The sequence below is a fragment of the Pocillopora verrucosa genome, chromosome 13, assembly GCF_036669915.1.
Source record: "Pocillopora verrucosa isolate sample1 chromosome 13, ASM3666991v2, whole genome shotgun sequence".
NCBI classification, from domain to species: Eukaryota; Metazoa; Cnidaria; class Anthozoa; order Scleractinia; family Pocilloporidae; genus Pocillopora; species Pocillopora verrucosa.
In genome coordinates this window covers 9580874-9652556 of record NC_089324.1, presented here as the reverse complement: position 1 = coordinate 9652556, position 71683 = coordinate 9580874, and the positions used below count along the sequence as shown (strand labels likewise).

General features: G+C 42.4%; 4 protein-coding genes and 1 pseudogene across 4 annotated transcripts; 3 read left to right on the top strand and 2 right to left on the bottom strand.

Annotated features, from left to right (window-relative positions):
• Window positions 1–7237: 7237 nt before the first annotated feature.
• LOC136277589 (uncharacterized) lies at window positions 7238–8408 on the top strand. The gene is made up of 2 exons (XM_066159963.1): window positions 7238–7491; window positions 7988–8408. The coding sequence occupies exons 1-2, from the start codon at window positions 7238–7240 to the stop codon at window positions 8406–8408; spliced, it is 675 nt and encodes a 224-aa protein (XP_066016060.1).
• Window positions 8409–26450: 18042 nt separating this feature from the next.
• Window positions 26451–27114, bottom strand: LOC136277588 (uncharacterized). The gene is made up of 2 exons (XM_066159962.1): window positions 26824–27114; window positions 26451–26750 (listed from the first exon to the last, which is right to left on the bottom strand). Exons 1-2 carry the CDS (start codon window positions 27112–27114, stop codon window positions 26451–26453), a joined length of 591 nt encoding a protein of 196 aa, XP_066016059.1.
• A 551-nt stretch (window positions 27115–27665) lies between these two features.
• On the bottom strand, window positions 27666–47218 carry LOC136277586 (uncharacterized). The gene is made up of 4 exons (XM_066159961.1): window positions 46673–47218; window positions 46307–46556; window positions 45352–46058; window positions 27666–27929 (listed from the first exon to the last, which is right to left on the bottom strand). The coding sequence occupies exons 1-4, from the start codon at window positions 47216–47218 to the stop codon at window positions 27666–27668; spliced, it is 1767 nt and encodes a 588-aa protein (XP_066016058.1).
• Window positions 47219–53636: 6418 nt separating this feature from the next.
• Window positions 53637–55019, top strand: LOC131784198 (uncharacterized protein F54H12.2-like). The gene has a single exon (XM_059100998.2). It carries the CDS (start codon window positions 53637–53639, stop codon window positions 55017–55019), a length of 1383 nt encoding a protein of 460 aa, XP_058956981.2.
• A 14-nt stretch (window positions 55020–55033) lies between these two features.
• Window positions 55034–56211, top strand: LOC131784199 (uncharacterized; annotated as a pseudogene).
• Window positions 56212–71683: the final 15472 nt, after the last annotated feature.

The following is a 71683-nucleotide window of genomic DNA, read 5'->3' as shown; positions in this document are numbered from 1 at the left end:
AACTTTACGAAAATGAAGACCACCTGATGTTCCCGCCTAACATGAGTGGGCTGTCAGGTACCAGGTTTTTGTCTCAAACACCTAAGGACCGGAGATTTTAAGCAAAGCGCATGAGACCCCTTTGGCTGACAACCTCTGCGTCAAAAAAAACCTACCGGAAGATCTTAAACAATTATTACTGGCCTAAACTAGGATAAGATGTACCGGAATTCTGCAAGTCGTGTCACCCCTGCCAGGTGGTTGGGAAACCGAGCCAGACCATTCCAAAAGCGTCGTTACAGCCACTACCAGCCGCTCAAGAGCCATTCAGCAGAATCGTTGATGATTGTGTAGTGCCACTAGCCAAGACGCGGTCTGGAAACCAGTATTTGTTGACCATCATGTGTGTGTCCGCCAGATTTCCTGAAGCCGTGCCCTTGAGAATATTATCAAAGCAAAGACTATAGAAAGAGCTTTATCCAAGTTCTTTACACTGATAGGTCTTCCAGGTTCTATCCAAGATTCCAATTTATGTCTGACATATTTTAACAAGTCATGCATGAGCTTGGAATCACGGTTCATGCATTGTTCCTAGTGTCTGGAAACACTCATAATTCTAGATTTTTTGGTCCTTACGTTATTAAGAAGATGTTAGATGACCTTAAATATATCATAGGCATTCCAGATGAGCGTAAGCAGTCACAGTTATAGCATGTAAACATGCTAAAGCCTTATTTGGGTGGAAGTAGTAATTTAGTTAAACAGGTTGCAGGTTTTAATGGAGTTGTTTCTGAGCCCAAAGAACTGGGTCCAGTTGTATCAAGGGTGAACGGATAAATTGGCCGACGGATAAATTGCTCTCCAGTGGATAACTTTGACGAAATCTACTCTGCAATTCACTGGATACTGATTTATCCAGCGGATAGCGTTATCCGGCATTCGAACAGCCAGGGCCTAATTGGTAAACTTAGGAGTAGTCATCCTCGTCCCACTGAGGCAGGACCTGAAGAAGCTACTGCAAGAGTATGAAAACCTGTTCCCTGACGTACCTTCCAGGACAGGTGAGATTTCTCATGATTTGGATGTCCGTGATGCTCCTCCGGTAAAACAACATCCATACAGGGTAAATACAAGTAAGCAACAACATCTCACAATTGAAATAAAATATTTGTCAGAGAACGACCTTGTTGGACCAAGCTGCAGTAGTTGGAGTTTTCCATGTCTACTTGTTCCCAAGCCAGACAGAAGTTATCGTGTGTGCACAGATTACAGAAAAGTGAACTACGTGACTACGACAGACACCTCTCCTAACACAAGAATGGACAACAAAGTTAAAAAAGCCAGGTGTGCAACGAGATTCCACCCTCCTGCTGGTGTGCTAGTCAGGCTTGACGTGTGAAGAGCCACCACAAGTACGGCAACCAAGCTCCGATGACAGAATGGGCGGATGAGGACAGCTCCCATCAGCTGTGAAGGCAAAAGAGAGCGACACCCTGTGTCTCCCAGAAATATTTTATGAGCCAAAGGCTAGGAGATGGACACTCTTATGTAAAAGGCTACAGCTGTCTCAGTCAGCTCACCCAATGTAAAGTTTTTTCCCTGGCCAAAAGAGAGGAGTCAGCCTGCGCATCCTAACCCCCACTCTAAACCTAGTAAGCGCAGGCGGGAAGAAAACTCCTACAGCCATGGAGAAAGAGCAAAAACAAAACAAGTATTAGACGTGCTTGGTCGCAACTCTGGACACTCATGTAGGCTGCTCAGGGTATTCGTCGCTTTCCTGTTGAGAAGAGGACAACAGGATTCGGCAGGACCCTGAGGGACCAAGCAGCCCTACTTAGAGATAGCACTGCTTGCTGCACTCGGAGGCAGCCTAGAAAGGGTGGCTCAAGCCCAATTCCTCTTAAACTCTACCTGGCTGGCTAGCTGTGGCCAACAGATATCCCACGCAAGCATTTAGAAACAGGAAAAGAAGCGAAGATCATAGAAAAGAAGTTTTAACTTACTCGGGAACTAGCCCGACTAGACATCGACATCGCTCCTCTTAGTGAGGTGCACTTTCCAGAGCAAGGATCAGTTATGGAGCACGGAGCACAGATTGTCAAGTACACACTGTAAAACACTCGAACTGCCCTATGTACTTCTTCCGCACCCTCCAGAAATATCAGTTCACCACCATCATCAGTGTGTACGCTGTCACACTTATGGCAGATCCCACTATCGAAGAGGCCATCTACAGCAAGTTAAAGGTCCCTCCTCTGGGAAGCGGACAGAAGGGACAACCTCATCATTATGGGCAACTTGAACGCCAAGAGGAGGTTGATGCCTCTAGAGTTGGAACAGTCGAATTTGTCACATTTCTTAATTTAGAGGGAGACAATAATTGCATCTCTGATGTCCTGTGGTACCACTTCACTCTTTCAGCAGGAAGTGAACAACTTAACTGAGTCATTCAGCTAGAGTGTAAGTCCCAGAGGAGGTGTACAAAGCTGGTGGAGTAAGTATCACCGAACGACTTACTACGCTGTTCACTTCCTGCTGGGAGAGTGGAGAGGTATCACAGGACCTCAGAGATGCAGTAATTGTCTCCCTCTACACGAAAAAAGGAGAAAAAAAAATGCACAACTAGCTTAATCAATTGATCTGCCCAAACTGCAAAAGCAAGCTTAAGTTGTTTCAACTAATCTAGGGAAGAGAATTGAACTGCCCGAATTGCCTTACTTATCTATATTGGTTAAAGAAGAAACTGGCATAAATGGTTCAACTGGTAAAAAAATAGTCAAGATAGCGAAAACAATTGAGGTCCACAAATTGCACAATCTATCTTAATTTGTTGAAATAGTTCAAATGGTCAAGTTAGACTAAATGGTTCAACTGCACAAAATGCACAAGTAGCTTACTTCGTTTAACTATGCAGAATAAAGCTGAATTCGTTTCAGTCGTTGCGATTGTCAAACTGACGCGCAGGTAGTGGTCAAACTAGCGAACACAGTCAAACTGCAGAACTTGCGTTCTATCTTAATTAGTTTGAAATCATCCGAATGATCAAACTAGCTTAACGGTTCACATGTGCAAACTGCACAATCTAGCCTAAATGGTTCAGCTGGTGAAATAGTCAAGCTAGCAGAATCAGTTACATTGCAAAAATTGGCCAATCTATCTTTAATTTGTTGGAATAGTTCTTAGGTCAAAATACCTTAACTGGATAAAATGCACAAGTAGCTTAGTAGGTTCATCTTCAGAAACTGCACAGTGTAGCTTAAATGGCCCAACTGGTTTATTACTCAACCTAGCGAACAAAATGAAACTGCACACACTGCACTATTTATCTTAATTAGTTAAAGTAACCCAAACCAGTTGAAAGCTTTCAAACCTCGGGAGGACCTCACAAACGGCATTAACATGGTGCAGTTCACTATCCCACATATCACACCGCAAAAAATTGAGGAGGTGCTGAAACACATACCATCCCACAAGGCTACCGGATCTGATGGAATTAGCGCAAGGATACCGAAAATAGCTGCCCCTCCAATCTCCTTGCCACATAGTTGGCTGATAAATCACTGCATTGATACTGGTTCTTTCCCTTCAGTGTAGAAAACCGCCAGAGTTACACCCATTTACAAGGGGAAAGGAAGCAAAGATGACAAGAACAATTATCGCCCAATCTCAGTGCTCCCTATACTCTCGAAAATATTTGAAAAAGCATATCTACCAAGCCCTGTGTAGCTATACGAGAAATAACAAATTGCTATACGAGAAAAAGCAAAAACGCTGGTTTTTGCGATATAAAGCTCAAAGAAGCTCAATTTCGTTGCCAACTAACCAAAAGATATTTTCGGTGCTATAAAACTCAAAGCAGCGTGTTTTCCAACGAAACATTAAATGGCTGCTTTTTCTGACATAAAGCTGGAAGCTTCCAATTTAGCTGCAACTAAACCAAAACATGTTTCCGGTAAGATAAAGCGTCAAAAGTGTAGTTTACCTACAAAACCGGGAAAATGGTTGCTCTCAGAAAGATAATGCTGAAAACAGGGTAACTTAACTAAAACAGGCCAAAACGTTGTTCTGAGTGCCCTCAAGTAAAAATCAGCGTCACTCGCAAAAAACTGGAAAAGACATCCATTTACCAGTGCAATAACGCTGGAAAAAGCCCAATTTGACGGTAACCAAAGCAAGAACATGTTTTTGGTGTAATAAAGCTGAAAAACAGCGTATTCTAGCAATTAAAAAGGGAAAACGCTATTGAGGCTCTTCTCACAAAGATGATGCTGAGAACAACGTAACCTAGCCAAAAACTAGCAAAACCGTTGTCACTTAGCCAATCACAAGAAAAAACGTGGTTTTGAGTAAAATCAAGAGAACAACAGGGTGACTCGCTGCAAACTGGAAGAAAAATTTTTTCCGTGCAATAACCATGGAAACAACACAACTTTACGGCAAACAGACCGTTGTGTGAGTGCAACGTGTTTTAGCAAAAAAAAAAGCAAAAACGCTGCTTTTTGCGATATAAAGCTCAAAGAACCCAATTTTGGTGCCAACTAACCAAAACATATTTTCGGTATTATGAAGCTTGAGGCAGCGTGTTTTCTGGCGAAAAACTAAATCGCTGCTTTTTCTGACATAAAGTTCGAAACTTCCAATTTCGTTGCCAACAAACCAAAACATGTTTTCCGTATGATAAAGGGTCAAAAGCGAAGTTTAACTCGGAAAAAAAGGAAAAGCCTGCTCTCAGAAACATAATGCTGAAAACAGCTTACCATAGCAAAAAACAAACAAAAACGTTGTTTTGAGTAAAATCAAGTAAAATCAAAGTTACTCGCTGCAAACTGGCAGAAAACCCTTTTCCGGTGCAATAACACTGGAAACAGCCCAATTTTACCGCAAACAAAGCAAAACGTGTTTCTCCTGCAATAAAGCTACACGCAGCGTATTTTAAACACAGAAAGGGAAAAACGCCTTTTTTTTTTGTGACATAGGGCTCGAAGCAACTTAATTTAGTTGCCAACAAACCAAAACATTCTTTCGGTAATATAGAGCGTCAAAAGTGTAGTTTGGTAACGAACAAAGAGGAAAACGTTCTGCTCAAAAAGATGATGCTGATTACAGCAGAACCTAGCCAAAAACAAGCAAAAACGTTGTTTTAAGTAAAATCAAGTAAAAATCAGCGTGACTCGCTGCAGCCTTGCAAAACATCTTTTCCCGTTGCAATAACGCTGGAAACAGGGCAATTTTACAGAAAACAAGCGAACACATGTTTATGGTGCAATGAAGCTGAGAGCAGCATATTTTAGCATTTAAAAAAGGGAAAACAATACTTTGCCGTAAGATAAAGCTTAAAGCAGTTTAATTTAGTTGCCAACAGACCAAAACATGTCTTTGCTGCAATAAACCGTGAAAAACCGTAGTCTAGTTACAAAAGAGTACAAAGCATTGTTCGCAGAAAGATAATGCTGAGGACAGTGGTAACTTAGCCGAAAACAAACGAAAACGTTGGTTTAGTAAAATCAACTTCTACTTAGGGTGACTAGCTGCAAAGAGGCAGAAACGTTTCTTCGATGCAGTTACGCTGGAAACATGTTCTTGCTGCTATACAGCTGAAAGCAGCGTATTTTAGAAACCAAAAGGCGAAAACGCTTTTATGTGAGCTTTAACTCACAATCGCCCGGTTTAATTGCAAACAAGGGGACTTCTAAGATAAGTATGGTTCGTTCCCTACAAGTGCCAGAGGCAGGACAGACTCTTGTTCGGGTGGCCAACTTCTCCGACAAAGCTCTCACCTTACGATCACCTCTCCCTGTTGCTGAATACCATACCGTCAGCGGTGTAAGTGGCAGTGCTACTCCTACAGAAATTGGCGTTAGTCCAGCAGCACCTAACCATCCATACTGCTCAGTTATAGAGAGAAATATTGAGGATGATAAGCAGGAAAGTACAGAAAGAGAGAATAGAAGGGCAAAAGTTATCCTGCCAAGTTCAGATGGGCCTTCAGATGAGCAGAAAGGGCAATGTTCCCTACTGATAGACCAATATGAGGGCATATTTGCAATTAACGATTCTGATTTAGGATGATTAGATCTTGTGGAACACGACATTGATACTGGTGAGCATGCTCCCATTAAGCAGCTTCCTCGTCGCATACTACCGCACCAGGGGGAGATCATAGATCAACACCTGGACGAGCTGCTAGCGAATGGTAGAGTTGAAGAGTCGCAGAGCCCCTGGAGCAGTGCGGTTGTTTTGGTAAGGAGACATGATGGAAGTTACCGTATGTGCATTGATTACCGCAAGCTGAATTTGTGTACATAAAAAGATGCAATACCGCTAGCGAGGACCAATGATGTCTTGGAAGCGCTGGGTAGTGGCCCATGGTTCTCCTGTCTGTATTTGGCGTCTGGGTATCGGCAGATGCAAGTAAAAGAAGAGGAAAGACCCAAAACAGCATTCTCGACCCATCGTAGACAATTCCAATGGAGGATTATGCCTTTTGGACTCACGAATGGGCCAGCTAGATTTACCAGATTGATGAATCTAGCACTCAGTGAACCGACTTCGACACACTGTCTTGCGTATTTGGATGATATTATTATCTGGGCCCCTTCCCTCGAGGAACATCTGCATCGCCTACGGTTATTATTTGACAGGATACGAACTGCTGCTCTTAAGCTGAAGCCAACTTAGTGTCGGTTTCTAAAGAGAGAAGTTTCGTTCGCAGGGCATGTTGTCTCTTCAGATGGCATCAAAACTGACCCTGGCAAGGTCCAGACTGTCAGAACTTGGCCAACCCCAGTAGACATCAAAGAGCTCCAAAGCTTCATTGGTCTTGCCATTACTATAGGCGGTTTATTTCTGGATTCTCGATCGTCGCAGAACCACTCTACGAATTGTCGAAGAAGGGTGTTTCTTTCCAGCGGCAGATGGAACAAGAAAGTGCCCTCAATGAACTGAAACATCGCTTGACCATTGCACCCGTCTTGGCATATCCCGATTTTAGTTAGTCCTGTTGATGCAGGATTATTCGTAGTTAACACAGATGCCAGCCAACCCTTGGGCATTGGCGCCGTTTTATCTCGATTGCAACGCAATGACACTGAGCGTGTGATAGCTTACGGGAGTCGTTCTTTGAATGAGCAGGAAAAGAACTATTGCGGGACTCGATAAGAGATGCTAGCTCTGGTAAACAATGTGGACCATTTTCACTATTACTTGGTGGGACAAAAAATTGCGCCTGAGGACTGATAATCACTCATTAGTCTGGCTAATGTCTTTTAAAGAGCCTCAAGGGCAAGTGGCCCGTTGGCTAGGACGCTTACAGTATGATTCTGAGATACGACGTCACCCGGGGAGGTTACACAACAATGCAGACGCCTTGTCTAGAAGGCCCAGACGACCACATGGGAATTGTCCATCGTGTACTCCAACAGGATTATCCCAAGTTACGGTTGTTGCTAGAGACCTTCCGATCGGTGAAACCCCACGTGAAGTGAGAAATTGTTGGTACTCACTTTGTACTTGGTACGTACTTTGTCGTTTGTTGAAAGAGTGGAGGAAACCAGCTGTTGAGGAACTTCACGTCGATGCGCTGTGCTGCTCGTGCTGTCTGGGCCCAGTTTGAACTGTTGTTGCTACAACAGCGGGTTCTCTATGTAAAGTCAGCTGCCCACACTACTCAAGCTAAACTGAGGATGATTGTACCAAAACAGTTAGTGGAGCAGGCCCTTGTCGAAGTTCATGATGGCGTTGCTGGCGCCTACCTTGGAGGAATGGAGAGCCTAATGAAGATGAAAGCTAGATTCCGGAGGCCTGGCACGACCAAAGAGGTGCATTGTTACTACGATCTATGTCTGACATGTGCCAAGTGTAAGCCAAGGGCGAAACCCAGAGCACCACTTTGGTCATTTACCTCTGGCAACCCCATGCAACGCATCCATATTGACATTGTTGCTCCCTTGCCACGGTCTCGGAGAGGAAACCGCTACATTTTAACAGTTTAGTGCTGTCTTACCAACAGGGCTGAGGTGTTTGCAATGTCCAACCAGCGTGCCACAACCTCTGCAAAGGTGATTGTAAGGAACTGGATCTGCAGATCTGGTGTGTGCCTGACAGCATTCATAGCTATCAAGGCCGTAATTTCGAGTCAAGAACATTCTCGGAAATGTGCCAAATCTGCACAAACCTTAAGGAGCATGTTGAAAGCTAGAGTTGAAGATAATCCAGCTACACGGGATGAGCACCTCGATTTTTGCCTGATGGCCTATCGCAGTAGTGTTCATTCCTCCACGGGGCACAACCCGTCCGAGCTCATGTTCGGTAGAGAGATGAGGATACCTTTGGATGTAATGGTTGGCGGTGCCGAAGACAATGAGTGTTCCTACACTGATTTCGTTGCTGTAGAACAAGTTGCACAAGTTGCAGAATACTTAACTGCTTGAGGTAGCTCAAATGGTCAAACTAGCTACACGTTTTCAACTGCACCATGAAGCTGAATTGGTTCCAATAGTTCAAATTGTCTAACTGGCTTAATCTATTCGACTGGCCAAAAGCATCAAGCCAGCGAAGACCGCTAATCTGACAGCAAACAATGCCAAATCTTTCTCGATTCTTTGAAGGAGTTCAACTTGTCAAATTTGCTCAAGTGGTCTAACTGCATAGGATGCACAAAGCTTTATAGGTTCAATCTAGAAATCTCCACAATGTAGCTAAATTTGTCGAAGTGGTTGAAATGGTCCAAGTAGTTGAAATTGTTCCACTGGTTTGATGGTCAAACTAGTGAAAAAAGTTGCAGAATCTATCGTAATTCGTTGAAGTCGTTCAAATTGTGAAAGTAACTCATATTTCTTGAAACTGCAGAGAAACTGTACAATCTAGCTGAATTGTTTCAAGTAGTTATAATTGTCAAAGTAGCCTCATCGATTCAACTGATTGGAAGGTCAAACCAGCAAAGACAGTCAAACTGCACAAATTGCTTATTCTATATGAATTGGTTGAAGAAGTTCAAATGGTCAAACTGACCAATGCGGGCTAATCACACATAATCATTGAAAAGTCAAACTAGTGTGGACAATCATACTCCAAAAATAGCCCAATCTATCTTAATTGGTTCACGTGCTTGAAATGGTCAAACTAGTTTAACTTCCTCAACTGCATGAACCGCAAGATTTAACTGAATTTTTTCATGACAAATCAGCTTAATTGCTTCGACTAGTGAAATAGTCAAAGTAGCGGAAACGGTTAAACTGCACAAATTGCAGTCTCTATCTCGACTAGCTGAAGTCGGTGAAATGATCGAACTAGCTTAAATGCTTCAACTGCACAATATGCACACTTAGCTAAACAGTTTGAACTGCAGATACGGCACAATCTATCATACATGGATGGAATGGTTAAATAGTCCAACTAGGGAGGACTGGAAAAAAAAACAGCAACTAGTTAGAACTGTAAAAGCTAGAAATGCAAGGAAGGCTGAAGAGAGAAGAAAAGGAAAGACAAGAAAGGATGGAAGAAAAGGACAGACAAGAAAGGGTGGTAGAGAAGGACAGACAAGAAGGGATGGAAGAAAAGGACAGACAGGAAAGGTGAAATTTGATATCACCGAGTATCTTGAGTTGGTATTTCCATTTCAGGAAGCAGACGCTGATAAGTGTTTCTTGCGCTTTGAGAAAGTAACTGGCAATTCTTAAGTGGCCCACGGATTCCTGGGTAATTCAATTACAGAGTGTACTAGTCGATAAAGCAAGAAAAATTTAAGGACGGTTAGGTGTACAGCAAACTGCAAATTATGACACTGCTAAGGATATTATTTTAAGGGGTTCTGAAATAGTTGCCGAGGTTCAGAGACCGTGAGAAAGTCAATAGTCAGACTTATGTAGAATTTGCTAGAAGTAAGGAACAGTTATTTGATCGTTGGTGCCATTCGCAGAGGGTAGATGAGAGTCACGATAGGTTAATGACAGCTAGTTTTAATAGAGGAGTCTAAGAGGTGCATTCACAGTGATGTCCGAACGTTGGTCGATGAGCAAAAAGCACAAGCCTTAGAGAAAGGTGCACGACTAGCAGATGAGCTTTGGTTGAGGCACAAAGTGAATTTCATGGAAAAACCCCATCAGCTTCACACTTCACCCGCTAGAGTTCTGCCTCCTTCGGTACAACGATGGTTTGCAAAACCAGAGAAGTCGGCAGGACATCCAAAGCAGAATCCTGCTAACAATTATGGGAATCATTTCAGCTCCTCATGGTCAAGACACAACAAGTTTGATCGAGGTAAGCCCATCAAGCCGATTTCTAGCTGCCCGGAAAAGTGGAGAGTGGCGCCTAAGCTTGATGGTTTTTCTCGCTAAGACATTCACTTTAACTGCTGTTGGTGAAGATACACCGCCCTCCCCAAGTTCTAAGAGAGAAGACTGGAGCAAGTGCTGTGAGTGAAGTCAGTGGCCCCTGCAAATCTGTCATGGATCTTTTTCAGTCCTTCATCCACCATGGTTCGATGTCATTGTCAACTGATACGTCCAACTCCATACCAATCAAGATCTTGACAGGCACCGGAGCTTCACAGTCTCTATTGCTGAGTGACACTTTGGTGTTTTCTGAGAAGTCGTCCACTTGTGCGAGTGTTCTAATAAGAGGAATCAGTTCCAAGTACACCCCGGTGCCACCGTATACACAGTATACACCAGTAGTCGTCAATGCTATTGTCACCGACAAGCGTGGTTAAGAAAAGTCTCCAGAGCCAGTAGAGAGGAGAATTCTCCGTCTGTACCCATAATGTGTTGTGACGCGAGCCATAAGTAAGAAGTTAGAAACCAGAGACAAAAGAGGTAACATTAGCTGACACCACCATCAGCCAGGTCCTTACGGGTGAGCAACCGAATCCCTCTTTCTCTCAGCCACTATAAGTACTTTCTGAGAAAAGTTCAATGGAACAGGTCAAAAAGATGTCAACTTCTCAACTCATTGCAGAACAACACGAAGACCCGGAAGTCTCACCTATATTTTCAAGAAGTGTTAGTGAAAGCGAAGTATCTCAGAACCCCACCTGTTACTTTACGAAGAATAGAGTGCTTATGAAAGCGTGTAGACCACACCATGTTCCCACAAAACAGGAGTGGGCTGTCCAGTACCAGATGATTGTCCCAAAGACCTACAGACCGGACGTTTTAAGCACAGCGGATGAGGCCCCCTTGCCTGGCCACCTGGGTGTCAACAAAACCTGCCAGAGGTTCTTAGACCATTTGTACTGGCTCAGTCTAACAAAAGTTGTGGCGCAATACTGCAAGTCGTTTCACACTTGTTAGATGGCTTTGAAACCGAGTCAGATCGTTCCAAAAGTACCGTTACAGCCACTACCAGCCCTTCAAGAGCCATCCAGCAGAAGAATCATTGTTGATTGTTGAGAGCCACTACCTAAGAAGAGGTCTGGACACCAGTATTTGATGACCATCATGTGTGCATCCAGTAGATTTCCTGAAGCCGTGCCCTTGAGAAATATCAGTGCAAAGGTCATAGTCAGAGCCTTAACCAAGCTCTTTACACCGGTAGGTCTCCCAAGTTCTATCCAGTCTGACCAAGGTTCCAATGTTGTGTGGCATATTTCAACACGTCGTGCACGAGCTTGGAGTCACACAGTATATGTCAACCGCATGTCACCCTCAAAGTCAAAGAGCTCTCGAAAGATGGCACCAAACACTGAAGAACATGATGAGGATCTACTGTTTCGAAACAGAAGAGGATGGGGACGAGGGTAACCATCTACGACTGTCTGCTGCAGCTGAGTCAGTACAGGAGTCTCTAGGATTCAGTCCATTCGAGCTTGTATTTGAGCACACTGTGAGAGGACCTCTTAAACTGCTTAAAGAGAAGTTATTATCTAGCAGCACTGAGTCTACGAATCTCTTGCAGTATGATTCAGATTTTTGCAGTAAGCGTTTTAGAGCTTGTGAGTTAACTAAAGCTAATCTTAGTCCTTTCGAGATGCATTTGAAAGAGAATTATGGTTAAATAGTCAAACTTGGGAAGACATTTGAGCGTTCAGAATGCTGCTGTCGCCTCTTAACAGACAAGCAACCAATATCCTGAGCTACCTACATGAAGAGTTTTAGCTGCGACTCGGTACCTTGTCTTTTTGCTCTTTCACCATTGCTGTTAGACAGTTGAATTGGTTTAACTGGATATAATGGTTAAACTTACTAAAACTCTACCTGGAAACAAATGCACAAAGTAGGTAGAATGGTCAAATAAGTGTATTTCATGCTCATTAACCGTTTCAGCTAATTTGACTATTTTAACGACATTATACCGATTCAGCTGCCATGTGCATTTCGTCCAGATAAACCGTTTATGCTAGCGTGAGACATTTTGAGGGGTCCAATCGATTAAGCTAGTGTGTGCATTTCGTCAAGTTGTACCGTTTCAGCTAACTTTCAGGAGTTTAGATACATTGCGCAATTTTGCAGGTAAAGAGTCCTCACTAGTTTGACTACTTAATCGAATGAATCATATAGGCCAGATTGTGCACATTTTGCTATTCAGGTAGATTGTGTAGTCTATGCAGTTGAACTGTCCGCGATGCGTTGACTATTTAACCAGTTGAGCCAATTAAGTTAGTTTGACTATTTAAAGTACTTGAGTCAATTCAGCTAGATTGTGCGGGTTGTACAATTCAATAATTGAAGCCAGTTAGACCACGGGAGATAGATTGTGCCTGTTTTCCGATTGACTGTCTTTCCTAGTTTGACTTTTTAACCATTCGATCCATCAAAGCTAGATCGTGCAGTTTATGCAATTCACCATATTAAACCTCTTGCGCATATTGTCCAGTTGGCTAGAGCATATAAACTACTTTGTCCAGTGGAGAAAGATTGTGCAATATTTGCACTTTAACTGTCTTCACTGGTTTTGAATATTTGGCCAGTAGAACCAAGTAAGTTAGTTTCAATATTTTCTCTTCTTGAACCCATTTAGCTAAATTATGCAGGTTGTGCAGTGGAATAAATGGAGCTAGTTTGACCATTAGAACTACCTCGTCCAACTAGGATAGACTCTTCTCTTTTTTTCGCTCAAATGTCTTCCCAAGTTTGACTATTTAACCAGTTGATCCATTAAATCTAGATTGTACAGTCTGTGCAATTCAACCTATTAAGCAGTTGTGGATATTGTCCAGTTGAACCATTTAAGCTAGTCTGACCAATTAAAATACGTCAACCAATTAAGATGGAATAATGATTGTGGATGTATGAAATCATATATGGGCACCGCGGTGAAGAGACGAATATACTGTATTTCTTGACCAATAAGCCGAGACCCCAAACGCTAGAGCCCTTTTAACAGACTTGTGTTGTCCAAAAGAACAAGCAAAACCATCAGCTATAAGGCGAGAGTAAAATTCTTGATTGTAACAGGCCATTTGAGTAAACGAACTTCACGGAAAACATTAGCAAATGGCTGATATGATAGAACAACAGAAATACACATGGAAATTTTTACAGTAACTTTATAACCATCCTTTCGTCTTTAAAAAGCTAGAGGCTCAGTAGGTTCTGTTGTGTCGGTCATTGTTAAAACTGTCTCTGTTTTGATGCTACTTTTCGACATAGAAAAAGTATGTCGGATAAAATTATTCACCAGAGAAGAAATGATTCTTTGCTAGCTTCAATAATGACCGGGGATTAATTTCAAATGATACAACGAAGGATTATGCCGACAGAAATACCGGAGGTCCAGCAAACTCGTTACATGAGGTCACACAACTCGGGTAATATTCAGGGTAAAAATTTGCATATTGTCTCCCGTCATTCTGCCGACTTCTCTGGTTTTGCAAACCATCGTGGTACCGAAGGAGGCAGAACTCTAGCGGGTGAAGTGTGAAGCTGATGGGGTTTTTCCATGAAATTCACTTTGTGCCTCAACCAAAGTTCATCTGCTAGTCGTGCACCTTTCTCTAAGGTTTGTGCTTTTTGCTCATCGACCAACGTTCGGACATCACTGTGAATGCACCTCTTAGACTCCTCTATTAAAACTAGCTGTCATTAACCTATCGTGACTCTCATCTACCCTCTGCGAATGGCATCAACGATCAAATAACTGTTCCTTACTTCTAGCAAATTCTACATAAGTCTGACCATTGACTTTCTCACGGTATCTGAACCTCGGCAACTATTTCAGAACCCCTTAAAATAATATCCGTAGCAGTGTCATAATTTGCAGCTTGCTCTACACCTAACCGTCCTTAAATTTTTCTTGCTTTACCGATTAGTACACTCTCTAATTGAATTACCCAGGAATCCGTGGGCCACTTAAGATTGCCAGCTACTTTCTCAAAGTGCAAGAAACATTTATCAGCGTGTGCTTCCTGAAATGGAAATACCAACTCAAGATACTCGGTGATATCAAATTTCACCTTTCCTGTCTGTCCTTTTCTTCCATCCTTTCTTGTCTGTCCTTCTCTTCCACCCTTTCTTGTCTCTCCTTTTCTTCCATCCTTTCTTGTCTTTCCTTTTCTTCTCTCTTCAGCCTTCCTTGCATTTCTAGCTTTTACAGTTCTAACTACTTGCTGTTTTTTTTCCAGTCTTCCCTAGTTGGACTATTTAACCATTCCATCCATGTATGATAGATTGTGCCGTATCTGCAGTTCAAACTGTTTAGCTAAGTGTGCATATTGTGCAGTTGAAGCATTAAGCTAGTTCGAGCATTTCACCGACTTCAGCTAGTCGAGATAGAGACTGCAATTTGTGCAGTTTAACCGTTTCCGCTACTTTGACTATTTCACTAGTCGAAGCAATTAAGCTGATTTGTCATGAAAAAATTCAGCTAAATCTTGCGGCTCATGCAGTTGAGCAAGTTAAACTAGTTTGACCATTTCAAGCACGTGAACCAATTAAGATAGATTGGGCTCTTTTTGGAGCATGATTGTCCACACTAGTTTGACTTTTCAATGATTATGTGTGATTAGCCCGCATTGGTCAGTTTGACCATTTGAACTTCTTCAACCAATTCATATAGAATAAGCAATTTGTGCACTTTGAATGTCTTTTCTGATTTGACCTTTCAATCAGTTGAATCGATGAGGCTACTTTGACAATAATAACTACTTGAAACAATTCAGCTAGATTGTACAGTTTCTCTGCAGTTTCAAGAATTATGAGTTACTTTCATAATTTGAACGACTTCAACGAATTACGATAGATTCTGCAACTTTTTTCACTAGTTTGACCACCAAACCAGTGGAACAATTTCAACTACTTGGACCATTTCAACCACTTCGACAAATTTAGCTACATTGTGGAGATTTCTAGATTGAACCTATAAAACTTTGTGCATCCTATGCAGTTAGACCACTTGAGCAAATTTGACAAGTGGAACTCCTTCAAAGAATCGAGAAAGATTTGGCATTGTTTGCTGTCAGATTAGCGGTCTTCGCTGGCTTGATGCTTTTGGCCAGTCGAATAGATTAAGCCAATTAGACAATTTGAACTATTGGAACCAATTCAGCTTCATGGTGCAGTTGAAAACGTGTAGCTAGTTTGACCATTTGAGCTACCTCAAGCAGTTAAGTATTCTGCAACTTGTGCAACTTGTTCTACAGCAACGAAATCAGTGTAGGAACACTCATTGTCTTCGGCACCGCCAACCATTACATCCAAAGGTATCCTCATCTGTCTACCGAACATGAGCTCGGACGGGTTGTGCCCCGTGGAGGAATGAACACTACTGCGATAGGCCGTCAGGGAAAAATCGAGGTGCTCATCCCGTGTAGCTGGATTATCTTCAACTCTAGCTTTCAACATGCTCCTTAAGGTTTTGTGCAGATTTGGCACATTTCCGAGAATGTTCTTGACTCGAAATTACGGCCTTGATAGCTATGAATGTTGTCAGGCACACACCAGATCTGCAGATCCAGTTCCTTACAAGCACCTTTGCAGAGGTTGTGGCACGCTGGTTGGACATTGCAAACACCTCAGCCCTGTTGGTAAGACTGCACTGAACTGTTAAAATGTAGCGGTTTCCTCTCCGAGACCGTGGCAAGGGAGCAACAATGTCAATATGGATGCGTTGCATGGGGTTGCCAGAGGTAAATGACCAAAGTGGTGCTCTGGGTTTCGCCCTTGGCTTACACTTGGCACATGTCAGACATAGATCGTAGTAACAATGCACCTCTTTGGTCATGCCAGGCCTCCGGAATCTAGCTTTCATCTTCATTAGGCTCTCCATTCCTCCAAGGTAGGCGCCATTAACGCCATCATGAACTTCGACAAGGGCCTGCTCCACTAACTGTTTCGGTACAATCATCCTCAGTTTAGCTTGAGTAGTGTGGGCAGCTGACTTTACATAGAGAACCCGCTGTCGTAGCAACAACAGTTCAAACTGGGCCCAGACAGCATGAGCAGCACAGCGCATCGACGTGAAGTTCCTCAACAGCCGGTTTCCTCCACTCTTTCAACAAACGACAAAGTACGTACCAAGTACAAAGTGGGTACCAACAATTTCTCACTTCACGTGGGGTTTCACCGATCGGAAGGTCTCTAGCAACAACCGTAACTTGGGATAATCCTGTTGGAGTACACGATGGACTATTCCCATGTTGTCGTCTGGGCCTTCTAGAGAAGGCGTCTGCATTGTTGTGTAACCTCCCCGGGTGACGTCGTATCTCAGAATCATACTGTAAGCGCCCTAGCCAACGGGCCACTTGCCCTTGAGGCTCTTTAAAAGACATTAGCCAGACTAATGAGTGATTATCAGTCCTCAGGCGCAATTTTTTGTCCCACCAAGTAATAGCGAAAATGGTCCACATATCGAGTCCCGCAATAGTTCTTTTCCTGCTCATTCAAAGAACGACTCCCGTAAGCTATCACACGCTCAGTGTCATTGCGTTGCAATCGAGATAAAACGGCGCCAATGCCCAAGGGTTGACTGGCATCTGTGTCAACTACGAATAATCCTGCATCAGCACTAAAATCGGGATATGCCAAGACGGGTGCAATGGTCAAGCGATGTTTCAGTTCATTGAAGGCACTTTCTTGTTCCATCTGCCGCTGGAAAGAAACATCCTTCCTCGACAATTCGTAGAGTGGTTCTGCGACGATCGAGAATCCAGAAATAAACCGCCTATAGTAATGGCATGACCAATGAAGCTTTGGAGCTCTTTGATGTCTACTGGGGTTGGCCAAGTTCTGACAGTCTGGACCTTGTCAGGGTCAGTTTTGATGCCATCTGAAGAGACAACATGCCCTGCGAACGAAACTTCTCTCTTTAGAAACCGACACTAAGTTGGCTTCAGCTTAAGAGGAGCAGTTCGTATCCTGTCAAATAATAACCGTAGGCGATGCAGATGTACCTCGAGGGAAGGGGCCCAGATAATAATATCATCCAAATACGCAAGACAGTGTGTCGAAGTCGGTTCACTGAGTGCTAAATTCGTCAATCTGGTAAATCTAGCTGGCCCATTCGTGAGTCCAAAAGGCATAACCCTCCATTGGAATTGTCCACAATGGGTCGAGAATGCTGTTTTGGGTCTTTCCTCTTCTTTTACTTGCATCTGCCGATACCCAGACGCCAAATACAGACAGGAGAACCATGGGCCACCACCCAGCGCTTCCAAGACATCATCGATCCTCGCTACCGGTATTGCATCTATCTATGTACACAAATTCAGTTTGCGGTAATCAATGCACATACGGTAACTTCCATCATGTCTCCTTACCAAAACAACCGGACTGCTCCAGGGGCTCTGCGAGTCTTCAACTCTACCATTCGCTAGCAGCTCGTCCAGCTGTTGATCTATGATCTCCCCCTGGTGCGGTAGTATGCAACGAGGAAGCTGCTTAATGGGAGCATGCTCACCACCAGTATTAATGTCGTGTTCCATAAGATCTAATCATCCTAAATCAGAATCGTTACTTGCAAATATGTCCTCATATTGGTCTATCAGTAGGGAACATTGACTTTTCTGCTCATCTGAAAGCCCATCTGAACTTGGCTGGATAACTTTTGCCCTTCTATTCTCTCTTTCTGTACTTTCCTGCTTAACCAGAACATTGGGTTTCCTTGAGCTATACATCACCAAAAAAAAGCGTTTTTGCTTTTTTGTTGCTAAAACACGCTGGAATCAGCTATATAGCATAAAAAGCGTATTTTGGTTTGTTAGCCGAAAAATTGTGTTGTTGCCAGCGTTATTACACCTGAAATAGTTTTTCTTCCAGTTTGCAGCGAGTCACCCTGGTTTTTACTTCATTTTACTCAAAACAACGTTTTTACTTGTGTCTGGCTAAGTGACGGCGTTTTAGAATCCTCTTTCTTGGAACAACCTTTACCTCTGTTTTCGTAACCAAACTACACTTTTGATGCTCCATATTACTGGAAAAATGTTTTGGTTTGTTGGCAACTAAATTAGATTATCTTTGAGCCGTATATCACAAAAACCAGCGTTTTTGCCTTTCTGTGTTTAAAATACGCTGCGTTTAGTTTTATTAGAGGAAAAACATGTTTGGGTTTGTTTGCCGTAAAATGGGGCTGTTTCCAGCGTTATTGCACCGGGAAAAGGTTTTCTGCCAGTTCTCAGCGAGTCATGCTGATTTTTATCTCATTTTGCTCGAAAGAATCTTTTCGTTTGTTTTGGGCTAAGTTACGTTGTTTTCAGCATTATGTTTCTGAGAAGAGACTTTTCCTTGGCTTCCTACGTAAACTGTGCTTTTGACCCTTTATCTTATCGAAAACATGTTTTGGCGTGTTGGCAATGAAATCGGATGTTTCGAGCATTTTGTTACAAACAAACAGCGATCTCGTTTTTCGTTTCTGAATGCCCTTTTTTGACTCTCATAGTAGCGGAAATACGTTTTTGTATGTTGGCAACAAAATCGCGCTGCTTTGAGTTTTATATCACAAAAGAAAGCGTTTTTGCTTTTTCGTTGCTAAAACACGTTGGACTCAACTTTATAGCACAAAAAACATTTTGGTTTGTTTGCTGTAATATTGGGTTGTTTTCACTCTTATTGCACCAAAAAAAGGTCTTCTTGCAGTATGCAGCGAGTCACCCTGATTTTCACTTGATTTTACTCAAAACAACGTTTTTGCTTGTGTTTGGCTAAGTTACAACGGTTTTGCTAGCTTTTGGCTAGGCTGCGCTGTTTTCAACATCATCTTTCTGAGAACAACGTTTTCTTCTTTATTTTTGTTACCAAACTGCCCTTGTAAATTACGATGCTTCCAGTTTGATCGCACCAAAAACATGTTTTTGTTTGTTAGCAACTAAATTGGGCTGCTTCGAGCTTTATGTTGCTGGCTCCTTGCTAAAATACGGTGTTCTCAGCTTTGTAGAACCAAAAACATGTTTTGCTTAGTTTGCCGTCAAATTGGGCATTTTCCAGCATTATTGCAGCGGTTAATGGAATTCTTTTCCAATTTTAACGAGTGACGCTGAGTTTTACTTGATGGCGCTCAAAAGAACGTTTTAGCCTGTTTTTGGCTAAGTTACGCTGTTTTAAGCATTATCTTTCTAAGAACAACCTTTACCACTTTTTCCTACATGAAATACGTTTTTGACGCCCTCACTTACCAAAACATCTTCTGGTTGGTTTGCAGCGAATTTGAGCTGGTTTGAGCTTTGTGTCACAAAAGAGAGCGTTTTTCCTTTTCTGTGTTTAAAATAAGCTGCTTTAAGCTTTATTGCAGCAAAAACATGTTTTGGTTCCTGTGCCGTAGAATTGCGCTGTTTCTAGCGATATTGCATGGGGAAATGGTTTCCTGCTAGTTTGTAGTGAGTCACGTAGATTTTTAGTTGATTTTATTGATTTTACTAAAAGTAACGTTTCTGCTTGTCTTCTCCTAAGTTACGCTGTTTTCTCGGTTTTGTAACTAAACTACACTTTTGACGCTCTATCTTACCGAAAACATGTTTTGGTTTGTTCGAAACGAAATTGGGCTGCTTTGAAATTTAGATCACAAAAAACAACCTCTTTCCTTTTCCTTTGGCTGCTAAAATACGTTGCACTCAGCTTTATAGCACAAAATACATGTTTTTATTTGTTTGCCGTAAAATTTAAATTCAGCCTTATTGAACAGAAAAAGGTTTTCATCCAGTTTGCAGCGAGTCACTTTTAGTTTCACTTGGTTTTAAGCGAAACAACGTTTTCGTTGGCTTTCGTACCTTAAACGCCCAGTTTAGGTACGAAAAAAAAGGAAGAGGCTGTTCTGGCAAACATAATACTGAAAACAGCGTAACTTACCCGAAAATAAACGGAAACGTTGTTTTGAGTAAAATCAAGTAAAAATCGAACTGACTCGCTGCAAACTGGCAGAAAACAGCCCAATTTTACGGCAAACAAACCATAACATGTTTTTCCTGCAATAAAGCCAAACGCAGCGTACTTAAAACGCAGAAAGGTAGAAATGCTCTTTTTTGTGACGTAAGGCTCAAGGTAACCTAATTAAGTTGCCAACAAGCCAAAACATTTTTCCGGTAATATAGAGCGTCCAAAGTGTAGTTTGGTTACGGAAACAGAGAACAAGGTTGTCCTCAGAAAGACGATTCTGAGACAGCGTAACTCAGCCAAAAGAAAGCAAAACCGTTGTTTTGAGTAAAATCAAGTGAAAATCAGGATGACTCGCTGCATACTGCAAGAAGACCTTTTTTTGGTGCAATAAGACTGAAAACAACCCAATATTACAGCAAACAAGCCAAACATGTTTTTTGTGCTATAAAGCTGAGTCCAACGTGTTTTAGCAAGGAAAAAGCAAAAACGCTTTTTTTTGTGATATAAACTCAAAGCAGCGTGATTTTGTTGCCAATATACAAAAACGTATTTTCGCTACTATGAGAGTCGAAAAAGGGCATTCAGAAACGAAAAACGAGATCGCTGTTTGTTTGTAACAAAATGCTCGAAACATCCGATTTCATTGCCAACACGCCAAAACATGTTTTCGATAAGATAAAGGGTCAAAAGCACAGTTTACGTAGGAAGCCAAGGAAAAGCCTCTTCTCAGAAACATAATGCTGAAAACAACGTAACTTAGCCCAAAACAAACGAAAAGGTTCTTTCGAGCAAAATGAGATAAAAATCAGCATGACTCGCTGAGAACTGGCAGAAAACCTTTTCCCGGTGCAATAACGCTGGAAACAGCCCCATTTTACGGCAAACAAACCCAAACATGTTTTTCCTCTAATAAAACTAAACGCAGAGTATTTTAAACACAGAAAGGCAAAAACGCTGGTTTTTGTGATATACGGCTCAAAGATAATCTAATTTAGTTGCCAACAAACCAAAACATTTTTCCAGTAATATGGAGCATCAAAAGTGTAGTTTGGTTACGAAAACAGAGGTAAAGGTTGTTCCAAGAAAGAGGATTCTAAAACGCCGTCACTTAGCCAGACACAAGTAAAAACGTTGTTTTGAGTAAAATGAAGTAAAAACCAGGGTGACTCGCTGCAAACTGGAAGAAAAACTATTTCAGGTGTAATAACGCTGGCAACAACACAATTTTTCGGCTAACAAACCAAAATACGCTTTTTATGCTATATAGCTGATTCCAGCGTGTTTTAGCAACAAAAAAGCAAAAACGCTTTTTTTGGTGATGTATAGCTCAAGGAAACCCAATGTTCTGGTTAACAAAGCAAAACATGTTTTCGGTGCTATGAAGGTCGAAGCAGGGCATTTTGCAACCATAAAATCAAATTGATCTCTTTTTGTGATATAAGAAGCTTCTAATTTAGTTGCAAAAAAAAAACAAAACATGTCTTCTCTAAGAGAGAGCGTCAAAAGTGCAGTTTAGTTACAAAACAGAGAAAATGGTTGCTCTCAAAAAGATAATGCTGAAAACAGCGCAACTTAGCAGAAGACGAGCAGAAACGTTGCTTTTATTAAAATCAAGTAAAAATCTACGTGACTCACCGCAAACTAGCAGGAAACCTTTTTCCCGTGCAATATCGTTGGAAACAGTGCAATTCTACGGCACACAAACCAAAACATGTTTTTCCTGCAATATAGCTGGAAGAAGCTTATGTAAACACACACGCAAAAAAACGCTCTTTTGATGTGACACAAAGTTCAAACCATCCCCAACTCGCTCCAAACGCACCAAAGCATATTTTTGATAAGTTAGAGCGTCAAAAACGTATTTCATGTAGGGAAATGTGGCAAAGGTTGCTCTAAGAAAGATAGTACTGAAGACAGTGTAACTGAGCCAAAGACAGGCTAAAACGTTCTTTTGAAGGCAATCACATAAAAATCAAGGTCACTCGCTGGCTGGAAAGAGTCCAGTTTGACGCCAAACAAACCAAAACATATTTTTCGTGCTATAAAGTTGAGTGGAACGTCTTTTAGCAACGAAAATGCAAAGACGCTTTTTTTTGTGATGTAAAGCTCAAGAAGAAGCCCAATTTCGTTGTCAACATATAACATAACCAAAGTGCTATAAAGTTGAGTGGAACGTCTTTTAGGAGCGAAAATGCAAAGACGCTGTTTCTTGTGATGTAAAGCTCAAAGAAGCCCAATTTCGTTGTCAACTAACCAAAACATATTTTTTCCGTCTGAATGAAACTTAAAAAAGCGTGCTTTCTCGCAAAAAACTAAATCGCTGCTTTTTGTGACTTTAGTTGCAACCAAACCAAAAGATGGTTTTGGCAAGATAAAAGGTCCAAAGCGCAGTTTTGGTAGGAAAGAAAGAAAAGCCTGTTCTCAGAAACATATTGTTGAAAACAGCGTAACCTAGCCGGAAAGAAACGAAAACGTTTCGTTGAGTAAAATCAAGTAAAAATCAGCGTGACTCGCTGCAAACTGGGAGAAAACCTTTTTCCGTTGCAATAACGCTGGGAACAGCCCACTGTTACGGCAAAACAAACCTTCATTAAGTCACGCACTTATTAGGTAATACTACTAAAATATGTTTTTTGTAAGCTTCTCAAAGGTTCCAGAACACTTTGCCAACATGTATAAAGACTCACTTCTGTAGTATTAGTAGTTGTCGATGTCGGAGCGACGACAGTTTTGAAAGCTTTACCGAGAGGGATTACTTTGGAAGATTGCCGATTTCAAGGAACTTTGGAGACAGCAGTAAGATTGCGTCAGTGGTGCGCTAGGACACAGAGTGTGGTGAGCTTAATTAAGTTTATTAACGATAAGTATTGTACTTCTTTCAGGAGTCACTCCTTGTTACTTGCTTTGTAATAAAGTAGTCGAGTTTGTGGCATCGTGGTGTTTTTCTGTTGGATAGATTATACCCTAGCAATCCTAATTGCTCGAAGTAGTTTAAATGGTAATTGAAACCTGCACAATCCGGCTAAATTGGCTCAGATCGTTTAAATAGTCAAACTAACTTGATTAGTTTAAGTGGTTAAATAGTAAAACCAGCAAAGACAGTGAAACTGCACAGATTCCGCAATTTATCTTAACTGCTTGAGGTAGTTTAAATGGTCAAACCAGCCTCAACTGTTAAACAAGTGCACAATTTAGCTGAACTGGGTTAAGTGGTAAAAATTGTCAAACTGGCTTGAACTAATGACTAATAATTATCAGAAGTATGTTTATGGCAGATTAAATCTGTCTCTTGGTAGTGCACATTCGTAAAACACATTTTGATATACCGTGAATAAAAGTTGGCAGCTCAATGATGGAAGATGACATTATAGGAGTTAAATTCATTGATCAAGACTTTCATCAGTTCAATAGAAAAAATCTATGAATTGAAACTCCATTTGGATAGCGCAAGAAATGTATGAACTTGGAACTGGTGAATATACGGTGGTATTTGAATTATACTTCCCCTCTGCATCTATTGACCATCCTCAGTTGACATATCAGCCACAAGTTGTATTAAGACACTTTGCTGGGTATCAAATTAATAAATCTGCTGATCATACCAGATCGTTGGTTCATATGCACAGGTACGATAATGTAACACCTAATTACCTGATGATGGATTTAGTACTGAAGAATAAGTCAGGCGTGGGTCATGCACTAGATTAAGTCATTCGTATCATAGTCTATGGCACCTTGGAATATCAGAACGATGTTCCACTTAGGGTGAGGGATAAAAAGTCTGAAATAACTAATGGTACTCTCAATTACCTCACAGTAGGTAAGTAAAAATGACCAAAGAGTATAAATAGAAGATGCAGTTAATGATGATAATCCTACTACAAACAAAGTGTTTGATGATAAAACTAAGAGCATTTATTTTTATTGTAATAATCTTTCACATAATAATAGTAACATAGTAAGATTTCTAATGACTGGAGCTAGTGATTTAATATCAAATAGCGCCCATTTCTCTTTCATAACATCAACTGGTCATATGATTCTTAATATATCTGGTATTTTTAAATCCATTTTAAAAGACCAATACAAATGCCCAGCCTGTGATAAAAAAATAAATCCTCGGAGTGTTAAAAAATCCAATCCTATAGATAAATCATTGAACAAAAACGCAATAAATGAAATAACATTATTATACAAATACTGTCATAAGAAGCCTCGGTTCTTTAAAAAAGCCTATAAGAGGTTCAAGACACTAGATCTGTCATGCAATTTGTCATCATCTTGTTTAATAGTAGGTGGTACTAGGGCTGGAGGGGTAACTACGAATCTATATACCTAGTAGTGCTTTGGTATTAAAACGCACCGTGAAATGAAAGATTTTAAAAAGAAGATCGAATTATGTGGATTTGCTTTTATTACCTATGTAAAGACACTCAAATTAAGATTCTTTTTAGGAGGAGTGTCATTTGATAAGGAGAAATGTTTAGACAAATTGAAAACTGCAGATCATATTATCATAGGCGTGTTCATTGGTTGATGTTTTTGAGCAAAAGTACGAGAAGTAGTTTACTTGTGGTTCATTATTTATTAAGTATTTTGTTGTGGTCACTACTAATCAGTTTCAGTATTGTTTCAGCAGCTGTGATGATTGTAGGGTTTTCTTTGATCAGATTATTTTTATGTAATCTACGTTGATTTGCACATTTAACATCGTAATGAAATCGATATCAATCATCCGTTTTCTATTACCATTGATCTCTGGTAATACATTGTTTATCTTTTCAAAGACTGGTATTATCTCATTTTTGTTCTTTGTGGTTATTATTATGTCATAACATTTGGTTAGATTAAATGTTACCTTATTAAGATAGTATTTCATGAAATATATTGACTGAAGTATTATTTTACTCTTGTTATCATGGAAGATATCATGAAAAACTCTTTCATTGGTTCATAGCTATTTCCTTGCCCACAATTGGTGCACACAATCACATGGTCTTTATTTTCCAAGCACTGTTTCTCATGACATTTTTCTATTATGACTGATCGTTCCCTTATTTGTTTCCAACAGAAGTGAGATATTACTTTATATTCATTTTCATTCGAATCATTTTACTGCAATACATTATATTATAATATTACATAGATATTATGTGTTAAAATATTACCAGGGGTTATCGTTGGTTTCCTTGAGTTATATTTGATATGATGTAATTCCTTTTCTGCTTCTAAAATATTGCCATCGTCAAAGTATCTTGCATATTTTGAATAAATATTATCTATAAATATTTTGTACAAATATTCTCTAGTCATCAAAGGAATATGCATCATCATCCAGTTCACTATATCACTATCACTAAAGCTATTATCATAACTGTCATTGCTATCTGAATAATAGTTTGGATTATCATATGCATAATCACCATCTTTACTACTATGATAGCTACTATCATCTGGATATACTTGCCGATAATCCATGTATACCAATACATTAGATAAAAATCAAAGATTTTCCAAGAACTGTCATGGCACATGGATTCCAGGAAATGATATATATTATATCAAAAAGCCAGCGCCAAATTACCGCGCAAAAATAACATGAGAAAATCATTGATATCTACTGAATATACCGTATACTACTATCTTAGCTAGTTTAACCACTTGGACTAGATTGTGCAGTTTGCGCAATGGAACCATTTAAGCTAGTTATGCATGGTGTACAATTGAACCATTTCAACTACCTCAACTAATTAAGAAAAATGATGCAATCTGTCCAGTTGTTTAACTGTCTTCCATGGTTTGACTCTTTAACAAGTCGAATCAATCAAAAAAGTTGACAATTCCAATTTCTTCAAGAAACGTAGCTAGCTTAAATGCTTCAACTGCTTAAAACACAAATAAACTGGATTAATTGCAAAAGTTATTTTAATTGGTGGAAGTGACTCACGTGATCAAAGAGGCCTAAGTTAGTTCAATTGGACAAAAATGCATAATAAGCTTAATTGGCTTAACTGCACAATCTGAACAATCTAGCTGAAATGGTTTCAACTGCTTAACAGTAAAAGGTCAAGTCAAAAATTGAACAATCTATTTGAACCGGTTGGAGTACTTTTAATGGTCAAATTAACTTCAATGAATGAGTGGCACAAGCTGCACAATCTAGCTGAGTTTCTTGAAGTATTAAAAACAGTCAGACTATTTTAATTGAATGGACTTGTAAAGTGGTAGAACCAGTCAGTCATGCCCATTATGCCCTGTGGCACGTAGGGCGGCTACCAAGGATCGCCACATCTGACAGTTCTGGGCCATCTTCTGGATAGAGTCCCTCGTGTGTTGCATGGTCTTGAGCCCTGCCTCCACAGATCGGCGCCAGGTGTTTCTTGGTCTTCCCCTCTTCTGCTTTCCTTCAGGTGTCCAATGAAGGGCTGTGCGAGTGATATTGTCCTGCTCTCTCCTCCTGACGTACCCAATCCATCTCCATCGCCTTCGCATGATGATGGTCTCCACGCTTCCTTGATTGCAGCGGGCGAGAAGCTGTTGGTGGGAGAGAGTGTCAGGCCAAAACATTTGCAGGATTCCCCCGAGGTTCTTTGTGTGGAAGACTGACATCTTGGTGTTCACTCTTTGTCATCCTCAAGTATTCAGTGCCGTATAGTAGGGTGGACATCACACAGCTTTTGTAGACCTTCAGCTTGATCTTGGTGCTGTACTGAAAGGACTTCCACACGTTGTTGAGCATTCTGAGTGCGTTTCTGGCATTGTTGAGACGGTTCTTGATGTCACTCCATGCTCCTCCATCATGGCTTCCTGTGCTGCCCAGGTAAGTGAACTCTTCAGTTGTTGGCAAATCTTCTCCGTTCACTTGACCTGGTTTAGGGTTGGACACGTTCAGCAGCATCACTTCTATCTTCTTTTGGCTAATCTTCAGGCCAACCTACTGTGCGTAAGTGTTGAGTCGGGTCGTCTTCTTCTGCACGTGTTGGTGAGCATGGGAGACCAAAGCTAGATCAACTGCAAAATCTAGGTCCTCCAGCGTAGAGAAGACAGTCCATCTGATGCCCCGTGACTGATCTTCTGTTGTGCACCTCATTACCCAGTCAATGGTCATGGTTGAAGAGCATTGCCGACACCGTACAGGCTTGTCTAACGCCAGCCTTCTGTTGTTGTACAGGCTTGTCTAACGCCAGGATCCGTCTTTCTTTTAAAAATTACATGTGTTTATAAAATGACTGACTTTTGAAAAGAGCGATTTCTCTGGCAAAATGCCATAACACATGAATAGCGTACATATTGTTTATAGTCTTGTAAATAATAAAGTTCGTCGTCATCAACCGATGATTCACCGTCTGAATCGAGGCCTTGAAATATAAGTTCTAGAGACTCATCACCATCGTCATATTGATAATCAATCAACAGCAGTAAAAGACTGAATCCAAATTGGGAATGTCATTAAAAATCTCTTGCATTAGCATCATCATCACAATGAGCAAGTTGCTGTCCATGATATACGGTAACAACATGTGACTGCTTCCCATCTCTTCCAGCACGTCCTGTCTGTTGATGTTGATCAAGTAAGGTTCTTGCTTGTCCCCAGTTAACAACATATCCAATATCAGGGAAGTCAACACCCATATTGAGAGCAGTACTTGTAATTATAATTCTTTTCTGGTCATCCTCTCTGAGAGATTGAAATATTTTGTCTTTGTTTTGCTTCTAAGACAGGGAATGAAAAACTTCAATCAGTAGGTCTTTTTTATCTGTAGAAGTTCTTGGAAATAGGCACTTTTTCCAACTTTATGCAAAAGTTCACTGAATAAATAGCTATGGCTCCTACCTAAAGTGTTACAAAATATTATCGTCTTTGGCATGTCAGAACCATGTTCTTCCAATAAATTAGCTAGCAAGTTTAGATGACCACTCATTTCCTCTTTCTGTGTTTCAACAATGGAAAACCGAAGGTTCTTCTTGTTTGAGCAGATGAAAACCTTTGTTGGTGAATCCAGCAAGAGTACTTGATATATAATTTGTCGAGTCACCAAATCAGCTGTTTCTGTTAGGGCTAGTACTAGGACATCTGAGGAGGAAAAATCAGAACTAAGGCTCCCTAGTGCACATGTTCTTAAAGCTGTTGCACGCACTAGGTGGAGTTTACGACTCCCACAAAAACTTTCAAATTGATAAATACTTGAATTTATATCTTTTGAAAACGACAATATTCTACATTGTCCTACTATACTCTAGCAATTTTTGTACTTTCAAGAGAGCAGAATTCTCGCACGTTTTTTTGAAAACAGTCTCAATAAACCATGAATCCTAGTTACGATCCTTGATTAAACTGTCTGCTTATACGCGTGATTAGGCTTTCTACTGGGAAGACAACTGAACGTTCTGAAACGACTGTACAGCCTACGATTGAAAATATCATATTAGCTTACTTTCCTCTCAAAGAGATCGAAGCTGGGACAATTTCCCGTTGCACTTCGGAATGCTTCTGTTGTTCTTCGTTTGCCCTTTTTCTTTTTTCGTGATCTGCCATGATAAAACACGGAGAGCTTTGATCGAAATTAGAAAACAAGATAAATTTTACCTTAAACCCAAAAAATCATACGGAATTGATATTTGACGGTCTTTACCTTCCGCCAGTCCACGTCTACGTCTACCGTATTTGTTGCCACGAAGTGCTGTGGGTAGTGTCACTATTTCATCCATTTAATTCAATTCAGCAAATTCGTCCTGTACTCTCAGAACAAAGAAAAATAGCCGCAAAGTAGTTAAAAACATGTTGTTTGTAAGGAGGTAAAGTTGAAAAAATGTTTTTCAACTGGAAACAAGCAAAAACTGACTCCGGTGCTGTAAGACTGCAGAAAGCGTTGCTCAAATTCAAAAAAGCGAAAAACAGCCCAGTTGTCGTTGCAAAGGTAAAAAAACATGTTTCTGGTGCAAAATGCTTCAAACAGCAAAATTGAGTGCAGAGCAAACCAAACATGCTTCCGGTGCATTAAAGTAAAAAAGAGCTTAATTTGGACTTAACATCGTTTCGAGTGAAGTAAAGCTAAAATGAGCGTGACCTTCTGCAAACGGGCAAAACACCTTTTTCTGCTGCAGAAACGCTTAAAACAGTGTAATTAAGGAACAAAAAAGGAGAAAACCTTTTTTTTTTTTCTATCCAATAACGGTGAATGAGCGCAATTTTCCCGCAAAGAAACGAGAATGGGTTTTCGACGCAATAAACCTGATAAAAAGGTATAGTTCAGTTAGAAAAAAAGCAAAAACGCTCTCAAAAAGACAAAGCCTAGGACAGCGTACTTTAGAAAAAAAAAAAGGTAAAAACATCGTTTTGAGTGACACCAAGTCAAAGTCCGGCAGACTTGCTGCAATCTGGCAGAAATCATTTTTTTTCAGTGCAATAACGCTGAGAGCAGCGCAATTCTTCGGCAAACAAGGCAAAATAACACTAATAACAACCCCATTTTGTTAGAAAAAAAACAAAGCAAAACATGTATTCGGTGCGATAACACTGAAAAAAGCGCAGTTTAGTTACAAAAAGGCGAAAACGTTTTTCTTAAAAATCTGACCTTGAAAAGAGCGTTATTTACCTGAAAAAAGAAAAAACGTTTAAGGATATCAGAGAAATATTAAGGTGTTTCGCTGCAAAGTAGCAGAAAACCTTTTTTCGGTGAAATGACGCTGGAAAGAGCGCTATTTGGCGGCAAACAAAGTAAAATTTGCTTAAGGCTCGATAAAGGTAAAACGAGCGTATTTTAGGAGAGGAAAAAATTGGTGATTTTCTTTTTAGATAAAGCTTAAAGCAGCCCACTTTAGTAACAAACAAACAAAAATTTTTCTTCCTCCGAGTTTTCATGCAGATTCAGTGGCTGTGGAAATAGAAAGACATCCTTGTTAACTTCCTCGTTTTTTCAGCTCTTCATAAGTAACTGACGTGGTCACAGTTGATGGCACTGTGGATTACATCCAAAATTACCAGATCGAGTTCAGTAGAGGAACATTCCGCACACTTGTTTCGGCAATCGACGATGTCTTAAATTTTAGTGGCAGAGCTTCTTGGATCTCCGTTATTTCGATGAGCAAATCCAGATGTTTTTGCCGGAAATGCCTGCACTTTTTATCGCTCACATAAATCACACTCCAAAAAGTCAAAGTCAACATCAGAGTCAATTTCCTGATCAGTTTCACCGCTACTGTCTTAACTGTAGTCGTACAGTTGATCATCTTCCTCCTCTGCTGCTCTGGCGCTAAAATAGTCTTCTAGAGATACTTTTTCGCAGTTCAGGAAGTATGAGAATTCACGTCTTTGAAATTGCATTTTGAAACTTGATAATGAAGTATTACGAAGCGTTTGTTTGTTCCTTTGTGGGTGCAAATGTTTTCTGGTGTAAATGACGTAACTAGGGAAACCAAAGCAGATGGCTAGACGCACAAGGTCCAGAGGAGTTTGAAACTTTAAAGTTTTCTCAGTTTGCGAACTAAGAGACTCGTTAATACTTTTGACAATTTTAAGTTTAAGTATGTTTGCGTTGAACTTGCGCTTGGCAAGGTTTAGTGCTAAAGACTAAGAGCTCCTAAAATGCCAAGATCTGCATACAGTAAATAATATGCGGCTTCGCTGAGAAACCCTCGTTTTGCGCCGGCTAACTAGGGTGGGAACATTGAGCCGGATATCTGTTGCCAAAGGATTCACAAAGATTCGGCTCGTTAACTTCGTAAAGCGATAAGGATTTCTATTTTGCAAGATAAAGATTGTTTAATAGAAGTAATGCACGTGCTCAAACTGAGCTCCTCTGGAACTTATGAAACACGTCGTGCTCACTGAATTCCTTGTAAAAATAGAATAAAATAAAAAATCCTGAGGGAAAGAGCTGTGATTTTCCGTGAATGTTTCCTTTTTTTAAAACAACTACCAGATTTCGCTTATATTCCGTAAGAAGTATACTATACAAACACCATTCTCACAATAATTTATTAAGAAGCTGACAAACGCAAATAACAGGGTAAGCTGGATTGTACAAAATAAGCTAGCACCTTAACAAACAAATCTAGCGTGTTCTAGAAGCAAGCCTCTACCGTGTCAGCCAGAAACAACCTATGGCTACAACACGCTATCTAAAATCAATTGTTTTCAAGCGCATATCTGCACCGTAGGTGCGTCATGCAATTAGCGTGTGAGCGTGTTATAGCGTGCAATGTGTGCGCGTTTACCTAGTTTTCTGAAGCCCCGTAGAGGGTCACATTTTAACCAGTTGAACTTAATTAGCTAGTTTGTGCAGTTTTATGTAGGTTAATTCCCTTTGCTAGTTTAAGCATTTTAATAAATAAAACTAATTCCCCTAGTTTGGTGCATATTGTCCAGTTCAGGCATTTCAGCGATTATTTTAGCCAGTCGAATTATTCAAGTTAGTTTGACCATTTTAACGAGTTCAATTGTTTAAGTTGGTTTTTGTTTATTTCAACGGTTCTGTTCATTTGAAACATTTTCAGCGATTCTGGCCATATAACGAGTTCAAGCGTTTCGGCCAATTCGTGTATTTTGTCCACTTCGACTGTGACAGCTAGGTTGATCTTCCTAACCACTTGAACCGACTCATTTAGTAAGTGCCCCTCGTCCAAATGTATCCTGTGAGCTTATTTGAGCAATTCAAATAGTTTAAACAACTCAGCTGCTTTGTGCATTTTGGCCAGATGTTTTTGCTTTTTTTGACCAATCTAACGAGTTGAACTAATTAAGCTACTTTTACATTTATTTCCACGAACAGTTTTAGCTAGTTTAACCGTCTTATCCAGTAAAACCAAGTTGAAAAATTTTTGCTCTTCTATAAATGCAGATAAACAGTTTGGTACTCTGTAAATTAGCCGCAAAATACCTAAAACATATTTAGCACTAGGAGATAAAGCTAAAAAAAAATTCATCTGACTGCAAACAATCGAAAACTGTTCTCCGTGCCTTAAAGCTTAAATCAGTGAAAATTAGTCACAAGCGAATTGGCATGTTTTCAATACAATCAAGGTTGAAACAGCGTAATTTAGTAGGAAAGGCGATAAAATCCTGTTTATAGTGAGATTAGGTCAAATCACGTGATTAGCTGCAAACAAGGGGAAAATCTTTACCGGTGCGATAAAGGAAGAGACAAGATAATTCAGTGGAAAACAAGCACAAGAGACCAAATTTAAATGCATGGAAGCTTAAAACTTAAATCTCAGTGAGACAAAGCTAAAACTGGTATCATTTAGCCGCAAATAAGTGAAAACAAGTTTTTTTGTACGATCAAGCTTAAAACGGTGTGATCTAGTGGCAAACAAGAAGCGTTTTCATCTAGATAAAGCTAAAACTGACGTCAGTTAGAAGGATTTTAACCAGTTAAGGCAAATTACCTTGTGCATTTTGTTCACAAGAATCTGGCGAGCTAACTTGACTCTTATAACCAGTTGATCCAATGAAGCTACTCTGTGCACTACGTCTAGAAAAGCGATAGCTAATTTGGTCATTTCTGGTAATAATTTGACCATTTCGACACATCGCTACTTTGTGCAAATGAACGGTACGAGCTAACCTGACTATTATAACCAATTGATCCGAATCAGCTACTCTTTGCAAATCCTCCACATGCGCCGTCTGTTTATTCAACGAAGGAAGATATAACGATGCCACAATAGCCTCTACGGGCTTACACAGTACAATAACAGCTGATATCCCGGATGCATGCACAGGTGTTATGTTAGGTTTTTTTTTTTAAAAAAGGTCAACTTTCGGTTAAATCAAAATCGTTGTGTTGTCTGACTACGTTACAATACCCTCGTCTCAAGGTTTCTCTGTTTCAAAAGAGTAGATAGTCATCATGTTCTTTAGTGATGACCTATACAGTGCGTTCTACTGTGTGATTCCAAGCTTGCGCACGACTTGTTGAAGTACGCCAGACCTAAAAATTGGAACTTTGGTCAGACTGGATAGAACTTGGAAGACTTATCAGTGTAAAAAACTAGGATTTAGCTCTGCCTATAACCTTTGCTTTCATCCTCCTCCAGCGCTCTAGGAGACATTTTATGGTCTCTTGCCTGCGATAACGGCTGTCATTTCAACAAGTCCATCACTCCACCAGTGGACTCTTGTTCGAAATGTGAAGAGTGCCTTCAAATACACAACAGCCCTACGAAAGCAATTGTTCGTGGTTGAGTGCAGGAATGTAAAACTACATATGACATTGGGTACTTCACTGACGAAAGTGGAACACATATTTATCCAAAAACTATTCAGTCGCCTTTCACTGAGAAAGCAACGTGTCCTATATGGATCTTGATTTCTACAGGTGGATACCAAGCCCTGGGTAAGTGTTGTTCCATTGAAGATACACGTTCCCCTAAACTTGAGTAACCAGTTTCATGTACTTGATTGAAATGATTATTTGAGGCAAAAACTAAGATCCTTTGATCTCATCTTTTTTCATAGAAACCACTGTTGGGTCTCATTCAATGGGTTCTTGGAGGCGTATAATGAGGTTTTTTCACGAAAGGTACCAAGTTTACTGATTGCCTATCAGGTGGGAAATGGAGTTTACTTTTTGTACAGGATATTGCATGCGGCAGCATAGGGTTCGGGCTGAGTGTGTGTGTGTGTGGGTGAGGGTGGCAAAAGACGGGGGGGTTTTCAATAACATATTATGCTGAATTTTTCTATTAAATCATGCATGATTATTTTTTATCCAATCCAAGCTAATACTACAACCCATCGGATGCTTTATTCGTAATTATATTACATCCAAAGTTTTTTTATTCCGGAATGAATAGCGTTCTACTTCTCATATCGCTCTTTGTTACACAAACTGAGACGACCTACTTGTTGAATTAGACGCTTCAAGAGCGTTTACCCGGACTTCATATCGCAATATCAGTTCGTACTCTACAAGTATCGAACACACTCACCCCGGCATGTTTATTTGTTTAGTGTATTAGTACCGTAGTACTCGGTACAGACGCTAACAACGGCATGTTTATTCTCCTAGTACGTTAGTACCGCAGTACTCGGGACGGACAACTTATCACGGCTTGTTCTTCATCTGTTTAGTGGGCTAGTACGTTGATGCTGTATTACTTGGCATAGACTCAACTCATCGCGGCTTTTTCTTCATTTTTTTAGGGCGCTAGTACGTTAGTACTGAAGTACTTGGTACAGAAAACTCATCACGGCTCATCTAATGCCTTAGTACGTTACCACCGTAGTACTCGGCACAGACACTCACCACGGCATGTTTATTTAATTAGTACGCTAGTACCGTAGTACTCGGCCCGGACAACACATCACGGCTTGTTCTTCTTACGTTTAGTGTCTTAGTCCGTAAGTGACGTAGCACTCGGTACAGACACTTTCGCTGGCATGTTCATTTGCTTAGTACGTTAGCACCGTAGTACTCAATACGGACAACTCATCACGGCTTGTTCTTCATTTGTTTAGTGCGCTAATTCTTTAGTACTGTAGTACTTGGTACAGACAACTCATCACAGTTTGTTCTTCATTTATTTAGTGCGCTAGTACGTTAGTATTGTAGTACTTGGTACGGACAACTCATCAGGGTTTGTTCCTCATTTGTCTAGTGCCCTAGTACGTCAGTACCGTAGTACTCGATACAGACACTCACCACGGCGTTTATTTGCTTAGTGCGTTAGTACCGTAGCACTCGATACGGACAACTCTTCACGGCTTGTTCTTCATTTGTTTAGTGTGCCAGTACACTACTACTGCCGTACTTGGTACAGACAACTCATCACGGCTCGGTTTTTAATTGGTTTAGTGGGTAAGTACGTTAGTACTGTAGTACTTGGTATAGACAACTCCTCGCGGTCTTTTCTTTATTTGTTTAGTGCGCTACTACGCTTGTACTGATGTACATGGTACGGACAACTCATCACGGCTGGTTCTTCATTTTTTTAGTGCCTTAGCACGTTAGTACCGTAGTACTCGGTACAAACACTAACCACGGCATGTTTATTTGCTTAGTAGGTTAGTACTGTAGTACTCGATACGGACAAATCATCACGGCTTGTTCTTCATTTCTTTAGTGCGATAGCACATTCCTACTGTAGTACTGGGTACAGACAACTAATCAGGGCTTGTTCTTCATTTGTTTAGTAGGCTAGTACGTTAGTAATGTAGTACGTGGTATAGACAACTCATCGCGGTTTTTTCTTCATTTGTTTAGCGTGCTACTACGTTAGTACTGAAGTACTTGGTCCGGAAAACTCATCACGGCTTGTTAGTTCCTTAGTACGTTAGTCCCGTAGTACTCGGCACGGAAAACTCATCGCGGCTTGTTCTTCGTTCGTTTAGCGCGTTAGTACGTTAGTAACGTAGTACTCGATACAGACACTCACCATGACATGTTTATTTGCTTAGTATGTTAGCGCCGTAGTACTCGACACGGAGAACTCCTCACGGCTTGTTGTTCATTTGTTTAGTGCGCTAGGACGTTAGTACTGTAGTACTTGGTACAGACAACTCATCACAGGTTGTTCTACCTTTGTTTATTGGGCTGGTACGTTAGTACTGTTGTACTTAGTGCGAACAACTTATCACGGCCTGTTCTACATTTGTTTAGTGCCCTTGTACGCTAGCATCGTAGTACCCGGTAAAGACGCTAACAACGGCATCTTTATTTGCTTAGTACGTTAGTACCGTAGTTCTCGGGACGGACAGCTCATCACTGCTTGTTCTTAATTTGTCTAGTGTGCTAGTAAACTAATAGTGTAGTACTTGGTACAGAAAACTCATCACAGCTTGTTCTTCATTTGTTTAGTGCCTTAGTACGTTAGTACCGTAGTACGCGGTAGAGACACTCACCGTGGCATGTTTATTTGCTTAGTACGTTAGCACCGTGGTACTTGATACGGACAACTCAACACAGCTTGTTCTTCATTTGTTTAGTATGCTAGTAAACTAATACTGCAGTACTTGGTACAGAAAACTCATCACAGCTTGTTCTTCATTTGTTTAGTGCCTTAGTACGTTAGTACCGTAGTACGCGGTAGAGACACTCACCAAGGGATGTTTATTTGCTTAGTACGTGAGTACCGTAGTATTCGGCACGGACCACTCATCACGGCTTGTTCTTTATTCGTTAAGTGCGTTAGTACGTTAGTAACGTAGTGCTTGGTACAGACACTCGCCATGGCATGTTTATTTGCTTAGTACGTTAGTACCGTAGAGACAACTCATCACGGCTTGTTCCTCATTTGTTTAGTGCGCTAGTAGGTTAGTACTGTAGTAAATGGTACAGACAACTTATCACGGCTTGTTCCTCATCTCTTTAGTGCACTTGTACGTTAGTACTGTAGTACTTAGTGCAGACAACTCATCACGGCTTATTCTTCATTTTTTTTTTTTTTAGTGTCTTAGTACGTAAGTACTGTAGTACTTGATACGGACAACTCATGACGGCTTATTATTCATTTGTTTAGTGCCTTAATACGTTAGTGCTGTAGTACTTGGTACGGACAGCTCATCACAGCTTGTTCTTCATTTGTTTAGTGCCCTAGTATGTTAGTACCGTAGTACTCCATACAGACACTCACCACGGCATGTTTATTTGCTTACTGCGTTAGTAGCGTAGTACTCGATAAGGACAACTCCTCACGGCATTTTCCTGATTTCTTTAGTGCGCTGGTACGTTAGTACCGTAGTGCTCGGTACAGACACTCACCACAGCAGGTTTATTTGCTTAGTACGTTAGAACCGTAGTACTTGGTACGGGCAACTCATCGCGGCTCGTTCTTTATTTGTTTAGTGCGCTAGTACGTTCATTTCCTTTATCTATTTAAGTTGGTTCAAGTAGATCAAATAGTCAAACTAGCTTTAATGATTTAGCTCGACAAAAGGCATAAATAGCTCAATTGGATCAACTGCAGAAACTGCACGATGCAGCTCAAATGGTTTTACCGGTTAAATAGTCAAACTGGCAAAAGCAGTAAAACTGCACAAGTTGCACAATATATCTGATAAACTGCAAAATTAAACTGAATTGCTTTAGGTAGTTGAAATATTTAAACTTACTGAACTTATTTGACTGGCTAAAAATCAAACCAGCGAATACGGTGAAACTCACGTCAAAAATTGCAGTCTCGATTCGTTGACGGAGCTCAACAAGTCAAAATTCCTGAAGTGGTCTTACCGCACAGGATGCATTAGAAATCCCCACAATGTAGCTGATTTGGTTGAACTGCTTTGGTAGTCAATCTAGCAAACAAACTTAAACTGGGAAACTTACACAGTCTATCTTGATTGGTTGAAGTCGTTGAAATCAGAGGCACTGAACCTCCTTTTAACGGACTTAGGGACTGGGGAAGGCAGTGACAACAATGACATGGACCCAGAACTGAGCAGATCATCTGAAAGCACCTCGGAGGGCCGCTTCTGTAGGCTAAGGCATAGGACATCTCAATGTCAGGGGGCCAGGGGTCCCCAAGAGCACGATCATTATCGCCAACGGTTGAACTGTCATTTACACTATTAACTAATTCACCAATTTCCACGCTTTGATTATTTGGCATAATTACCACAGCATACCTAGAATTACCTATGTCATCGCTTAAGTTATCTAGTGAGGCATTACAAGCATTACATGTGTTGCTGCTTAACATATTTATTGCAGCAATATTACTAGCATTATTTACATTACCATTGCAATTACTATCAGATGCATTGCTTAAATTATCAGCTCAATCAGAGGAGCCAACATTATCTGGATCCACTGGGCCCACCTCAAAAGGGTCCCCGCCACCCAAAGGAGTCTCGACCTGAGCGGAAACACAGTCCGGAGCTGGACCCTCCCGGGCATGGAGGTTCCCCCACAGTTGACAACATTCACTGAGTAAGTGCCCCACCTCCTTACAGCACCGGCATCTACCCTTGTTCACAGTCCCCACCATTTAAGATCACATAACCCTGCTCTTCAAAGAAAGCCTGAGAGTCCTCACCACCCTTTTCAAAATTTACCTTTGCGACACGGTTAGAGCACACTCAGATAACACGACCTTAGGTTTAGACTCAGCATTTAATTACGATTTAATATATCGAACAATATCCACATCCAACGTGCCAGCAGGAAAAAGAGCAACGTGGACGTCAATGTTAAGACCAAACAGCTTATCCAAAAAAGGAGAAAAAACAGGAAAAAAGGGGAAACAGAACCCCTAAGAGTCACACCCCAAAGGGCGGAAGCACGAGGGTAACTGAGCCCAAAATGGGATGGGTGACCAAACAGGCAACAAAGCTCAAAGGAAATATGCTGACATAAAACACCACAAAAAAGAAAACCAGAAAAAAATGCGGCAATACTTACCGCAATAGCTCACCGAAATTCTCTCTCCAAAAGGATAGGGCATCCGGCCATACACTCCCGCATCAGAAAGGCTGCAGAAAGAGAGACTGGCATTACAGCATGAAGCAATCAGAGGAATCAGTTCCGGGTATCCCTCGGGGCCACTTCATACAGTTTACCTAACATCAGATCTTGTGTCTGGGCTTGTGAAAGTTGGAATACAGCCTATGTTATCATTTGAGGGAGTGCACCATATTCCCAGGAAACGACCTTGCAGGAGACAAAGTAGGTGTTAATGCTAATGTCACCAAGAAGCCCAGTTCAGAAGAGTCTCCAGATCCAATCTGTACCCAGCATGTGTAATGATACGAGCCAGGAGTAAGAAGAAAGAATAACATGACGAAGAAGTAACATTAGCGGACACTGTCATCAGCCAAGTCGTTAACGGTAGAGCAACCGAATTCCTCTGTTTCTGAGCCAGTACAAATCCTTTCTAGGAAAAGTTTACTGAAACAGCTTGAAAAGATGTCAACCTCTCAGCTCATTGCAGAACAACATGAACATTCGGAAGTTTTACCCAAATTTTCAAGACGTTTTACCCCACCTGCTACTTTACGAAAATGGAGACCACCTGATGTTCCCGCCTAACATGAGTGGGCTGTCAGGTACCAGGTTTTTGTCTCAAACACCTAAGGACCGGAGATTTTAAGCAAAGCGCAGAGACCCCTTTGGCTGACAACCTCTGCGTCAAAAAAACCTACCGGAAGATCTTAAACAATTATTACTGGCCTAAACTAGGATAAGATGTACCGGAATTCTGCAAGTCGTGTCACCCCTGCCAGGTGGTTGGGAAACCGAGCCAGACCATTCCAAAAGCGTCGTTACAGCCACTACCAGCCACTCAAGAGCCATTCAGCAGAATCGTTGATGATCGTGTAGTGCCATTAGCCAAGACGCGGTCTGGAAACCAGTATTTGTTGACCATCATGTGTGTGTCCGCCAGATTTCCTGAAGCCGTGCCCTTGAGAATATTATCAAAGCAAAGGCTATAGAAAGAGCTTTATCCAAGTTCTTTACACTGATAGGTCTTCCAGGTTCTATCCAAGATTCCAGTTTTATGTCTGACATATTTTAACGAGTCATGCATGAGCTTGGAATCACGGTTCATCCATTGTTCCTAGTGTCTGGAAACACTCATAATTCTAGATTTTTTGGTCCTTACGTTATTAAGAAGATGTTAGATGACCTTAAATATATCATAGGCATTCCAGATGAGCGTAAGCAGTCACAGTTATAGCATGTAAACATGCTAAAGCCTTATTTGGGTGGAAGTAGTAATTTAGTTAAACAGGTTGCAGGTTTTAATGGAGTTGTTTCTGAGCCCAAAGAACTGGGTCCAGTTGTATCAAGGGTGAACGGATAAATTGGCCGACGGATAAATTGCTCTCCAGTGGATAACTTTGACGAAATCTACTCTGCAATTCACTGGATACTGATTTATCCAGCGGATAGCGTTATCCGGCATTCGAACAGCCAGGGCCTAATTGGTAAACTTAGGAGTAGTCATCCTCGTCCCACTGAGGCAGGACCTGAAGAAGCTACTGCAAGAGTATGAAAACCTGTTCTCTGACGTACCTTCCAGGACAGGTGAGATTTCTCATGATTTGGATGTCCGTGATGCTCCTCCGGTAAAACAACATCCATACAGGGTAAATACAAGTAAGCAACAACATCTCACAATTGAAATAAAATATTTGTCAGAGAACGACCTTGTTGGACCAAGCTGCAGTAGTTGGAGTTTTCCATGTCTACTTGTTCCCAAGCCAGACAGAAGTTATCGTGTGTGCACAGATTACAGAAAAGTGAACTACGTGACTACGACAGACACCTATCCTAACACAAGAATGGACAACAAAGTTAAAAAAGCCAGGTGTGCAACGAGATTCCACCCTCCTGCTGGTGTGCTAGTCAGGCTTGACGTGTGAAGAGCCACCACAAGTACGGCAACCAAGCTCCGATGACAGAATGGGCGGATGAGGACAGCTCCCATCAGCTGTGAAGGCAAATGAGAGCGACACCCTGTGTCTCCCAGAAATATTTTATGAGCCAAAGGCTAGGAGATGGACACTCTTATGTAAAAGGCTACAGCTGTCTCAGTCACCTCACCCAATGTAAAGCTTTTTCCCTGGCCAAAAGAGGGGAGTCAGCCTGCGCATCCTAACCCCCACTCTAAACCTAGTAAGCGCAGGCGGGAAGAAAACTCCTACAGCCATGGAGAAAGAGCAAAAACACAAGTATTAGACGTGCTTAGTCGCAACTCTGGACACTCATGTAGGCTGCTCAGGGTATTCGTCGCTTTCCTGTTGAGGAGAGGACAACAGGATTCGGCAGGACCCTGAGGGACCAAGCAGCCCTACTTAGAGATAGCACTGCTTGCTGCACTCGGAGGCAGCCTAGAAAGGGTGGCTCAAGCCCAATTCCTCTTAAACTCTACCTGGCTGGCTAGCTGCGGCCAACAGATATCCCACACAAGCATTTAGAAACAGGAAAAGAAGTGAAGATCATAGACAAGAAGTTTTAACTTACTCGGGAACTAGCCCGACTAGACATCGACATTGCTCCTCTTAGTGAGGTGCACTTTCCGGAGCAAGGATCAGTTATGGAGCACGGAGCACAGATTGTCAAGTACACACTGTAAAACACTCGAACTGCCTTATGTACCTCTTCCGCACCCTCCAGAAATATCAGTTCACCACCATCATCAGTGTGTACGCTGTCACACTTATGGCAGATCCCACTATCGAAGAGGCCATCTACAGCAAGTTAAAGGTCCCTCCTCTGGGAAGCGGACAGAAGGGACAACCTCATCATTATGGGCAACTTGAACGCCAAGAGGAGGTTGATGCCTCTAGAGTTGGAACAGTCGAATTTGTTACATTTCTTAATTTAGAGGGAGACAATAATTGCATCTCTGATGTCCTGTGGTACCACTTCACTCTTTCAGCAGGAAGTGAACAACTTAACTGAGTCATTCAGCTAGAGTGTAAGTCCCAGAGGAGGTGTACAAAGCTGGTGGAGTAAGTATCACCGAACGACTTACTACGCTGTTCACTTCCTGCTGGGAGAGTGGAGAGGTACTACAGGACAACAGAGAAGCAGTAATTGTCTCCCTCTACACGAAAAAAGGAGAAAAAAAAAATGCACAACTAGCTTAATCAATTGATCTGCCCAAACTGCAAAAGCAAGCTTAAGTTGTTTCAACTAATCTAGGGAAGAGAATTGAACTGCCCAAATTGCCTTACTTATCTATCTTGGTTAAATAAGAAACTAGCATAAATGGTTCAACTGGTTAAAAAATAGTCAAGATAGCGAAGACAATTGAGGTCCACAAATTGCACAATCTATCTTAATTTGTTGAAATAGTTCAAATGGTCAAGTTAGACTAAATGGCTCAACTGCACAAAATGCACAAGTAGCTTACTTCGTTTAACTATGCAGAATAAAGCTGAATTCGTTACAGTTGTTGCGATTGTCCAACTGACGCGCAGATTTAGTGGTCAAACTAGCGAACACAGTCAAACTGCAGAACTTGCGTTCTATCTTAATTAGTTTGAAATCATCCGAATGATCAAACTAGCTTAACGGTTCACATGTGCAAACTGCACAATCTAGCCTAAATGGTTCAGCTGGTGAAATAGTCAAGCTAGCAGAATCAGTTACATTGCAAAAATTGGCCAATATATCTTTAATTTGTTGGAATAGTTCTTAGGTCAAAATACCTTAACTGGATAAAATGCACAAGTAGCTTAGTAGGTTCATCTTCAGAAACTGCACAGTGTAGCTTAAATGGCCCAACTGGTTTATTACTCAACCTAGGGAACAAAATGAAACTGCACATACTGCACTATTTATCTTAATTAGTTAAAGTAACCCAAACCAGTTGAAAGCTTTCAAACCTCGGGAGGACCTCACAAACGGCATTAACATGGTGCAGTTCACTATCCCACATATCACACCGCAAAAAATTGAGGAGGTGCTGAAACACATACCATCCCACAAGGCTACAGGATCTGATGGAATTAGTGCAAGGATACCGAAAATAGCTGCCCCTCCAATCTCCTTGCCACATAGTCGGCTGATAAATCACTGCATTGATAGGTTCTTTCCCTTCAGTGTAGAAAACCGCCAGAGTTACACCCATTTACAAGGGGAAAGGAAGCAAAGATGACAAGAACAATTATCGCCCAATCTCAGTGCTCCCTATACTCTCGAAAATATTTGAAAAAGCATATCTACCAAGCCCTGTGTAGCTATACGAGAAATAACAAATTGCTATACGAGAAAAAGCAAAAACGCTGCTTTTTGCGATATAAAGCTCAAAGAAGCTCAATTTCGTTGCCAACTAACCAAAAGATATTTTCGGTGCTATAAAACTCAAAGCAGCGTGTTTTCCAACGAAACATTAAATGGCTGCTTTTTCTGACATAAAGCTGGAAGCTTCCAATTTAGCTGCAACTAAACCAAGACATGTTTCCGGTAAGATAAAGCGTCAAAAGTGTAGTTTACCTACAAAAACTGAGAAAATGGTTGCTCTCAGAAAGATAATACTGAAAACAGGGTAACTTAACTAAAACAGGCCAAAACGTTGTTCTGAGTGCCCTCAAGTAAAAATCAGCGTCACTCGCAAAAAACTGGAAAAGACATCCATTTACCAGTGCAATAACGCTGGAAAAAGCCCAATTTGACGGTAACCAAAGCAAGAACATGTTTTTAGTGCAATAAAGCTGAAAACAGCGTATTCTAGCAATTAAAAAGGGAAAACGCTATTGAGGCTCTTCTCACAAAGATGATGCTGAGAACAACGTAACCTAGCCAAAAACTAGCAAAACCGTTGTCACTTAGCCAATCACAAGAAAAAACGTGGTTTTGAGTAAAATCAAGAGAACAGCAGGGTGACTCGCTGCAAACTGGCAGAAAACCTTTTTCCCGTGCAATAACCATGGAAACAACACAACTTTACGGCAAACAGACTGTTGTGTGAGTGCAACGTGTTTTAGCAAACAAAAAGCAAAAACGCTGCTTTTTGCGATATAAAGCTCAAAGAACCCAATTTTGGTGCCAACTAACCAAAACATATTTTCGGTATTATGAAGCTTGAGGCAGCGTGTTTTCTGGCGAAAAACTAAATCGCTGCTTTTTCTGACATAAAGTTCGAAGCTTCCAATTTCGTTGCCAACAAACCAAAACATGTTTTCCGTATGATAAAGGGTCAAAAGCGAAGTTTAACTCGGAAAAAAGGAAAAGCCTGCTCTCAGAAACATAATGCTGAAAACAGCTTACCATAGCAAAAAACAAACAAAAACGTTGTTTTGAGTAAAATCAAGTAAAATCAAAGTAACTCGCTGCAAACTGGCAGACAACCCTTTTCCGGTGCAATAACACTGGAAACAGCCCAATTTTACCGCAAACAAAGCAAAACGTGTTTCTCCTGCAATAAAGCTACACGCAGCGTATTTTAAACACAGAAAGGGAAAACGCCTTTTTTTTTTTTGACATAGGGTTCGAAGTAACTTAATTTAGTTGCCAACAAAACAAAACATTCTTTCGGTAATATAGAGCGTCAAAAGTGTAGTTTGGTAACGAACAAAGAGGAAAACGTTCTGCTCAAAAAGATGATGCTGATTACAGCAGAACCTAGCCAAAAACAAGCAAAAACGTTGTTTTAAGTAAAATCAAGTAAAAATCAGCGTGACTCGCTGCAGCCTTGCAAAACATCTTTTCCCGTTGCAATAACGCTGGAAACAGGGCAATTTTACAGAAAACAAGGGAACACATGTTAATGAGTAGTGGTATCCGCTCACTCAGGGCTGATTTTTTCGAATTCTCTCAACCTGACCTATGACCTAAAGGATGACGTCATCAATTCTAGTGAGACGTCATCCATATTACCATAACAACCTGACTTATGACGTCATCAGTTCTAGTGAGGAGTACTGACTTTTAGATCCTATGACGTCATCATTATCACCATAGTAACCTGACCTATGACGTCATCAATTCTAGTTAGGAGTATTGACTTTTTGATCCTATGACGTCATCACTATCACCCTGACAAACTGGGTTCGAATGAATATATATATGTCACGTTTCGATCTTTCCGATCCATGTGGTAACCTAAAAAAATGCGCATGCGTATTTCTTAAAAATGACTTTGCAGTCCCCCTCTCGTGTGAGAGCATTAAACCCGTATCTCCCGTGACAATGGGGCACGCCTCGAGGGGTTGGTTACCTTCGACTTGTGTTTTGATTCCCTGATTGCTACGAAAGATGCGGGTGGGTATCATTGAGTAGTCAACTCGACTCATTGTCGCTGGGACTATTTACACTATTTACAATTTTTTTTTGTTTTTTTTTGTTTTTTTGTTTTTTGTTTCTTTTTTTTGGAAAAAGAGGTGAGATGAAGCTAGGTGACCGTCAGAATAAGAATTAGAGAGAAGTGAGCAGTTCAGACACGTGCGCGTCCTCTTCCGTCCACTGCTCATACCCATACGGGAAGGTTTGGAACGTGTGAGGATTCACCACGCGCTTGTTGTATACCAACTTTTTTTTTTTTTGTTGGGCCGTGGTGGACAATTGGTATTCTTGGGCGTTCCTCACGATTTTGTATGGTATGGGTACGGCGGTGACGCGCGCCTCGCCAGACTCCAGTGGGGAAGTTAAGTCTTCTAGCACGCTATTTTTGAGGATTTCAAAATTGACATGTCTCTGCCCCAGACTATTGAGCGTGATGCCCCGAACTTTACAGTCCTCTTTACCTTTATGGGTCTTGTACCATAGGAAAATTCCACTATATAATCGTCTGGGGGCAATTCGTCCTTAAAGTCCCCCAGATAATCTCCCAGTGGTGGCTCGGGCATTCGGGCAGAAAGGAACACGACTGAGTCCGTGTCTTTGTAGAGTACTCGCTCTTGTAAGATGTCGAGAGCGTCATAGAGTTTTAGACGAGCCCAACAGGTCGTGAAACAGGCCACGAATATGTTCAGGTTGGGCGAGATGGATTCGTCTTCCTCTTCTAAAGTGTATTGTACTTCCACCCGCTCATCTGAATGTATACCAACATACTTGATTTGGACGGTGTCACTATTACAGAATGTGGAAAATTTTTTGGGGTCATCAAATTCCCGGACTTGTGTCTTGTTGGTACACTGACCAAATTTACCCCACATGGAGTTTAACATCATCTTGGCCAGCGTACGCAGTCCGGGATTTTTCTCGATCTTTTCCAGGTCCAATTCGATCCCCTCTTTGTCTCTGTAATCAGCCAAGTGTCGTTGACGTTTCAGGGGATCGTCGCCCACGTGACTCGGCCACCCGCTGGCCTCTTCCTTGATCTTGAGCCACGTGTTCACGTAGTCTTTGAAGAGCCCTCTGCGAGTGGTTGGGAAATGCCACACTTTGTGTACGCAGACGACTGTGTATCCCTTCTCAATAGCCTTGAGGAGTTCTGGTGCGCACCAGGTCCCTACGAGTTAGCGTTCCGAATCCGTGTGAGTACAGACGGGAGTACGCTCCAGAAAGGGTTTGGACATTTCCTCGGCCACGCAGGAGGTACAGAGCGGAAAGGTGAGTTTGCCGGCATGACGGTAAGGTAGCACGGGATGGAAGAGACCATGGGGTGGAAGCAATGGAATTTCGCTAAGCCGAAGTAACGAGAAAGGTCTGTATGACCGGGTTGAGAGATAATCTCGGGATGTCCCAGAGGGTACTTACCGTTCTTGTTGACCCACGGGTACAGAGACATGAAATCAAAGTAATGAATCTTTTCCCCGCGAGTCTCGTCTACCTTGTGGTAGAGTCGTAAGGCGTTCGTACGACCTCCGAAGAACGCATCCCGAGGATTTAGAGGAGCCGAGAGATTTAGGGCATCAACGAACGCACAAACATCTTCACGTTCTCGTTTCAGTTTTTCCCATTGACACTTCCAAATTTCGACTACCCTGAAACTTCGATTACGCAGCACCTATCGTCGAGGCAGCGATGGGATTCGGTGCGATTGGAATAGCAGACCGGACAACCATGCCAAAAGCAGCCTTGGAACTCATAGACAGTGTCGGTTTTCTCATGGTATCCGTATACTGTGTACCGGGAATGGGGAATCCGGTACTCGCCAGAATTGCCCGCATGTCGGATGTAATCGTCTTCATCTGGTAACTGGTGCTGTTGCCAGTGGAGCCATTCCAGGGCGACGCGAGAATGATTGGTGTTCAAGCGCCACCCGTGGAGCGGTTCGTTGGTAATCGTGTCAGCTTCCATGTGGTTCTGACGAAGATCCCGATTGCAAGCAGAGGCGATGGTGATGTGGGAAAAGGGATTGAAGCGAGCCAGAGGCTTGAATACGGACTTGAAGGAGAGACACCCCTGCTTGAGGAGTTTGACGTCAGACTCGCGGTATTCAGTCAACTCCTTTTGGAAGTCATAGATGACGTTGGCCAAACGTTGTCGAGTATGCCACGCCTCAAAGTCCCGTCGCGCAGATACAGACATGACGTCTGGCATGGAGTAGGAAGTGTCAGGAATGCGTCCAACGTAGGATTGATTAGAAAGGGTGTTGAAGAGATGCGGAAAATACCCCTTCTTGAGTTCGGTGAGACCGAACGTCTTGGGAAAGGCCGAGAGCGGCATTTGGAAGAAGGAGAGAGAATCTATAAAGGTGATGCGATCAAAGGTGACCTGCAACAGCTTGGCACCGTTCCTCAACTGCTGGAGGATGCGGTGTTGACGATGGTACTCTTCGACGACAAAGTAACCGTCGTACCCTTGGAAGTTGTGGGCCAACACCTTCCCCTCTCGGCTGTCCTCCTCCGTCAACGTGTCCAGCCACTCCAAGAAGTCGTGCATGCACGAGTCTCCCCGGAAGCGGACTGGACGCTCGTCGTTCTCGGTTTTTGGCCACGAGAAGATTCGGAACGTGACGTCCCGTGTCCTGCATGGCCTCCACGTCGAAGAATACGTGTAACGGAGGTTTTTCGTCATTGAGGTCGACACCGTCCGCAGGAGGTGAAGGAAGAAGAGAAGTGGAGGGCATATCGTCCTCGTTGGAGTGCACGGTGGCCAAGCTGGCAGCAGCACCACGCAGAAGACGACCAGGTCTTCGTTTGGCGCGACGTTCCGCCCGTTCTTCCTCGGGAGTCTTAGCCACTTGAATGAAGCACCGATGCGACAAGGCTTCGACGTAATGGTGACACGAAGGACACGTGACGTAGCCACTCCGGTGTTCTTGTTGCTGTTTGCGACCCACAAGGAGTTTGCGACAGTTGCCACACTTCCTACAACTCGTACAGACGCTCAGTTGCTGGCGATCCGCGGTCTTCCCACTCTGTGTCTTAGACACGTGATTGGTGAGACACGCTGTCCCATAGAATGTCTGTCTACATGAATCGCAAGTCTGCATCGCCGGAAGACTTCGGCATCGGGCCTCGGTGTAATCCGGACATCCAGTCTGGAGACAGGCACTGCAGTAGTCCGAGTTGTTGTCGCAGGTGTGGAAGGTACGTGCTGGGAAGGAATGAACGCACCGCGTTGTCTCAGACGCGTGGTGTAGTGTCGCTCTCGCACTCCCATGCGTTCACTTCTGCGATGCACAAAGGGATCCAAAAGAAATTCGAAAGAACCGGGAGGAGCGGAAGAGGAAAGGGCTGCGCCTCCCAGTTGAGATTGATAGGAAAATTGACGGTCAAAAGCTTCACCTACCTCGTTCAATAGGACGTCCGCCACGTCTTCTACAAATTCATTCTCGCCTTCTTCGTTCCTAGCCGCAGCTGGTAGAGTTTCATCATCCACGTCTTGTACGAAGCTTCCAAAGTCTGGTGGTCCTGCTTCCATGTTGACTGAGGCAAAAGAGGAATACTGGGAAGGAGACTATACTTATATACCGAGCTCTACGTCATCACACCATATTGGGAAGCACCTCCATATTAGGACTCAGTACGTGGTGTAGGATGAGGGGAGTATCCCCTAGTCCTACTAGAAGGGTACTGGTAACGAGTTTGTAGTGGTTATAAGAAGGTAGGCTTTTTCGAAGGGACACGTTACTCAGTGGTAGGAGAGACGAACGAATGAACAACATGAACGGAGACCTGGAAGATAATCCCAAATGGGCAGCCTTGTACCTAGAAGACATGATGGATATTATGCAGCACCGAGCGGACGAGGATTCCTTGAGACGAGTGGTACGCTATGCCAAAGCTTACATCCGCGACATGACGGAAGAGGAAGACAACAACGAACTGACAGACGACGAGAAGCGGTTTCTAATCCTGAGGAATCAAGTCATGCACGCCTTTACGAATTTTGTCAAATTTTGTTACGATGTAGGGTGCAATTGCGAAGAGTGTAGGGTCGAAGAGGAAGAAGAACAATGTAGCATTTCGAATAAGAACGAAGAGAAGAGAGAAGGAAAAGAATGAGACTTTTGTTACAACACTCGTTTTTTATTGTTCTGTTTTGTTTTTTTGGTTTTTTTTGGTTTTTTTTTTACAATGTTAATGAAACCAAAAATTCGGTAACGGTCTAGTTTCCATCTGAATGGTTCTCTGAAATAAATTGTGTAATTCTTGTGTCATTTGAAGAGTGATGTGTCTGCTTCCCACGATGGTAGTGTTTTGGGGGTGTAGGTAGGGCGGGTGACATGGGACAAATCTCTGTTGCGGGTAGTCGAATTGGTACCACCGGTCTGTGTAGACGCACACGGGTTTTTATTGCTCCAACGCCATTTGCACGCTCCAACCGGTTCCTCCCTGTAACGTGTGGGGTTTGGTTGTGTCGAAATGTCCGAAGGCCAGCACGAGATTGGTATCCCTCACCACCCAATAGTTTCTCTGTAACAGTCCCGTCTTTAACACGTTATTGGGTAGAGAGCGTTGCAACGTCTTGTTGGCGCGTAACACGTGCTGCAAACCCTCGTGCAACATGCTTTCCATCAAAGGCGTGCTACGAACGGCGCGGGAGTGAGTGGGCGGAATGATGACGCAAACACTCATGTCATACCTTCTGGCCAATTCCTCAACGAGAGCATCCACACCTTCGGCGCCCCCAGTGTACAGGACACGCCCATTCAAAATACCCACTTCCATGGGGGACGTCATCCTTAGCATCTCGTAGGCGCAACGACTTGAACAACTGGCACAATAAGTCTTCCCAAGCTTCGTCTCTTTCCCTCTCCGACAGCGATCTGGAATAAGAGTAGAATGATAGCATAATGACGTTCGATACTACAAAACCTGCTTTCTTTTATAGCAGGGACATCACGTACGCTTCGACGCATGACCAAATATGGTCATTGGAAGAGCACGTACGACGCAGTAGCCTGCCATATACGGAATAGAACGACGCATTGCCCTACCATTTATGGAAAATGACCTTTGATACGACGCTATCCAAAAATAGGAAGGGTATTGTTCTCTGCGGTATATAGGTGACCTTCATTTACCTGTCAAGACATCCGTTGCGGAGCAGGAAAGCAAGAACCACCAGAAAATAAAATGGCCGACAAACAGAAGCTCACCAAAGGAAAACGAGCTGTCCCTTACAGCAAGAAGAAGGCGCCCGCCAAGAAAACCGCCAACGAGGAGCCTGCGGACGAACAGTACGTGGACATCGACCATTACGATTACACCGAGAAAGATTGGAAAGTGGTTCCCCGTCCTGGGCGGGAAAAAGGCAGACGAGAGACTGTAGACCCAGCCTTCCGCGAGTGCTCTACCCTCTGAAGTACCAGAAGAAGAAGAAGAAGAAGAAGTAATAGAGGAAGGTGAAATCGTACCGGGCGTCGAAGGTACAGGTACGTTTCACTATTCCTCTTTGGATGAGTTATTGGATAGCGTGGAGGCAGATTCCTGGTTCCCATGCCCCATTCATATTACCCAAGGAATGGAAGAACGCAAGTCTAAAAAAGAAACTTGTACGGACGTGTTCCTTCGTTGTAGCGTGTCTACTTGCCCCGTGTTTTGTCCCGCCCAAGACTACCAAAAGTATTACGATCTGTGTCGTGCCCGAATGAGGTCGAAGCCCCACGCTGTCCATTTCCATGTCTGAGAAGAACAGAAACAGAATGTATCTGAGGTCTGCGTTTAGAGAGTGTGACCTCTTTGCATGGTGGAACACGAGACCCTTTAAGAAAACCCAAGAGATACTCATGGTTCACCCCGAAGGTTCTCATTGACAGGTGAACGGTACCGCTATATATAACGAACCCATCCCCATTTGCACGGAGACGTTAGGGTTAGGAATTAGGGTTAGGGTTAGGGTTAGGGTTTAGGAAAAAGTGTCACGACTTTTGTAGAGAGGCGTATGTCAACGGAAACGCTCCATTTCGTTGTTTTTTTACGATTAGGATATGAAACAGATGATGATGAATCTCCTTGTACAGACTGTTAACGTTAGGTTTTTTTTTTGTTCGTTGTTACAGATGAAATTGGAAAAGATGATTTAGTGGACGTAGGTGTGTGGTGCGGACCTACATTATTCTTAAAACTTTGCCATTTTGTGAACGTCACGCCCCAAACGAAGGACGAACTCTTAGATGAAGTGTACAAAAGAATTTTTTCATAGTTTTTTCATTTGTTTGTTTTCGTTAGGACTACGATTTAAAGAAGGTGTACCTTCTGATGACGTTTTGAAATGTATTGCCAAAGCGTTGGCCCAGGAAAAGGTCGAAAAGGTGACTCGATTCTTCTGTATTTTAATGGACCGACCTTACGACGATGTATTGAAAGAATAATTAGAGGAGCAATAAAAATGTGTGAATGTCGTGTCTTGGTTCATTTCTTTTGTATCCTATCATGGGTAAAAGACGTAGTGGCAATAGACCCTCACGAAGGGAGAGGAAGAAGAGAACTTCCCAAAAGGGTGGGGCGTCTGTACGTACCGTGAATAGAATTTTAAATCGAGGACCCTCCGCAACAGATAAAGCGGCTTATGTGGTTAGTATGTTGTTGTCCGGACCCGCCCCAGGATTCGGCACCTTGGGAAGATTACTGGGTAAACAAGTTCTTAAGGGGGTCGTGGACAATGTGAATCATTATCGAGGTAGACGCTGATCATGGAAAGAGCTTTCTATTACCTACACTATAAACTCTCATACTGGGTGTGCATGAAGATCAGGGACGTTGTGTACGAACACGAAACCCCGCATAAACTCAAACCGTACTACTGGGTACCTATGGGCTTGGAACACCACGTGTTTCGCAACGAAGTCCTCCCGCACAGGTTTCCTATACGTACGAGGATCTTCCACATCATGACCTTTATGAGATTCTACAAAGGAAGATATACAAAATACGTTTGGCAGCAATTGTACCTTCAGTACTTTTCAAACACTTGGCTCCTCTACTACGCCTACATCCTCTACCTCAAGTTGCTATGTCTAAGAAGATGGAACGCTCTGGGAAGAAGAAGAAGAAAGTAGAGGACTCGGACGATCAAGATTATAAGAAGAAAGTCTTATTGGATTATTCTACGCCTGGGGTGGTGGATAATCTGGGGAGTGTCTCAGAGTATGCCAAGGCTCAAAAGATATTGGTCGGGCGTGCAAAGAGAGAATTGGAAAAGAATCTTGCCTATACCCTACACAAACCCAGAAGGCGGCGCGGTGCCTTTCAACCCGTTCTGGTGTTCGACATGGACGAACAATGGGTGGCCGATCTGATAGAAGTACAATCGATTGCCAAACAGAATAAGGGATATCGCTATCTTCTCACTGTCATTGATGTGTTATCCAAATATGCGTGGGTTCAATCGCTTAAGAAGAAGACTGGAAAAGATGTCACCGAAGCCTTTCGACGTGTACTCACCCAGGCCGAAGGGAGAAAACCTCTTAAATTACAGACGGGTGCGGGTAAAGAATTTTACAACGGAACGTTTCAGGAGCTCATGAAACGAGAGAAGATCCATCATTTTTCGACGCACGGGGATGCCAAGGCTAGCGTCGTGGAACGTTTTAATCGCACTCTGAAATCCAAACTCTACAGATATTTCACGGCCGCCAACACCCTAAGATTCGTAGATGTGTTACCCAAACTCGTCCAACAGTATAATCACACCTATCATAGGAGCATAGGCATGGCTCCTGCCAAAGTCACACTTTGGAACGTGCAAGACGTATGGCATCGATTGTACGACGGACGCTTGGAAGAAGGGAAGAAACGACGTCCCGTGTTTAAAGTGGGAGATAGGGTACGTCTCAACAAGAGATTCAGATCTTTTAAGAAAGGCTATTTACCGGGATGGACGGAGGAAGTGTTTGTCGTACGTCAAGTGGTTCCCTCTTTGGGCGTCGCGACCTACAAGGTGAAAGAATTGGACGACACTCCTTTACAGGGTACCTTTTACGCCAGGGACTTGCAAAAGGTGACAGTGGACGAATCCTCGTTTTTTAGGGTCGAAAAAGTGTTGAAACGTACCAAAGATAAATTGTACGTCAAGTGGAAAGGGTATCCTGCCAAATAGAATAGTTGGATCCATAAAAACGACGTGAAATAAAAGATGCTATTATTTGTACGTGTGTTGTTATCATGAGAGGAGGTACGTTGAAACGATTCGTGGTGTACACGCCACCTCATCATCCCGTCCCCCAAAAGGGAGGTAGTTTGTATCGGTGGGGACGTCCACCACCCTTTGTGGGTACGTGGTTCGGTACTCATCATCAAGTGGGGAGTGGTATGAAAGAAATGGCACAGGACTTTTTGCGAGAAGTGAGGACTGGTATTAAAAGTGGTGTTAAGAAACGATCCCTTTCAGAAGTGAAACGTGGCATAAAGAGAGGAGCTAAAACGGCCCTCAAGAACGAAGTCAAGAGAAAAGTGGCCAAAAAAATCAAAGACATCTTCGGAGAGTAAACTAATCATGTCACGCGTCCGTCAAGTACGTAGTAGTCAGCCTAGAATCGGCGTGGGGACCAACGCTCGCATCTCTACCATTCTCCATAGGTATTCGCATAGAAGGAAACAACAACGAGGTGGATTTTTAGTACGAAGGGCTCCTTATAAAACATCCTCCTCGCAACGTCACCGTCGCAAACGCACGAGGAGGCAACGACGATAACATGATAAAGTCAGCGCAACATAACCCGAATCTCTCGCTCTTTCAAGTTCCACCCACCGATCTCAGTACGGTGAGTTCGAGATGGGTGAAAATTCCCCCTCTGACGTCGAGTATCACACCCATTCAAATCTACATCGACAAACAATCGGATCTCATTGATTTGTCGCGATCGTTTGTGGAAATAGATGTGGGATTCAAGACGACTGCAGGTGGCAATCTCACATCCCGCAACGACGATGTGGGAAGGATGACTTCTTTTGCCAACAATTTGGCCCATACTCTTTTCAAGTACATCAATGTGAAATGTAATGGAACGCTACTCACTGAACAAGTGGACATGTACCATCATAAAGCCTATCTCCAGACCCTACTGAACAACGACAGAAATGATGGAGACACCATCTTACAAGCCACGAATGGAGGTTGGCGAAACGAAATTGATTCTCCCGTCACTTACACAGCAACGAACGTCAAAGGCGACGATGCCGCCTTTGCGGCACTCTCCGACAATCAGCAGGCTAGCATCAAAGCCCAGAAAAAGGAAGCGAGAGATTTGTATTCGGAAGGAAAGAGGCGTATTCTGCGTATGAAACCCTTTGTGGTAATTTTTCATCAAGGTAAATGTATCGTACCCCGCACCAGTTTTGAAATGGATTTCTACTTGAATCCAGCATCCATTTTCTCTAATGGAGAATCTAACCTGCCCACCGAATCCGTGCGCGTGCACGCTGACGACGTTAAACTTTCCTTCTACATGTGTCTCGTGAAACTCAATCCATCCACCTACATGGATATGATGGGCCTCTTGAGTAAATCTGCAGTCCTCTACCCCTTCGTGAGGACAGAAATGAGACAATACCCCCTGGACAATGGAGCCACCTACAAAGAAATCTACAATCCCTTCAATAACAAAGTCCCACAACGATTCGTACTGGCTATCGTGGATAACTCAGCTTTTAATGGTAGATACGATCAAGATACCTTTGCCTATCAACCAGCAAGCATAGAATACATCAAACAAATTGTAGATGGGGAAGAATATCCTTACGAAACTCTGGAATTGAACACGGGGAATGGTCGAAAGGATGTGAGGGGGTACTACAGATTCTTGGAAGCCACAGGATGTCTCCAGCGTGGAAGCGGAAATATGGTGCGATTCCTGGATTGGGGGTACGGTAAAAACGCCACCATCTTCGCGTTTTCAAACGTGCCTAACGATAGACACGACGATCCCATCCTATTGCCTAGACCCCAAAGCACGATCAATCTACGTTTGAAATGTGCTGCCCAACAGAGTCAAAAGACCACCATCCTCATGTCCGAATATGAAGCTTTAATAGAAATTGACGGTATAAATTCCACCACTTCCATGAGTGTGCACTAAGCGGACAGAACGGGATGGAATTTGTGTGGTTAACCACCGATCAGTTGAATGCTGTGGCATCGGGGGACATACACTTGAGGAATGCTTTTGTGGGAACCATGGCGTGTGATCAATTACCCGAACATCCGGAAAAATTGGATCGTAGAGCATACATCGTGAATACGGATCCTTCCCACTTACCTGGACAACATTGGTTGGGCGTGTGGACGGAACACGACACCTGTGAAGTATTGGATAGTTACGGACTTCCTTTTTCGCATTACGAACATTTGAAACCTTTCATAGCGTGGCTCAATAAATGGTCGTGTGTGCGCAGAAACGATGCACCCATACAGTCGATCAAAACAGCCAGTTGTGGAGACTATGCTCTCGTGTATTTGATGTATAAAGCGAGAGGTAAAAGTACGGAAGAGTTTCTCGAGTTATTTTCTGAGCATGATCTTGTAAGCAACGATGACAAAGTAGGAGACATCTTGGAAGATATTGTAAAGAACGAAATAAAAGCTTTTGAATAAAACACACGTGTTTCATTTGAATCATGAGTTGTGTAGAGCAAGGTTTTACGTTCGTTTAAGTCTCCTTCGAGCATTTTGGTCGTGGGACCCTCCAACTGTGGAAAGACCACCTTCCTAAAACGTCTCTTATTGGAAAATGAGGACCTTCTCGCCACGCCCTCCAGAAGAATCGTCTACTGTTACGGGTCGTGGCAACCGACCTTTGACATCCTAAAGAAGGAAGGCGTGACGTTCCACGAAGGTGTACCTACCCACGAACAATTGAAAGAATGGCTTTGGGACAAAAAAGGGGGTCTCTTGATCTTGGACGATCTCATGGCCGAAGGAGGAGACGACAAAGATATCCTAAATCTCTTCACTCAGTATTCGTATCACATGAACGTCACCGTGTTTTATCTATGTCAAGACATGTTCCCTCGCGGAAAATATGCCAAGACCATCTCTAGGAATGCTCAATACATAGTGGCGTTCAAAAATCCTAGGGACCAGGTGGCCTTGCGCACGCTCTTACTTCAAATGTATCCCACGACTTGGAAAGACCCGTTGGAGCAATATAACGCATGTACGGAACCCCTTTCAGTTATTTATTGTTGGATGTACATCCTGCTACTCCAGACAATAGAAGATTACTGAGTCACTTATTGAAACACGAGGGTTGTATCCGTTGCTACAGATAGAGAGAGAGAGAGAGAAAGATAAATGGATTCCAGTCCCATTCGAATATCCAATGCAAATCACGACAGCCTATAAAGATAACGGACGTCCCACCGTAACGCGCAATTCTACCAGTGTACGGAACTAAACAGATGGCACGTCCTAAAGGTCGAGCACGCAGAAAACGAAAAAGAAGAGTACAAAAAGGAGGTCTCGTACCATTGGCAGCTGTCATTCCGACCCTCATATCAGGCGGTAAATCTTTAGCCCTCAGCGGAGCTGCGTACGGTGCCAAAAAAGCCTTGGGTAAAATAATAAAGAAAGTCAAGAAGAAGAAGAGACGATGAAACGCATTGCAAGAAATCTGGATTTTTTGAAATCGATTCTACGCGAAAAGAATCGCCACAGACGACTGGAAAAACTCTTGCATGCCAATAAAGATCAGATCAATGCCGTGAGTGAATTCACCATTAACATGTTGAAGAATAACTTCCCCTTACCACCACACGTCGTGGCAAAATTACGAAAGCACAAAGATAATCTGAGGGAAGTTTCGAAACGCAAGAATTCCTTGAAGATACGTCGTCAAGTGCTCATGAATCAAAAGGGTGGTAGCTTTTGGAGTGGTCTGAATGAAGCGCTTTGTTGTTGCATGAGATGAAAAGAGGTAGAGGTTCATTCCATCTTCGAGTAGGGAACTACAACATAGACATAAATGGGGTGACATGTAACCCACGTTTCAAACAGTGGTTTCGTCGTCTGTGGAAGAAACATATCGTCGTCCCTCTTCAACACTTATGGAAACGTACATGATGATAAAACCCGACGAATTTCGTTCCTTGGTAGACTATTACAAAGGAAAGATTTCAGAAAGTACCTTACTGGACGAGGCAGCGCGAGTGGCAGCCGAAGCTCAGATTTTGATAGATGATCCCAATACCCCTGCCGCCTTGAAAGAACCTGTGGTGAAAGAGATGTTGAAGGAAAAAAACATGTTAAACGATAAACTACGACAAGGACCTTCGGTAGCCATGACTGCCCCTGGAGTCCCTCAACCCCCCGTCGACGACGACAAGATGGATGGGTTACAAGAAAGACTGTTGAAAGAATTGGTAAAATCCATAAATGCCAACACACAATCCATTGTCCCCCAAATCACCCAAACACCTTTAACGGTAAAGAAGGAGGAGCCAAAGCCTAAGAAAAAACGTAAACAAACCGAAGTCGAACGATTGAAAGAGTTCGGTTCGTGGGAACCTTGGGAAAAGAGAGGATACGATCCCTATCAAACATTTCAAGATGACGAAGATCAATACGCACCAAGCACGAGCCAAGGGAAGGGGAAAAAGGGGAAAGGGAAGAGCAAGAAAAAAAAGACCGGTTAAAAGATGTCCTCAATCTGGAGGTTGTGGTCGTCGTCCTTCCAGGAAGAGAACACGCCAGCGAGGTGGAGGATTGGACATTCAAAAATGGATCTCTAAATTGGGAGTAGAGTTTCACTGGCCGGGGTACCAGTACATGGGGCCGGGCACGAAACTAGAAAAAAGATTGAAACGCGGGGATCCTGGTATAAACCGTTTAGATCGACTCGCCAAACAGCACGATATCGATTATTGTCGCGCCACGAGTCACAAGGACAAATTGATAGCCGATCGTAAAATGGTGGCGGGTATCGATCAATTTCCTGGAAAAAAGACAATGACCGAAAAGATTGTGAAAAAGATCATGCAGGGTAAAATAAAATAAGGTTTGTAACGTACCCATGTCTCATTCTTGACTTTACTTAGCGACGCAATGAATACCTCCTACCCCGAATCCGGATTTTACGTCACTCTTCCCAGCAACGACAGCAGCATTAAGGCCTTTCCCGAAAACAAGAACAATTCATGGACGAACGTGTTACCGGTACCTTTAGACATGGACGGTGAGTGGGAAATGGGGTTAACGAATATTGCATTACCTACAGAATCTCTATTGAGTGAATATCTCTCCACCCTTGAGGATAACCACGGTCTTTTCAGAACATCGCGATGTATTTTCAATACTACCGGTGGGAATGTCACAGTCGTAACCACAGTGTATTACAAAGACATCAAAGAAGAAAGGATGGAAACTGTACACGATTTACTGCAAGCACTATTCGAAACCGAACGTCGCTTACTTATCGATAGTTTAGACAGCGGTTTTCAGCCAAACCCCACAAATTACCATAAGCAATTTGATGTATCCTTCAACAAGGAATAGGAAGAGTGTCTCGTCACCGCCACAAACATTGGAGACGATAGCATAACTCCCCAAAACATGATACAAAATGTTTACGTCATGTTACGTGACGACTTGTGTTATAAGTTCGGATGGGTCAGAGACGTCGTGATAAACAATGGTCAGGCATTGACCACTGGACCTAATCTAACAAAGCAGTTTCGTCATGACAGTAAGGGATGGATAGAGTCTAAGACAGTCAGATCAAATCAGAATAGACCTCACGGTCTTAAACACACCACCATAAATGGATTCAAAGGAATTGTATTCTATCTCGATTCCATTGCGTGGACGTTCACACGTACCGTAACCTGCACGTACAAGAGAGGTCCGTCACACCGTGCACTCTACGTCTACTCGTCGCTTTGTGCTCCAACCATCATGGGAAATGAAACGACCTTGAGACAAGTGGAGTACCGTCCTACGTTGAAAGGTCATTCGTGTTACGAACCGCATTCCATTCAATACAAGCGTCTCCGGAACAACCACATCTCCTTCATCGAAACAGCTATAACAGAAACGGACGAGAATAAATTAGCTCAGTTCACCGAAGGTCCGTCCATACTCACCATTCATTTCAGACGTGTGCGCTAAGTGTCCAAAGATGATAAATCACTTCTACGTTACATTACCTAGCAACGACGGTAGCATCAAATACTATCCACAGAATACGAATCATTCCTGGAAAAATCGCCTCTCGCACCGTATCGATCTAGAGGGCGATTGGGAGGTAGGATTGTCCAGCATCAGTCTACCGTGCGAATCATTATTACAAGACTATCTACAAACCTTGAAAGCTGACGACGTACTTTTACGAACTGTGCGCAAAGTATACAATACCCTGAGCCGATCCGACAAAAATCACCATAGTTCGTTACAAAGATGTACGAGACAAAAGGTTGGTGACCGTACACGATTTGCTTGAAGCTCTCTTTGACGTGGAACGTGACTATTTCGTCATCGCTTTGGATAACACGTTCTACATCAATCTCACCAATAAACACTTACAGTTCGATGTCAGCTTGGATGAAGAGAGCGAAACGTGTACCCTCACCGCCAAGAACATTAAAACTTCCACCCTGAGTTTGGATACGGTGGCTGCCTTCGTCCAAGTCATGCTACGCGAGGATTTGTGTCGATTGTTCCAATGGATACAAGATGGAACCCCTGCGTCGGACGGGACACCCACCATTAAAAACGGAAATAACTTGACTCTAGAGAAAAACCGTCAGGGTTGGCACGAATCCCTTTCCAAACGACAAAGTGGTGTTCGTAAACATTCCCTCACCCTCTACGACTTGTCTTATTCCCTCAATTTCAAAGCCGTCGTATTTTATCTCCACGAAGTGACCTGGACATTCCTAAACACCAAGACGTGTACCTACAAGAAAGATAACAAACCCAGGAGTTTGTACGTGTATTCTTCTCTATGCAATCCCGTCATGGTAGGCGATCAGACCACCGTCTTATTGAGACAAGTCCCGTATCGACCGCTCCTGACAGGAAAGTATTCGTACGACGCTCCAATCATTCAATACGTAAAATTACGTAATCCCCATATCGAGGAGATAGAAACGGAGATAAGTGAGACGGATACGAATCAATTGGTTCAGTTCTCACAAGGTGCAACGATACTCACAGTTAACTTCAGAAAGGCTGAACGTCATGTGCAATAGAGACGAAAGGGGTCCCGCTGAACTTCACTATCAAAGTTCCATATGTCCTCATCCGTACTACAAGTTCCACGTAGACGAGCGTGAAAAGACCCTTCAACCGTCCATTCTCTTCTTTCACATCTTGGGTTTCGAATCTGGACGCGGATTTTCCGAAGAACTAAGGCACAGGGTCGTTTCCAAGGTCAGAGAATACGAGGACATTTGGTTATTTCTAAACGTATTACAACAGGTGTGCAAGCGAAAAAAAGATATTCCCCAAGTTAATATGGGGATCCTCAAAGCACTAGCAACTACCTAATGTTTTGCGATGAGGAAAATCGATACGGGGTCTTGGATGAGGACATCCAAGACCCCGTATCGGAGCAACTAAAACACTATGCCTGCCCAAAAGGAGCCCACAAACAACTTCATCTTTTCACTCATTGGTTCGAGTACGTGGATTTGGGAAAGGAATTACAAGCCAAGGGACACACTCTAAGGGACGTCATGATTACTTACACAAACTGGAGAGAACGATACCAAAAAACTGTCCCGTTATTAGTTGGCGACATGGAGGCTTGGACGCATGTGAAATATTCTCCCACGTGGTACAGTCTAGTAGCTAAAAACAGACGCATAAAACGCGACGTTCCAGATTCTCAGAGCCACGATGGAATGCAAACGTTTGCATCGTGTAGTAAGAATACGTGATTAAGAGTATTTCAATACCAAGAGCGAACATGATAGATGGAATATTTGAACGCATCCCGAGGACCCACCGAGGACCGAATCAAGTGCATACAAGACAAGTACGAAAAGAAATATTAAACGTATCGTGAGAGAGGGGGTAAGATAAATAGAAGCGATTGGGCACATGCTACGCACGCAACAGTAAGACCAGAACCGTGTTGCATCATGTAACTTTTATTACACTTTGATTTTACACGTCCATTCTTCTAATCGTATCTTGATAATGTACTCCTCCTTCTCATCGATGTCCTTCAATAACCTGTTTTTTAAAAATAAAAAAATTTTACATTTAAAATGGCATTATGATTTTTGTGTAAAATTAAATAAATGATAATCACCGTTGCACCAAAGCTTGCAATCTCGTTCTCATAACTTCCATGGTCGTTTTCACGATGGAATGAAGTACCACACGGAAATGATTGTTCGGGGAGTCCACAAATAACACATAAAGCGCAACCATCTGTAAAGATAAAAAAGCATACCTCTTTCATTTTCAATAGTTTTTTCAAGTGTCTCTTTTTCTCGCGACTACGTCTCTTATTTTCACGGACCTTTTCACGTTTCCGTTCTTCGTACAAGAGTCTTGCGTGTCTCGCTCCTTTCTTATTTTCCTGCAAGAGGTGTACCAGTTCCATGACGTTCGTGGTAATGGGACGCTCCGTGTGCTTTTCGCCTTCTGCCAATAATATAAGGGTTTCTTCTACCACGTCCTGATCGTAACCCAAAAGATAGTACGTGTTCTCGTTCTCCATGATCGGTGTAAACAAGTTTTGGCGAGGGGTGCGCGCCGTGTTTTTTTTATAATCTATGACACGTGATTCTCTTAGGGGGTACCCGCGTCACCGGAGAGAACAATACCTTTCCTATTTTTAACACGGCGTCGTATCAAGGGTCGTTTCCCATATATGATAGGACGCGGAGAGAACAATACCCTTCCTAATAGGACGCGGAGAGAACAATACCCTTCCTATTTTTACATGACGTCGTCTCAAAGGTCGTTTCCCATATATGATAGGACGCGGAGAGAACAATACCCTTCCTAATAGGACGCGGAGAGAACAATACCCTTCCTATTTTTACATGGCGTCGTCTCAAAGGTCGTTTCCCATATATGGTAGGACGCGGAGAGAACAATACCCTTCCTATTTTTTAGATGGCGTCGTATCAAGGGTCGTTTCCCATATATGGTAGGACGCGGAGAGAACAATACCCTTCCTATTTTTAGATGGCGTCGTATCAAGCGTCGTCACCTCGGGTCACTACTATAAAAAAGGACTGTCGCACGTCTATTGGATCTCATTTTAGTCTTTCTCTTGGTCGCGTAAGGATGGTCGCCAGCTTACCGTTTCCACTCCTTTTCAAAGAGCAGATCCGACTACGGATGAACCTTGAAAGATGTCCATTGGAAATCAAATTGATCATCTTTCTCCAAGTCATACAAAACAAGATTGATATGTTTCAAACATGGGACGAAGTGAGTATGCTTTTTTATCGAAAAGCATTTTTTTTCCCAAGTAAATCATTGGTTTGTTTGTTTTTTTTTTCAGTTGACCTATTTCACTGATGCGTTACCGCCCAAAGAACGAAACAGTATAATCCGCAAGTGGACCAATCACATGATTGACAAAAAAACCAAGCAGTGCAAAAAAGTGCACAGGCATTTGGTAAGTTTTTTGTTTTGTCATTTTTTTATTTAACATTAAATAGTACCTTCTAAGACTCGGCTTTTTTTTTTTTGCACCCCCTAAGACGTGTTCCTGCGAGGCGTGTACATGGCATAAAACGCTTGATATTTTTCCTAGCTGGATCTTGTATCTTTCTTGCCTGAGGTATGTTCTTTTTGTTTTTGTTTTTTAAGTCCCAAACTTGTGCAAGATTGAATCTCGTTCGCGAGCTGTAGAGACATTTTTATCTCATAAAATATTATCCTCGCCACATTCCTCGTTGGGTATTCAGGTCAGTTTTTTAATCTATAGTTCAATCGGGTTGTTCACCTCCATGACCTCTATGGGTGCGCCTCTCTTCACAGAAACCATTGTATATGTAGAGGTTGTAAATATTATCGGGACTATGATATGGTGCTTCCTTGGTGGCTTTTCTTCATGAATTGGTGATTTTTTCATTTTCACGGGAACGTTCCATAAGGTATCATTTTTTCTCTTTCCCACAGCATACAAGAAATGCAGATTACGGCATTTATCCCCATTGTACTTGTTTCTTGTGCGAGTATGTTGAGATTCACGGGTGTAGGCCAATCCATTGTTATGTCTAAAACCCAATCAAAACCAATAGGTTTTTTGTCAAAATTTTTTGTCAAAATTTGTTTTAGAAATATGTATCGGGATCATGGTTCTTCTGTGAATGCATATCGTGCTGTGTCTATAGAGCCCGCTCGATACAATGGACACCTTAGGGTGAGTGTTTGGTTTTTTCCCCAGTTACAAATTAATAGATGTCCCTGTCAGACATGTAACACTCGTAAACTAGAAGGAAAGTTTTTACCTCCCTCGTGGTTCGTAGAGATTTATTGATGAGTTTAGAAGAACCATGATCCTTATCGTGTCGCATACATTATTTTAAAATGAATTTTTTGCTCTCTTTAGAAAAGTGTGTTTTTAATAACAAGTTGCATTCGTGGAGAGATTACACAAGAAGAGTTACTACAAGCCATGCTACAAATTATGTCAGCGGTCTCTTTCTACTTTGCTAGGCGTCAAGTTTTTTTATACTCCTACTTACAATACTCCTAACTAGAATTGATGACGTCATAGGTCAGGTTGTTATGGTGATAATGATGACGTCATAGGATCAAAAAGTCAATACTCCTCACTAGAACTGATGACGTCATAGGTCAGGTTGTTATGGTGATACGGATGACGTCATAGGATCAAAAAGTCAATTCTCTTCACTAGAATTGATGACGTCATCATTTACGTCATAGGTCAGGCTGGGAGGATTCGAAAAAATCAGCCCTGAGTGAGCGGATACCACTACTTTTATGGTGCAATGAAGCTGAGAGCAGCGTATTTTAGAATTTAAAAAAGGGAAAACGCTACTTTGCCGTAAGATAAAACTAAAAGCTAAAAGCCAAAACATGTCTTTGCTGCGATAAACCGTGAAAAACCGTAGTCTAGTTTCAAAAGAGTACAAAGCATTGTTCGCAGAAAGATAATGCTGAGGACAGTGGTAACTTAGCCGAAAACAAACGAAAACGTTGGTTTAGTAATATCAACTCCTACTTAGGGTGACTACCTGCAAAGACGCAGAAACGTTTCTTCGATGCAGTTACGCTGGAAACATGTTTTTGGTGCTATACAGCTGAAAGCAGCGTATTTTAGAAACCAAAAGGTGAAAACGCTTTTTTGTGAGCTTTAACTCACAATCGCCCGGTTTAATTGCAAACAAATAAAAATATGTTTTCCAGTCGATAATGCTCAAAACATCGTAAGTCGGAAATTCCACTCAGATGCTGCAAGGCTACACCAGTAATTGCTTAGGGTTATGGTTAGGGTTAGGGTTAGGGTTAGGGTTAGGGTTAGGGATAGGGTTTGGTTAGGTTTGGCCAACCCTACGTGTTTGTAGAATCTTTTTATATACAGCTAGAACCGGGGAATGAACAAGAGATAAGAACTAGAACAGATGGAGGTTACGAACAGAATTCCGGAAGCCCTAGAATCCTGGAGGGGTGAAAAGACGTACAGGGGACTTCTAAGATAAGTATGGCTCGTTCCCTACAAGTGCCAGAGGCAGGACAGACTCTTGTTCGGGTGGCCAACTTCTCCGACAAAGCTCTCACCTTACGATCACCTCTCCCTGTTGCTGAATACCATACCGTCAGCGGTGTAAGTGGCAGTGCTACTCCTACAGAAATTGGCGTTAGTCCAGCAGCACCTAACCATCCATACTGCTCAGTTATAGACAGAAATATTGAGGATGATAAGCAGGAAAGTACAGAAAGAGAGAATAGAAGGGCAAAAGTTATCCAGCCAAGTTCAGATGGGCCTTCAGATTAGCAGAAAAGTCAATATTCCATACTGATAGACCAATATGAGGGCATATTTGCAATTAACGATTCTGATTTATGATGATTAGATCTTATGGAACACGACATTAATACTGGTGAGCATGCTCCCATTAAGCAGCTTCCTCGTCGCATACTACCGCACCAGGGGGAGATCATAGATCCACAGCTGGACGAGCCGCTATCGAATGGTAGAGTTGAAGAGTCGCAGAGCCCCTGGAGCAGTCCGGTTATTTTGGTGAGGAGACATGATGGAAGTTACCGTATGTGCATTGATTACCGCAAACTGAATTTGTGTACATTGAAAGATGCAATACCGTTAGCGAGGCCGATGATGTCTTGGAAGCGCTGGGTAGTGGCCCATGGTTCTCCTGTCTGTATTTGGCGTCTGGGTATCGGCAGATGCAAGTAAAAGAAAAGGAAAGACCCAAAACAGCATTCTCGACCCATCGTGGACAATTCCAATGGAGGGTTATGCCTTTTGGACTCACGAATGGGCCAGCTAGATTTACCAGATTGATGAATCTAGCACTCAGTGAACCGACTTCGACACACTGTCCTTGCGTATTTGGATGATATTATTATCTGGGCCCCTTCCCTCGAGGAACATCTGCATCGCCTACGGTTATTATTTGACAGGATACGAACTGCTGCTCTTAAGCTGAAGCCAACTTAGTGTCGGTTTCTAAAGAGAGAAGTTTCGTTCGCAGGGCATGTTGTCTCTTCAGATGGCATCAAAACTGACCCTGACAAGGTCCAGACTGTCAGAACTTGGCCAACCCCAGTAGACATCAAAGAGCTCCAAAGCTTCATTGGTCTTGCCATTACTATAGGCGGTTTATTTCTGGATTCTCGATCGTCGCAGAACCACTCTACGAATTGTCGAGGAAGGGTGTTTCTTTCCAGCGGCAGATGGAACAAGAAAGTGCCTTCAATGAACTGAAACATCGCTTGACCATTGCACCCGTCTTGGCATATCCCGATTTTAGTCCTGATGCAGGATTATTCGTAGTTGACACAGATGCCAGCCAACCCTTGGGCATTGGCGTTGTTTTATCTCGATTGCAACGCAATGACACTGAGCGTGTGATAGCTTACGGGAGTCGTTCCTTGAATGAGCAGGAAAAGAACTATTGCGGGACTCGATAAGAGATGCTAGCTCTGGTAAACAATGTGGACCATTTTCGCTATTACTTGGTGGGACAAAAAAATTGCGCCTGAGGACTGATAATCACTCATTAGTCTGGCTAATATCTTTTAAAGAGCCTCAAGGGTAAGTGGCCCGTTGGCTAGGACGCTTACAGTATGATTCTGAGATATTACGTCACCCGGGGAGGTTACACAACAATGCAGACGCCTTGTCTAGAAGGCCCAGACGACAACATGGGAATTTTCCATCGTGTACTCCAACAGGATTATCTCAAGTTACGGTTGTTGCTAGAGACCTTTCGGTCGGTGAAACCCCACGTGAAGTGAGAAATTGTTGGTACTCAATTTGTACTTGGTACGTACTTTGTCGTTTGTTGAAAGAGTGGAGGAAACCGGCTGTTGAGGAACTTCACGTCGATGCCCTTTGCTGCTCGTGCTGTCTGGGCCCAGTTTGAACTGTTGTTGCTACAACAGCGGGTTCTCTAAGTCAGCTGCCCACACTACTCAAGCTAAACTGAGGATGATTGTACCAAAACAGTTAGTGGAGCAGGCCCTTGTCGAAGTTCATGATGGCGTTGCTGGCGCCTACCTTGGAGGAATGGAGAGCCTAATGAAGATGAAAGCTAGATTCAGGAGGCCTGGCACGACCAGAGAGGTGCATTGTTACTACGATCTATGTCTGACATGTGCCAAGTGTAAGCCAAGGGCGAAACCCAGAGCACCACTGTGGTCATTTACCTCTGGCAACCCCGTGCAACGTATCCATATTGACATTGTTGCTCCCTTGCCACGGTCTCGGAGAGGAAACCGCTACATTTTAACAGTTCAGTGCAGTCTTACCAACAGGGCTGAGGTGTTTGCAATGTCCAACCAGCGTGCCACAACCTCTGCAAAGGTGCTTGTAAGGAACTGGATCTGCAGATCTGGTGTGTGCCTGACAGCATTCATAGCTATCAAGGCCGTAATCTCGAGTCAAGAACATTCTCAGAAATGTGCCAAATCTGCACAAAACCTTAAGGAGCATGTTGAAAGCTAGAGTTGAAGATAATCCAGCTACACGGGATGAGCACCTCGATTTTTGCCTGATGGCTTATCGCAGTAGTGTTCATTCCTCCACGGGGCACAACCCGTCCGAGCTCATGTTCGGTAGAGAGATGAGGATACCTTTGGATGTAATGGTTGGCGGTGCCGAAGACAATGAGTGTTCCTACACTGATTTCGTTGCTGTAGAACAAGTTGCACAAGTTGCACAATACTTAACTGCTTGAGGTAGCTCAAATGGTCAAACTAGCTACACGTTTTCAACTGCACCATGAAGCTGAATTGGTTCCAATAGTTCAAATTGTCTAAGTGGCTTAATGTATTCGACTGGCCAAAAGCATCAAACCAGCGAAGACCGCTAATCTGACAGCAAAAAATGCCAAATCTTTCTCGAATCTTTGAAGGAGTTCAACTTGTCAAATTTGCTCAAGTGGTCTAACTGCATAGGATGCACAAAGCTTTATGGGTTCAATCTAGAAATCTCCACAATGTAGCTAAATTTGTCGAAGTGGTTGAAATGGTCCAAGTAGTTGAAATTGTTCCACTGGTTTGGTGGTCAAACTAGTGAACAAAGTTGGAGAATCTATCGTAATTCGTTGAAGTCGTTCAAATTGTGAAAGTAACTCATAATTCTTGAAACTGCAGAGAAACTGCACAATCTAGCTGAATTGTTTCAAGTAGTTATAATTGTCAAAGTAGCCTCATCGATTCAACTGATTGAAAGGTAAAACCAGCAAAGACAGTCAAACTGCAGAAATTGCTTATTCTATATGAATTGGTTGAAGAAGTTCAAATGGTCAAACTGACCAATGCAGGCTAATCACACATAATCATTGAAAAGTCAAACTAGTGTGGACAATCATACTCAAAAATAGCCCAATCTATCTTAATTGGTTCACGTGCTTGAAATGGTCAAACTAGTTTAACTTCCTCAACTGCATGAACCGCAAGATTTAACTGAATTTTTTCATGACAAATCAGCTTAATTGCTTTGACTATTGAAATAGCGGAAGCAGTTAAACTGCACAAATTGCAGTCTCTATCTCGACTAGCTGAACTCGGTGAAATGCTCGAACTAGCTTAAATGCTTCAACTGCACAATATGCACACTTAGCTAAACAGTTTGAACTGCAGATACGGCACAATCTATCACACATGGATGGAATGGTTAAATAGTCCAACTAGGGAGGACTGGAAAAAAAAACAGCAACGAGTTAGAGCTGTAAAAGCTAGAAATGCAAGGAAGGCTGAAGATAGAAAAAAAGGAAAGACAAGAAAGGATGGAAGAAAAGGACAGACAAGAAAGGGTGGAAGAGAAGGACAGACAAGAAAGGATGGAAGAAAAGGACAGACAGGAAAGGTGAAATTTGATATCACCGAGTATCTTGAGTTGGTATTTCCATTTCAGGAAGCAGACGCTGATAAGTGTTTCTTGCACTTTGAGAAAGTAGCTGGCAATCTTAAGTGGCCCACGGATTCCTGGGTAATTCAATTACAGAGTGTACTAGTCAGTAAAGCAAGAAAAATTTAAGGACGGTTAGGTGTACAGCAAGCTGCAAATTATGACACTGCTAAGGATATTATTTTAAGGGGTTCTGAAATAGTTGCCGAGGTTCAGAGACCGTGAGAAAGTCAATAGTCAGACTTATGTAGAATTTGCTAGAAGTAAGGAACAGTTATTTGATCGTTGGTGCCATTCGCAGAGGGTAGATGAGAGTCACGATAGGTTAATAACAGCTAGTTTTAATAGAGGAGTCTAAGAGGTGCATTCACAGTGATGTCCGAACGTTGGTCGATGAGCAAAAAGCACAAGCCTTAGAGAAAGGTGCACGACTAGCAGATGAGCTTTGGTTGAGGCACAAAGTGAATTTCATGGAAAAACGCCATCAGCTTCACACTTCACCCGCTAGAGTTCTGCCTCCTTCGGTACCACGATGGTTTGCAAAACCAGAGAAGTCGGCAGGACATCCAAAGCAGAATCCTGCTAACAATTATGGGAATCATTTCAGCTCCTCATGGTCAAGACACAACAAGTTTGATCGAGGTAAGCCCATCAAGCCGATTTCTAGCTGCCCGGAAAAGTGGAGAGTGGCGCCTAAGCGTGATGGTTTTCTCGCTAAGACATTGACTTTAACTGCTGTTGGTGAAGATACACCGCCCTTCCCAAGTTCTAAGAGAGAAGACTGGAGCAAGTGCTGTGAGTGAAGTCAGTGGCCCCTGAAAATCTGTCATGGATCTTTTTCAGTCCTTCATCCACTATGGTTCGATGTCATTGTCAACTGATACGTCCAACTCCATACCAATCAAGATCTTGACAGGCACCGGAGCCTCACAGTCTCTATTGCTGAGTGACACTTTGGTGTTCTCTGAGAAGTCGTCCACTTGTGCGAGTGTTCTAATAAGAGGAATCAGTTCCAAGTACACCCCGGTGCCACCGTATACACAGTATACACCAGTAGTCGTCAATGCTATTGTCACCGACAAGCGTGGTTAAGAAAAGTCTCGAGAGCCAGCAGAGAGGAGAATTCTCCGTCTGTACCCATAATGTGTTGTGACGCGAGCCATAAGTAAGAAGTTAGAAACCAGAGACAAAAGAGGTAACATTAGCTGACACCGCCATCAGCCAGGTCCTTACGGGTGAGCAACCGAATCCCTCTTTCTCTCAGCCACTATAAGTACTTTCTGAGAAAAGTTCAATGGAACAGGTCGAAAAGATGTCAACTTCTCAACTCATTGCAGAACAACACGAAGACCCGGAAGTCTCACCTATATTTTCAAGAAGTGTTAGTGAAAGCGAAGTATCTCAGAACCCCACCTGTTACTTTACGAAGAATAGAGTGCTAATGAAAGCGTGTAGACCGCACCATGTTCCCACAAAAGAGGAGTGAGCTGTCCGGTACCAGATGATTGTTCCAAAGACCTACAGCCCGGACGTTTTAAGCACAGCGGATGAGGCCCCCTTGCCTGGCCACCTGGGTGTCAACAAAACCTGCCAGAGGTTCTTAGACCATTTGTACTGGCTCAGTCTAACAAAAGTTGTGGTGCAATACTGCAAGTCGTTTCACACTTGTTAGATGGCTTTGAAACCGAATCAGATCGTTCCAAAAGTGCCGTTACAGCCACTACCAGCCCTTCAAGAGCCATCCAGCAGAAGAACCATTGTTGATTGTTGAGAGCCACTACCTAAGAAGAGGTCTGGACACCAGTATTTGATGACCATCATGTGTGCATCCAGTAGATTTCCTGAAGCCGTGCCCTTGAGAAATATCAGTGCAAAGGTCATAGTCAGAGCCTTAACCAAGCTCTTTACACCGGTAGGTCTCCCAAGTTCTATCCAGTCTGACCAAGGTTCCAATGTTATGTGGCATATTGCAACACGTCGTGCACGAGCTTGGAGTCACACAGTATATGTCAACCGCATGTCACCCTCAAAGTCAAAGAGCTCTCGAACGATGGCACCAAACACTGAAGAACATGATGAGGATCTACTGTTTCGAAACAGAGGAGGATGGGGACGAGGGTAGCCATCTACGACTGTCTGCTGCAGCTGAGTCAGTACAGGAGTCTCTAGGATTCAGTCCATTCGAGCTTGTATTTGAGCACACTGTGAGAGGACCTCTTAAACTGCTTAAAGAGAAGTTATTATCTAGCAGCACAGAGTCTACGAATCTCTTGCAGTATGATTCAGATTTTTGCAGTAAGCGTTTTAGAGCTTGTGAGTTAACTAAAGCTAATCTTAGTCCTTTCGAGATGCCTTTGAAAGAGAATTATGGTTAAATAGTCAAACTTGGGAAGACATTTGAGCGTTCAGAATGCTGCTGTCGCCTCTTAACAGACAAGCAACCAATATCCTGAGCTACCTACATGAAGAGTTTTAGCTGCGACTCGGTACCTTGTCTTTTTGCTCTTTCACCATTGCTGTTAGACAGTTGAATTGGTTTAACTGGATATAATGGTTAAACTTACTAAAACTCTACCTGGAAACAAATGCACAAAGTAGGTAGAATGGTCAAAAAAGTGTATTTCATGCTCATCAACCGTTTCAGCTAATTTGACTATTTTAACGACATTAAACCAATTCAGCTACCATGCGCATTTCGTCCAGATAAACCGTCTATCCTAGCTTGAGACATTTTGAGGGGTCCAATCGATTAAGCTAGTGTGTGCATTTCGTCAAGTTGTACCGTTTCAGCTAACTTTCAGGAGTTTAGATACATTGCGCAATTTTCCAGGTAAAGAGTCCTCACTAGTTTGACTACTTAATCGAATGAATCATATAGGCCAGATTGTGCATATTTTGCTATTCAGATAGATTGTGTAGTTTATGCAGTTGAACTGTCCTCGCTGCGTTGACTATTTAACCAGTTGAGCCAATTAAGTTAGTTTGACTATTTAAAGTACTTGAGTCAATTCAGCTAGATTGTGCGGGTTGTACAATTCAATAATCGAAGCCAGTTAGACCACGGGAGATAGATTGTGCCTTTTTTCCGATTGACTGTCTTTCCTAGTTTGACTTTTTAACCATTCGATCCATCAAAGCTAGATCGTGCAGTTTATGCAATTCACCATATTAAACCTCTTGCGCATATTGTCCAGTTGGCTAGAGCATATAAACTA

What these genes read in the sequence shown, in the direction of transcription:
- LOC136277589 (XM_066159963.1), top strand. Translation starts at nt 7,238, where the DNA reads ATGTCTTTTAAAGAGCCTCAAGGGCAAGTGGCCCGTTGGCTAGGACGC. An exon ending in TGGTACTCACTTTGTACTTG is followed by an intron (nt 7,492 to 7,987) that starts GTACGTACTTTG and finishes TCTTACCAACAG; the next exon opens with GGCTGAGGTGTTTGCAATGT.
- LOC136277588 (XM_066159962.1), bottom strand. Translation starts at nt 27,114, where the DNA reads ATGCTGCTGAACGTGTCCAACCCTAAACCAGGTCAAGTGAACGGAGAA. An exon ending in CAAAGAGTGAACACCAAGAT is followed by an intron (nt 26,751 to 26,823) that starts GTCAGTCTTCCA and finishes TCCCACCAACAG; the next exon opens with CTTCTCGCCCGCTGCAATCA.
- LOC136277586 (XM_066159961.1), bottom strand. Translation starts at nt 47,218, where the DNA reads ATGCCGCTCTCGGCCTTTCCCAAGACGTTCGGTCTCACCGAACTCAAG. An exon ending in TTCCCCATTCCCGGTACACA is followed by an intron (nt 46,557 to 46,672) that starts GTATACGGATAC and finishes CCTCGACGATAG; the next exon opens with GTGCTGCGTAATCGAAGTTT. An exon ending in CCCGTGGGTCAACAAGAACG is followed by an intron (nt 46,059 to 46,306) that starts GTAAGTACCCTC and finishes GCTAACTCGTAG; the next exon opens with GGACCTGGTGCGCACCAGAA.
- LOC131784198 (XM_059100998.2), top strand. Translation starts at nt 53,637, where the DNA reads ATGATAAAGTCAGCGCAACATAACCCGAATCTCTCGCTCTTTCAAGTT.